We start from the raw sequence: 61,722 nt of genomic DNA on the forward strand, positions 1-61,722 counted from the left end.
CAAACTGCTTCCTTTAAAGTGCAATAAAAACAGAAATTATAATTTTAGATATGTTTATTAGCTTCTCAGTTTTACTATAAATATACACAAATGAAAGAATACATATTATAAAAAAAGTCATCGTTTTATTCATAACTTAAACAGCACATGTACAGCAACAACTGTTCACGCTTAATTTAAAATTAAAAATGGTAAAACAAAGAAAAAAGAAAATCAGAGATCTATCAAAATAAAGAACAGTTTAAATTAATCTTAACAAAATATAATATGCAAAATTTATTATAGAGTTAGATGTTAAGCAGATAAACATAAAATAGTTTCTATCATGAGATCAATTTGTCAATACCATTTGTAATGACTTTGATGTTTTAGTAATTGATCATTTAACAAATAAAAGGCTGACCTATTTTTCTCTACCAAAAACACCCACACTTTCTTGTATTGCATTATAATGCAATAACAACATAGAATTTAAATGATACTATACACCTTATATAGATATAGGAAGATGTCGAATAATTGCCAATGAGACAACTCTCCATCCAAGTCACTATTAATAAAAGTAAACCATTATAGGTCAAAATACAGTCTTCAACACGGAGCCTTGGCTCACACCGAACAGCAAGCTATTAAGGGTTATATAAAATTACAATTGTAAAACCATTCAAACGGCAAAACCCACGGTCAAATCTATATAAAAAACGAGAAACACTTATAGACCACTTAAAAAACTTCTGAACATCAGATTCCTGGCAGGTGCAAACAGTTGTTCTTTTTTTTTGTATCCGTGAGATAAGTAAAACTGTTCATTTTTCGTGTTTCTCAAGTTGTTTCATCTTTTTTCGGTGTCTATATGCAAAAATACAAATCATGTTCCAAATCTAATAAATGACACGGTATAAATATTGAATTGGGTGTTAATTTTTCATAAAGTTGTGTTGTGGGTATGCTTTGTTTACGTTTGACATGATGACTGATCATATCTCCTAAGCACTAAATTTAACTACTAGTATCTGAATGTCATTCATAAATGATATTAACCTCTTCTTATTTTTCTTTGGAGGCTTCTGATATTCGGGAGTCCATTGATATTTTGTAGTTTCCTATTTTTGCGTGTTTTGATATTATTAAGACAAGTGAATTGTACTGGAGACCCTACACACTTCTTGCCACAGCTGTTTGGTTTAGGCTTGTTACAAACTCTCATTTTAACACATCTGTTTCTCTTTACAAAACTTGACCATCCACCATCAACACAGTTCTTCCATTTCTGAAGATTCACGCCTGGCAGTGAAGAACAACTTATCTCGGGATTAATATTACTGTAAAAGAGAAATAAAAAATCGTTATTTTTAAATATTCGCAGAACATGGTAGAAAAAAACTATACTACTGAAACGAAAATGAAATAATATTAGTTTTTAACATTAACTATTTGTTTCGATCGTTTCGATCGAAGCAAATAATTCATCATCCAAAGAGGAAATATGAATGTCTGAGAGTATATGTTAAACTACCAATATGCTTCTTTGAAGGCCTTCATGAAGAGTTATAAACAAACATTTCTTGGTAATGTTTGTTTTGAGCCAAGGCTCCGTGTTGAAGGTTGAAGGTCGTACTTTGGCCTATTATGGTTTACTGTTACAAATTGTGACTTTGATGGCGAGTTGTATCATTGAAACTCATACCACATCTTCTAATATCTATTTAAAATCTAATTATACCGCTGGTAATATAATATTTTACCTGGAGGTAGTCTTTCTGAAAACGTCCTTAGGAATTCTGTTGATGTTAGTATTTTCGCAAATAATTTTAGCCATAGTTGCCTTCTTAATTTCTGTCAGCTGTGCTGGAGTAAACTTAACGTTAGTATTACTTTCATAAAAGAATCGATCACCAAATTTCAAGGCACGGAATTGTAATCCTATCATACAGGCAAATGTAGGTCCGACTTTCCCTCCTGGTATTGGGGTTTCTGATACACCACCGGTAAATAGGTCGATGTCCCATGGCGAACTAATGAAAAGAAACATATAAGGGTTATAATTCAAAAATGAAAATATGTTGTAAACACAAAATGATGTCATATGTCCTTTTACTTGTCTATTTCCCAAATTTATGCAATGTCTGCATTTTAAATTTAATGTTTGTATTTTATAGCTTTAAAATAAACAAGTGATAAAATATCCAAATTGGGATATTGATAAAATTCTTTATTAAAAAAAACAATCGAATTCATTACTGAAAAATGTTTGCCTCTGGATGTGCTTTTCTTATTGCCTCATTAGGATCGTGCAAGGTCAAATATTTCAAAAGTCAACTGAATTGTGAAGAGCAAAATTAATATGCTAAAAGAAAAGGACCAAAACATAATAGCTGTCACCTTCCTGACGGAAATAAGCTTTAGTCTCTTAATTATTTATAAATATATAAACAAATGTACGAAAATGACTAGTAAATATGAAATTACATACCTGTAAGTATTTGAAAGTGCCAGCGCTTCAGCTGTCGAATGATGCTCTAATCCTCCTGATACACCTGCTGTAAAATCATCGGCAGGCGTCAATTCACACACCATTCTCCAAATATTATAACTAGCTATTCCGTGATCTCTTCCTCGCTGTACGTTAACGGCTGCAAGGTCACCTCCAAAACCATGTGTTCTCTCAAAAAGCCTTTCTGTTAGTTCCTTCGTCATTTTTCTGTCTACCTTTTGAGAAAATTCTTCATAAAGACCCCTTGTTACAGAACTTATTCCACCATTTGTATCATATATCTTATTTGGTTTTAAGAATTCATCATGTAGAAGGGGGCTTTGATTAGAATGCAACGGGCCATTATATGCTAATCTCTGTCTGACCATGCTATGTCCAAATCTGAAAGCTGCGGCTGAGAAGCCATTCCTAATCTGTGGTTTGGTCGTGGTATCATAGTCAGTAAAATATCCGGATGGTTTTGGTTTCAAATCTAGATCTACCATTTGCTGATCACCAAGGATATGCGGTAAATATTCATTATAGGTGACGTGTTGTATCATGGCACCAATAATTTTTCTGGTTTCTTGGTAAGCCCTTTCATCAATCCATCCATTCATCTGTGTAAGTGTGTCAGCTATGCGATTGTGTTCTTTCATCCAAATTGTTTGTAATGCTATCAATGCTGGTTGTTGGTTTACTCTGGGATCGCCTACCGAATAATTGATTATGCAACTCATTTAATATGGGAAATATATTTTAAAATGTATATAAAAATGAGGAGATGTGGAATGATTGCCAATCAAACAAACTATTCGCCAGACATCAAATAACTTGTCCCTTGTTGTCTGGTGGATAGTTGGTCTTAATGGCAATGAGACCACACCATCACAATGATTAAAACATTACTTCAGTTTCTTATTCAGCCATTAAAACTATACGAATACGAATACTATATTCAACCTGTCGTCGGCCCATAAATCAGGGCAGTCTATTCGAAGATGTGTGTAATAAGGATGATTGCCGTTATAATTATTACTGATTTCTAATCACCTATCAGTGTCACCAAAACATTATATAATAGAATAACGACATATGCAGCTTTTGAAACTGCTGTCGTTATAGAGTTTTACTTTCATATCCACAAATTCCCAAATGTGACAATTTTTACATGTTTTAAACTCAACTTTACAAGAAAATGAACGGCTGTGTCTCATTATTTATTTTGCTAATACAAATATAGTGTTTACATATTTTAACCGGATCAATGACCATAACTGGACACTTCATTGATGAGTTTATCCCAAAACACCAGTCTATATATGGACTGGTCTATAATGAGCGAACGGGATAAACTCCGCCCAGTCAAGTGAAATAAATCAAGTAATACCTGGATTGAAATTTTGTATAAAGGCATGTTACATATACATATACTGATTATGATTAGACATAAGTCCAAAAAAATATGATAATGAAAATATGAAGTTAACTATGGAAGTGGTTTTCTTCTGGTCAAACATTTATAGGATCTGCTTACCCTTCCGGAGCACCTGAGTTCACCCCTAGTTTTTGGTGGGGTTCGTGTTGCTCAGTCTCAAGTTTTCTATGTTGTTTCTTGTGTAATATGATTGTCTGTTTGTCTTTTTCATTTTTTAGCCATTGCATTGTCAGTTTTTATTTATGAGTTTGACTGTTCCTCTGGTATCTTTTTATTTTGCCATTTGATTTGACTTTCCGTTTTAAATTTTCCTCGGAGTTCAGTATTTTTGTGATTTTATTTTTTATTTTTGTACCTTTGTTGGTCTGTGAAAGACATTAAATCCTTATCAAAATTTCGTAGAAGTGTACTACCTGAATTTAATAAAATTAAGAATTTTGTGTTGATGGCGGATAGATTTTGTTTAACGCAACATTAGCTACGAGGTATATGATTTTTTTTGTGTTCAATCATTAATGAAAGTGAAATAATAAATCATTTTAGCAGCCAGTTTGGTTAAATGCATTTTGTTGTTGTTGGTTTTTTTATGTCTCATTGGGACATTCTTCAAATCTTTTATTCATAAAAGTCAAATGTTTTGAAAACGTAAATATTTGTTTTACATAATTACCTGCGTGAAAACACTTAATATTTGGATTTGCTGCTGGTAAGATACATGATGCTTTGTTTAAAATGTCTTTAGGAAGTAGTTGATTATTGGTAGACGATTTCAATCGACCTGAATGGCAATATAGGTACAATCATACACAAGGTTATCTATTCTATTATAAGATAACAAAAATGGTGTTTATCAATGAATCAAAGGCTCAAATAATATTGGGTTTTAATACTTTCGGTTTTGTATTTGAAAGGAATGAAAACGGCAACGACGGCGGTACTAGAAAAGCTTGAGGGATCATCCATACAAATGCTAGCAACAAAAGTTTATATAAAAAGATGTACAAATACGTAAAATTAACCAAAAAAAACCAAATAATATCTAAAGCAGACATATTTTCAAAATCGAATTCGTAATCGGAAAATTTATTCTTCTAATTGAAAATGCAAACGCTTTTTTTAACAATCACTTTCTGTTATTTCACTCGTGCTGACACTTTTTACCAATTTGACACATAGAACTATTTCCTGAAAATTGTTGGGAAATATGAAAGGTTGTAAAACATTAAATTATTTATCATTGGTTAGAATAAAACATACCACCAGAAAATTGACGAAGACTGTCGGCAGTTTTTTTATTAGAACCATAAACAGCTGAACCATCCAAATAATGTGTATTCATATTCAATTGTTGTCGTGATCCTGGAAAATAATAGTTTGCAATTAATATATATCATAAATGCGTAATTCTTCGTCGTCTGATTTAAAAAAGGGTCACCACAGCCGTGCATTACATATAATGAATTGGAATGTCAACAATACACATGTGTACAAGAACAAATAAATTTGAAGCGCATTTCTGAAGAACAATAAATGTAAATTATATTATATATCATGTTGTATCCCGCTTAAGCACCAGTCCCACTAGACCACGATCGCACAACGCTCACCGCGATCTAAAATAAATTCAGATCGTGGTGAGGTCGCGCTTATTCTGCGACCTCTCTACGCTTATCAAGATCTTTCTACGCTCTTCACGTTCTCACTACGATCATACCACGAGTTATCCAATTGCAACACGATCTTATCACGCTTAAGGTGGCTCGGCCCTTTAACAGTGCGCATATTTTAACGCATGTTTCTTACGACGAGTGCCTTGGAAACGGTCGCTTTTAGGGGTCTTCTCAAAAATAGCTTTGACGACCTTGGAACGCGGGCGTGTATGAAAGCACCCTTTACGATGTAAACAAGCGATGAAAAACGTTCTACAAAACAGGAAATACGTACGGTCAGAAATATACAGTGCTTTCTTCATTTTTTCACATAAAATTTTAAAAGGACATAAATTAAGCATAACATTAGAAAAAAGAAAATATAAATACTGACATGTACGACGTCGACGGCATCTGGCACACACATTCTCATCATACACGTTCCCCCTTTTAAAAAGTCCGTTCATACCCTATTTTCATTAGACTACCGGCTAAATAAAATGATGTCTTGAAGATTTACATATGAAAATGTTTTGCCAATGACGCAATGTTTAACAGTAAAGATATGATAGTGATGTAAACAACTGCATGTTATCGTACGGCTTTCAAACACAAGTAAAACCCGTATAGTATGCTTTAAAGGCACCGGGGTTTATTTTCATGCTATCTTTTGGTGTTTTATAGCATTTTGTTACTGTCATAAATCTCTTGTTTTACTTGAAATATCTTAATTTCTAAGTTTTGTTAGGATTTAATCCCGAGAATGTGAAATATTTATCCACTGCAAAATTTTAATAATAGTTAAGTATTTTTTTTTTTTCCAAAAATATTTGAACAAGTCATATCAATTTTTTAATAAAGACTTACTTAACAGTAACATTTTCATTTAAAGATTTATTTACTATATCAAATAATCATGGCACGAAAAGTCTAACAAATTTTCTCGTATCATTATTCTATGAGTTACCCGAACAATAGTCCTATATATAAGACCTCGGCGTAAATGTTTTCTATTTAATATGATATTTTTCTATTACATATTTTGCTAATTGTTATTTTGTTAATTTGCTATTTTCTGTTGTGAGGAAATATCAGCGTAAAAACTAAAATAATTGAATCCTGAAGAAAGTGTTATTACCAACGGATCCAGCAACACTGACACTTTACTAATTTGATTATTTGTTTTACGCAGAAATACAATAACATTTTAATAATTTGCTGTTTTCACTTTTTTATGTATATGAAAATTGACCAATAGTAACCGGGAAGTAGTATTCCGACCTTATATCGGTATATGATATTATCACTCAATACCGCATGCTTTGCAGAGGACCGCAACATATGGTTTGACATGCATGTCGATATTTTGCGTATAAGGACACACACCCGCAGTTTACCGGGAAGTTCCAAACACTACTAAAGACTTTATAAATAAAATAAAACTATACTACTTACTAGGTTCAGGAAAAGTTTGGATTGTAAATTTAAAACTTCGCCCAGTACAGAGGGACACTATATTACTAATTAGTCGGTGATGTTGGCAAACTTTACAGCTAATTTCCTAATGCATGTAAAGCAAGACTTAAAGTTTGATTAAGCTTGCTTGCTTTGCTCGTATATTGTACTAATGTAATTGGGGAAAACGTCCAATCAAATTTAAATATATTATATACAGATTGAAAGATGCCTATATATATATATTGTTTGAAAATGTCAATGTTAATTACAAAGCTTGAATTAACGTTTATACAAACAGAGCCAGCAAGCTAGCCTACCAAAGTTTTACTCTACAAGCATTAGAAAATTAGCTGTAACTTCTGTCTTACTTTTTGACATTCGTTTGTAAAAGGGAAGCTAATAAGGAAAGTTTTTAATTAAAAAATTAGAGTGGAATGTGTCATTGCGGCCAAAAATATAAATGACAATTTTCTTTGTGAACACTGGTTTGATCCGCCTGATGCAAAGAAACGTAATTATCAATCTATGCATAATGATAATAAGAAGATGGTTTTTTTTTATGGTATTGACTTTTAAATTTGAACTTTTGTGGATAGTTGTCTCATTGACAATCTACTTATTTTCATATCGTATAGGGTTAACATAGAAATATGACAAATCTGACAGATAGTCCCTTGCTTAGACAGAGTGGCACTGACTGACAAAGAGAGGCCGACTCCAGTTATTCCCTGTATAATCAACCAATGAGCCACCCCTAAATTCGACTCTCTATAATCATCCCATCAACCAAATACTTTAAAACATATTATTTAGTATTTAAGAAACAGACAAAACCATGAAAATAAAGTTAATATAAAATAAAATCCTCCGATGAGCGCAGCCTGATACGACCACAGAGGACGAACCCTGAGCAGTTTGGGCAAATTTGGACAAAAACACTAAGCTTGATACTGTCTGAATTTGGATTGTGATCAAATTTTTGACATATTATAGGTTTCTGACACAAAATAAACGTGGTCAAAGATCTTACAAATCTATCTCAAATATTGTCAGTGTGCAATTGAAGCTTTCATCTTGAAACTTTTCAAAAAATTGAAATTTGAAAAAATAAATATGAATCCCTTAAAAAAGTTTTAAACAAAAAATCTCCCCCCCCCCAACTTATCGAAACCCCCCTTGGAACAATAACCCCAAAACTCAATCCCAGCCTTTCCTTTGTAGTATGTAGTACAATTTCAGAGAGATCCATAGTCCATACACTAAAACACAATTATTGTCTAAATTCTAGAAAAATGCTTCTTCTGGCCCTTTTTAGGCCCCTAATTCCTACATGTTTGAGGCAATTAACCCCAAACTCAATCCCAGTCTTCCCTTTGTTATATGGAACATTGTGTCACAATTTCAGAGAGATCCATACACACAAGTTATTGTCTGGAAACTAGAAAAAGCTGGGGTTTTTTTGTCCCTTAATTCCAAAACTATTGACCCCATAACCCCTTAAATTAATCCCAACCTTCTACTTGTGGTATTTAACTTACCACGATTGTACTACGTTCATACCGCGATCTTACTACGTTCTCAGTTCTAACGTCAACATCGTGTTCCATATCAATACAGTTCCATTCCTTCTTTTTCTGATTAATACCTAGATTTCTCGGAAACAATACAGTCATACCACCAAAATCTACTAGAACACGTGGGCGTGGTGGTAGCGGTTGTTGTAGAGGCAGAGGGAGCTCTGATAGTAACGAATCCTGATCAAGCAGAGATGTCAGACCGACCAATCAATACAACCTAAATTACAACCTATTGCTTTTCCATTAAGCTCAAATGACGATTTTTTTAGTGAACAGTAGCAGAGATGACACAGATGTATCAATAAATATAGGAAGATGCGGTATGAGTGCCAATGAGACAACTCTCCGTCCAAGTTCACAATTCACAAAAAAAAAACCTAAAGGCCTTCAACACGGAGCCTTGGCTCACACCGAACAGCAAGCCATAAAGGACCCAAAAATAACTAGTGTAAATCCATTTAAACGGGAAAACCAACGGTCTTATCTATATAAAAACGAGAACCATGTTTGAGCCGTTAGAGCTAATAAATAATTTCATACAGACTAACCAAATCTAGGGAGCTGTTTATATATATATATTTTATGTGAAAGTGACAATGAGAATGATGGTCGTAGTATGAACGTAGTCAGGTCGTAAGAAGAGCGTGATGAGGACGGCAAGGGCGTGCTAGAATCGTACTATGCATGGTCGTGAACAGCGTGGTATAGTCGTTGTGGAAGAGTAGTTGGGTCGCGGTGAGAACGTGCTGGTCGTAGTAAGGTCGTAATAACGTCGCTGTGAGATCGTAGCGCAGTCTCTCCAAATAGAATCACGCTTTCGCTGCGCTCTCGCCACGATGGTACAGCGATCTTTGTGATCTTACTACGATCTTAGTGCGCTCTCACTACGCTTCTACTACGACCTGATTTCGACACGACCGCACCACGATTGTTTTGAACATGTTCAAAGTTGGCCACGCTCACCACAATCTTAAAGACCTCACCACGACCGTGATACGACCTCACTGCGATCTACACGATCGTACTACGATCATCAAAATTTTAATTTTTTTTACAGTAGTGCGATCGTGGCCTAGTGGGACTGCGGTATTAGGTATTCAATTTTATCACTTAATGTATTTTAAATGTTCATCCTTTTCGAATGGAGCATACCTCACCAAGGTATTCATGACCAAAACAAACTTTTACAGTGCGATTTCCTCAAGTAACCAGCATTAACACAAAAAGCACTCATTATGTCATATTTGAACATTTCGCACTTACCTAGTTCGCACTCCAAATTGGTTGTTGCGAGTGCTCTTACAAAGTTCATACACGTTCTGTTAAAGGTACTGTAAAATGGATCATTCGTTGGCAATGGAATTGGAAAACAATTTCGCCTGATTAATGAAAGTAAAAGACAGATGTAAGATATTATGTTTTATTCTGGTCTGAGACAGGGTATATAATGTGACTATATCCCGGTTTAGAGTTTATATTCCCTGAGCCGTAGACCAAACTTTTGAAGTCGAAATAAATAAAACGTTATCACGCCTCAAAAGAAGACGAATCATTATCTAAACTCGGCTAAGTAAAAGTTAAACAGCTGTAAATGTTTAATCAAATATAAACAATATTTCATCATGGAAGTATGTCATTTCTACATATTTCTTATGTCTTTGATTTCAATCTTAATGAGACAAACCCGTTCCCCTAAAACAAAATAGTCCCCTTTCTATTATGGATGTATTGTGCACATTATTGAAGACCGTACAGTGACTTAGTTCTTTAGATCGTTCTGAAGAGCATTTTCATTGAATTCATAAACTAAAAGGATTGCTATCTGTGTTTTCAGATTTTGGGATGTTTTTTGAATATGTAAAACAAAACAATTTGAAAGAAGCGGAAATTTAACTGTACATATTTCATATGAAGTATTGTTATTTTAAATATCCATAACATATTTTACCTTTGTGGAGACGCACAGCAGTTAAGATTGGACAAATATCTTCCTGAAATGGATAAAACAAAACTATAGATAACATGTTTCTGTTTCAAATTGAGTTTGTAATTTCAATTTAAACAACATTTTGGTTACTTGATCTTGATTTTGTCTTTCTGCAAGATATGGCGTTCTTTAAAGTAATAAACTAATGTTTCGAATACGTTAAATTGCAACACAACCAATTAATAATGCTTTGAATAGATTCGACAATACCTAAAGGGTGGATGGATGATTCAGCATCCAAGTATCAAAATTCAACAGACAAACGTTAATACACAAAACTATTTTGTAATGTCGCAAGACTGAACTACTCATTTTGTTAAGTTTTCTTATATGCTAGTACATTGTATTGATTGAGCACTGTGATAGTTGTTTCATTTGTTTCGAGATCGATGAATGAATAATTTGCCTTATAACTTCGTTTGTACAATATAATGCATTAATCACATTAGCACTTTAAGGCTTTTTTATTTTGCTGAGAGTTGTAATTTTTGTGTCGATAAAAGGAAGTATATATCAAAGGCGTCAAAGCAAAGAGTCGAAGACAGAAGACACCATGTAATAATAACAGTGCATTAAATACTACACAGAAGGCTAAAATTTGAACAACACGAACCCCACCAAAATCGTGATAAATCTCCAGTACAGGAGAAGGACAGCAGTTCCTGTTCCACCAGAGGCACCCGTTGTGTAACTCAGACATTTGTTAATAGGAATATGGAGATGTGGTGTAACACAAGTTTCTATCAATTCAAAAGACATTTATACGTGTTATAAATTAACTTTCTAAAAGGTAAGATGTAAATATGAATTAGAAAAAAAACCCAGATAAAGTGATAACGCAACCAAGATGGTCAACTTAATAGAATGCTGGAGAAGGACAGCAGTTCCTGTTTCACTAGATGCACCCGGTGTGCTACTCAGACACATGTTAATTGGAATAAGGAGATGCGGTGTTACATAAGTTTCAATAAATTCAAAAGACATTTATAAGTGTTATACATTAAATTTCTAAAAGGTAAGATGTAAATGTGAATTAGAATAAAAAATACAGATGAAGTGATAACACAACCAAGATGGTCAACTTAATAGAATGCTGGAGAAGGACAGCAGTTCCTGTTTCACTAGATGCACCCGGTGTGCTACTCAGACACATGTTCATTGGAATAAGGAGATGCAGTGTTACATAAGTTTCAATAAATTCAAAAGACATTTATAAGTGTTATACATTAAATTTCTAAAAGGTAAGATGTAAAAGTGAATTAGAATAAAAAATACAGATGAAGTGATAACACAACCAAGATGGTCAACTTAATAGAATGCTGGAGAAGGACAGCAGTTCCTGTTTCACTAGATGCACCCGGTGTGCTACTCAGACACATGTTAATTGGAATAAGGAGATGCGGTGTTACATAAGTTTCAATAAATTCAAAAGACATTTATAAGTGTTATACATTAAATTTCTAAAAGGTAAGATGTAAATGTGAATTAGAATAAAAAATACAGATGAAGTGATAACACAACCAAGATGGTCAACTTAATAGAATGCTGGAGAAGGACAGCAGTTCCTGTTTCACTAGATGCACCCGGTGTGCTACTCAGACACATGTTAATTGGAATAAGAAGATGCAGTGTTACATAAGTTTCAATAAATTCAAAAGACATTTATAAGTGTTATACATTAAATTTCTAAAAGGTAAGATGTAAATGTGAATTAGAATAAAAAATACAGATGAAGTGATAACACAACCAAGATGGTCAACTTAATAGAATGCTGGAGAAGGACAGCAGTTCCTGTTTCACTAGATACACCCGGTGTGCTACTCATACACATGTTAATTGGAATAAGGAGATGCGGTGTTACATAAGTTTCAATAAATTCAAAAGACATTTATAAGTGTTATACATTAAATTTCTAAAAGGTAAGATGTAAATGTGAATTAGAATAAAAAATACAGATGAAGTGATAACACAACCAAGATGGTCAACTTAATAGAGTGGTGATGCAGGCTAAAGAGAATTGTCAGTCTCTCAACTATTTACCTTTAGACAAAGCATTCATCTGTATATCATGACTGACAAACTGGCCAAACTCCATACTGAAATGGCTCAAATCGTCCATCTGAGTGGTCGAATCACTGACGGTGTGAACTTTGACACTGATGTCTCTAGCTAGAGGGAGGGGGTCACCAAATACATCAGTGGCTCTTGGATCATCCAAACCTAGGAAATTGAAAACTTTGCTTTTTATTAATTATATACAAAATTTTAAGAAGTTTAAGGCTTTTTGAGGAATACATTATTTGAAAAGTATGTAGAGGGTTCAACCTTAAGAATGCATGTTTTTATGAACGCAGTAATAAAAGGAAATTCTTATTTCATAGTGTATCAACTAAACTGCGATTCAGCTAAATCCATAAATGTTTTAATAAGATATGACAAAAGTACTGTGAACAAAAACATTGATTATTTGTCTTGGGCTTTGTGGTAGTAAAAAGATTACCTATGTAAAATATGCACTGTTAGTAGTTATTAGGTTTTTTTTCATGTAATAAAAAAGTAAACAAAGTAATGTGTACTTTTATCATAATACAAAAGTAAACAACATTGAATTTTATCATATGCTTAGTATGAAAACGAACATTAAAATGATTCGGGGGACTTTTTTTATTCTTATTTTTCAAAAGGTAGATTTATTATGAATTATTCATGAATTTGATATGACTTTCTTAAGCTGGATTAAAATTCTTTTTATTGACAATCAAACTGAATTTCTAATAACAAAGCAATCTATACTAACCATCCTCATAAAAACTTGGTATAAACCTTTCAAAAGGTGTATGGGACTTCCCCCATAATGGGTTAGCCACGTTATTACATGAACCATCAGCTGTTCTATATTTATTCGTCGGGTCACATTGTACTGCCCCAAAAGGACAACGTGTTTGTTTCTTTATTTTGTTAAGAACACTGTCTGGTATTTGCTCCAAGACCTTTCTACGCTGGCTTTTATCAATTTTTAACCTAAAAGAAAAGGGCAATAGTGTAAGAGTCGTAAATGTAACGACTAACTTTGAATGGGCAGTATAGCGGTTGGAAGCAAACTAGCAGAATATAGCTTGTTTTTTTTTTAGTGATTAGCGGTTTGAATCCCTACATATATTGCCGTCGAGGTATATGTGTGCTATGCTCGTTGTTTGGTTGCTCTCCAATTCACGTATATCCAAGCATCTTTCATTCAGAATTATCCGCATATATATATTAAACCATACTACAGTTGCTAAAGATTATGTAAAAAAAAGGAGTCCTAGATGACGAATTCCATTTCTTGTTGTATTGTGACATTAATATATCATTGCGTTCTAATTTGTTGGCTTATCTAAAAGACTATGTACCATCATTTCAACATCTTGATGAATTTAATAAACTAAAACACATTCTAAACCCAATTCCTGAACTTGTTTGTCATATTGGAGTCTTCATTAAGCAGTCTTTAGAACTGATGGGGTCAGACCCATGTCAGACAAGCTCATGATTGTGTTTTATACATAAATTTATGATTGAACTTTTAAAATATGTTCTATTATATTGTATTGTATTTTATTGTATTGCATTGTATTTAAAAGGTATATTTGTTTGTTTGTATTGCTTGACCCTTATGGGTGTAATTTTGCAATAAAGATTATTATTATTATTAAAACTATAGGATCGATAGAATCATATTCAAAACAGTGTAGCTGTGGCCATTGATTGACGACCTTAAATTATCCTATTGACTGGGGCAGATTAGGTGAACGTGTGTCCGTAACGACAACTGCTCACTACTTACTTATTACGGTGGGGTCACCAAAGGTTTTTAACGCCTTTAATATTAAAATAATTCGAAAAATTAATCAGGAATAACTTTATGTTTTGATTTATATTATTGATTAGTTTTTCTAATTTCTTTATTTAGGTGTTGAGAACCTTTTGTGACCCCACAGTTTAAGTGCCTTTAACAAGTACATAGTGAGCAGCGGTTGTTACAGACAAACGTTCACATAATCTGTCCCAGTCAATGGGATAATTTGAGGTCGTCAATCAATGGCCACAGCTACACTGTTTTGAATATGATTCTATTTAGAAAACACAATTGAACTTTATATATTCTTGTATTACTGTTATATGCAGGAATCAGTTGTGTACTAAAGTGAAAATTAAAATAGCATTTTACATACAGGAAACAGTACAAGAGAGAAAATAAAATTGGCATGTGTAGCAACAAAAGTAAACGAATATTAAATCAGCAATAAAAAACCCTCTTCACCCCAAATATCAAAGGGTTGTCCCCAAATCATCAGAATGTTGTTTCATATGACTTTAACTAGACTAGTATTAGAAAGTAACGTTAACTTGTCACATTTACATACCCACGAATTGTCATTTCTTACGCCATGCAGATGATATTTTCTGCAATTTCTTTTTTATCCGTTAAGAAATTAGGCATAATTGCCTAAATATACTCTTGCGTGAAATAAAACTGTAAAGAAATCAGATTAAGGGACAAGAAAACGCAAAGTTAATTCGAAATCGTTGCAGAATTTGCCCTTAAACTTTTTTAACTGTATGTATTTTCGTCCAATTGGCTGTGATAGCATGTATTTAACCATTTTTCTTTCTTTTAATAGACAAGTTGCTTTTGAAAGTATGTTTGCTCCTTCACTTATCAAAATATTAAGAATCGCCAGTAGCGAGTCATATTACGCCCGTTTTGTTACCCAAGACTCGGCAGTGGTGTTTAAAACGAAGCAGGCGGAAGGCAAAATAAATTTCGAATCCCATCAAAATCAAAAGTTCCGGAAGTGCAAAACGATAACTAGTGAAAGGAAATATCAAGTTGACCATAGATAGTGAAAAGGAATATCAAGTTGACCATAAATAGTGAAATACTTCAGATCGCTATTATACATAAAAAAAAACTACATAATTTAATATATACACCTCTGCGTAGGAACTATTTTGTTTTCAATGTGTATTACTTGCCAGAATGTTCTTATTGACCTGGCCCGATTTGGTGGCGATATATCTTACTAAATCTATCCGATTTATTTTGCAAAGAATTCTGCTCAAACCGGTGCTAAGAACACGGTCTGACTTTAAACCTACAGTGAGGTCAGAGTTTTTTGCTCAGTGTTGAAGGCATCATTGTAACTTTGAAATGAAGAACAGCAATATAATCGCTGTTCCTTTGCATTGCGAGTGTTTTAGCTTTGCATTTACTGATTTTGTGTTCTGGATGGATCACAACTATTCTTAACCATTTCGTTTGTGGGTTTTTCCTACACCGAATACATGTAGTTTGCTACTTTTTTAAACAACTTTTAACGCTAATCATCATGCAAAACTTACTTTTCCACGGCATTCTTTGCAGTTTCTATCACGACCTGGGCATTTTCACTTATTTCTATGGCTTCGAGACTGGTAAGTAGATGCGGACCGAAACCTTCTGTCTGGATATCTGGTGTATCAAATTCTGAATAAAACAATGGGTTTCTGAATTATTTCTGTATTGTTTTTATATAATTTAAAAACAACGAGCATGTAGATGTTCCACCTAATTTTCCATTAAAAAAAGAGATTTCTAGTATTATTTTAATTAGTCTAATTAGTAACAGAGCAAGTGCGGTCTGTAAAAAATGATTTTTTACGTTGTTTTCTACTTAATATCAAGAGTGGGGCTTTAAACACTCAAGACAGTATTAAAATCCCTCTCATTATCACGTGCATGCCCTAAACCCCGGACAATACTTTGTAAGATTTTGGCTTTATTCAAATCCTATATGTTGTTTCTTACCTTCATACAATTTCTGTAACTTTCTTTAATTGGGGCTTCTAAGATTTATTAAAACATGCTGCTGTATATATTGATAAATATATATTAATATATACGAGTCCATAGAAAGCAAGCAACCAATCCATAATAAAGAAAATATTTTTTAGAATGGTCGAAAGTAAAGGGATGTAAATGTTTAACTGTATTACTTCTCAATGATTGTTCCGTCCTATCATCTTTCCTGACTTGAACGGTAGCTGTCTTTAATGCTGTTTCTATAACCTTTCTTGAAGGCGCTTTTGGGGTTACGTCTATTTTTGAAATTCCAGAGATGGCAATGTTCCCGATTGAGTTTATGTCAACTCGATTTCCTGGTCTTATTCCTGGTCGTACTTCTGGTCTTACTCCTGGTCTTACTCCTGGCCTTTGTCCCGGCCTTTGCTGTGGACCTGTTATACCTTGTATGCTTATTTGCTCCAGTGTGCCTTTCATCAGAGCGTTTAGATTGGCCTGAAGACATCCTGCTGGTCCTAGGATGGATAACAGTACTAATAATGCAAATAGTTGATTCTGATTCCTAAAGCATACAAAAATAAATGAGTCCAGTGAGAGTATTGAAATTAACGTTTTATGAAATAACGATATAAAAAATAAGCTATCCGATTTAAGGTCAAGTATACATAATGGGGATTTTATAAAACTGTGTATTTATTTACAAGTCATTGAACTGCATCAGCGAAATAGATATGTAGCATTCGTACTCACACAGATTTAATCATTCAAAAAGGTTTAAAACGATGGATGTATAAATGGCCACCTCTCTAGCTGTTGACGTAGTAAAACGGTTGTTCACAAATGAAATATTCCTAGATAGGCAGGAGGTATTTTTGCAGTCATTTATATGAAAGCCTATTGTGATCAGTATGAAAAGATCGGCAAGCGCCCTGATAAATAAATTCTCGATAAAAGTTTTTAGTTTTAGTATAATAGGCCTCTAAATTAAGATGTTATTTTTAAACAAATTTATGTGTACCGATAATGTATTATAGAATATATAATACCATAGATGTAATATCCATAGATGAAGCTCAACCCTGACTTCAAAGGTTCTATGTGCGTTGTAATGGCTTTCATATCTGATAATGACATGAACCAGTTGGTCATTGAGATGCAGATTGACAATCAGGACAATAGAAAACTGACAATTCAAACCTACTTAGCAATTAAACATGCTAAAAATCAGAAAGAAGCAAAACTCAAAATATATATTTTATATTGACTTGATTATAAAAAAATAATATTTGTTTAGATAAAACAATATAACAAAATATTCTCGAAAAGAAACTAATAAAGAAATGTGAATATTATTCTTTTTTAGGTAGAACTTCCGTTTTCATTATATTTATATTTTTAGATTTTATATAAAATCTTTATCTTTAAAATGTATGCTTACTTTTATAAGCAAGTTTATTGAACATATAATTGTTAGAAAACATTGAACAAGTTAAAAATATGTATGCTCCAAAAAGTATTTTCCATGCCTTGTATGTTTTGTTATTTCATGCATGCACTAAATTCTTAAAACTCTTTACTTATAAGGTCCGAGTACACAGTTATTTCGTAGTGCATTTCCTTTAGACAATAAATGGAAATAAAAAAAAATCCCACCTGCGCTTTCTCCATAATATTTTTACAGTGTGTTGTACTACTTTTGGGACAAACTATATCAAAATTATAGAAAACTTCATCAGCTCTAACTCAAAATATGGACAATTTTATGTGAAGGGGGGCTTGAAATCTTTTGACAGCTTCCGAAATGCTAATTTTTGACCTTTTTCATCTGGACCAAATCACTACTTTACATTATATTTCATGAATCAAATTTTTTTACAGTGTAATTTTATCCCCCTTCTTGCTACTTGAGGCATAAAACATAAATAAATAAATTTGGAAGGGGTATAAAAAAAATTGACAAGTAACACACTGTCCACAGTAGGGACTATATTCGTGGACAACGAAAAATCAAGGGACGATAACTGTGTACTCGGACCATAAATACATATTTCATAAACATCATGAATGAAATTATTATAATTTTTGTAATTATCCAAAAAATATATAAAATACATCTATGATTTAGCAACTAACTTATTCTGTAAAATATAAAAATGGTTTGAAAAAGACAATTTCTCTTCTAAAACTGTAGAAAAACTGATGAAAAAAAGAAAATAATGTACTTTCTGCTTATTTTTTCCCCCAAATTCGACGCAGTTCGACACTTTAATGAAGCATATCAAAGAAAAGGTGTATTTTAGAAGTTCAACAACGTGCTATTCCCATTTTCAGGAACTTAGGCAGCAACCATTTGATTTTCTGGGGGGCGAAAAAAAAGCTTGTCCGGAAAAAAAATCCATTTTTTGACCATTTTACAAATGTTTTATTTGTCTGTCCAGTGCGCTAAAAATAGACATAATTTAACAACAGAAGGGACATAGCTCGAGAAGACATTTAAGAAAATCTATTACGCTGTACTGGTCAATGAGATCAACAGATAAGAGATGTGACTAGAGTTACTTGATTGAATACAACACACATAAAACATCAGACAGTCAATATTTGGTCATGGTTCTTTTTATCTAACCATGGAAGTATTATATTGACATCTATGATAATACTATGCAACAAAATAATGTAAGTTACCGAATATATAAACATTCTTTGTAAATAGAATAAAGAAAATAATTCATGTACTCATAATTGCGGGAATTAATTAAGAAAAATAAGATTGTAATTTCAGAACGAATAAATGAACAATGCATGAAAAGCAACGATTTTTGTGATTTTTTTTTTAGCAAATAGCATTCACATAAAATTTAAACTTGTATATATATTTTTTTAAGTAAGTATAATTTTTGTGTAACAGTAAACAATGTCTTACCACATGTTGTATAATAATAAACCTTTTCACCTGTATTGATCACCTTGTTTATATATAGTATGGTCCACCAAGATGACGTAGTGACCTCAACCTCCGATCCCGAATTCTTGGAAGGCATTCAGGTTGACTGGGTCACAAAGTACATTTCCTCAATGAAAAAAATACTTTCTGAAATATTAACTTCGACCTATATATCATCGAAGTTTGATTGGACATATTTTGTGAAAGAAATTTTCAACTGACGAAGTAGCAAGACATAGATAACAGGATGTTGAATCGTATTTCAAATAGTATGTCAAATATAATATGTAAATCAATGTGTAACAATTTGATGTGTGCTAAGCGAGACTGTACAACTTTAACTTGATGTAGAAAGAAAAAATAGAAGTGATGTAAACTTCAATTAGACAAGCATACAAATATAATACAGAATATAGTCTTAGGGATGTACTAATTGTGAAATTAAAAAAAATCAAGAATTTAAAATTGATACTATAAGTCAGAAGAGCATTAGTTAAGAAACAAAATAAGCTAAAAATATTAAAGTCATGATCTGCATTTCGAGATATATGATTTTTAAATATAGCGGGAAAAAGAAGACTAGGACCTTTACCTTATATTTGCATTGGTATTATTTGGGTCTAAAATCAAAATACAAAAAAAAATAGAAAATCTGCCTAAATTTTGGCTAATACCCTTTGTAAGCTTTTAAGTCTTATATAAAAAGATAAATGGGTGTTATGGGGCAAAATATTTTACATCAATTGCATTGTTTGGAAAAATACCAAGGAGTCTTATCATTTGACACAAATTCCAAAACATCACTTAAGTACAACCTTAAGAACATCCAGGGGTCAACATCCTGCTTCAACAATAGACAGTAATCGGTGATGCTGAAATGTGATATTTTTTATGCGGATACGGATGTCGTGAATACGACTTGAAGGCCGCTGTACTGGCATAATTTATCTTATATAAACAGAGGTAACTTCAAACATAAGATCTTGCATGGCTCTAAAAATTGTTGATTGGAATCATGACAATTTGCACGAGTGAATAAATAACCGCAAACGGATTGAATACACGTTCAAATTGAGTACGTGAACAAGTGGTTTACCTGAAATAAACACTGACGTAAATACAATAGTGAATAATAAATAAGATGTTTATATATTATTATTATTTCATTAAAGATTGATAGGTACAAATATATAATCACATATGATATTGTTGCACAGGCTGCTTGACTATGGGGGTAAACTTTATCAGCAACGCTGGTAATGCTAGTCAAAAATATGAAACGAAGGTCAAAATCAAAATAACAGACAGAACATTTTCCAAATACAGTAAGCTATGCCACCGGAAGATACAAGTCAACCTAGAATATACAACTGATACACATTTTTATAAAACTCGAGATTTATTCTGGCCTCTTATAAAATATTCCAGGTTTTCATGTTTTTGAGGTTTGTGGGTTTCTGATGAAAGTAATATCAGATAAGCAATTCAGAAAATGTCGCAGGCTCAATAATTATGAGAGGTGGTCGATGAGACACTATAGAGTTCAAACGAAGTAGCTGTAATCAATTATAGGCAAAAATATGGCTTTCAACAATGAGAAAACTACATATCTTATAATCTTCTATTAAAGACCCAGACATGCAAAATTGGAAAACTTACGGCCTAATTTACGACTAAACATTTAAAAAAATCCAACAGATATGAAATATCTTAACTTGACGAACGACAACAACTTGACTACAGGTTCCTTACTTTGGACAGGCACAAAAAATGTAGTGGGGTAACTGTTAGTCAATTGTCCTGTTAAAAATCTAGCTAAGCGAGAAGATTTTCTTCAAAGTGAGGTTTATTCATACTTATCGGACCACAGATGAATTATCACGTTGTGATTGGTTAAATGCCGTCACGTGGTGACCCCCTATGAGACCGAATGGGGTTAGTAAGTTTCATATGGGGTTCATGACGCGTTAATGGCGACGTCATATGTTAATGTTGTTGTGTTTCATTGTTTATTTTTCAACAAAACGCCGCAGAAAAAGTCCAGCGTCCGATAAATTCGTTATACGGTTAACTACTGACCCCCTACGGATCCATAGAGGGTGAATAAAATTTATAGGGGACTCGGTCTCCGGCCTCACCCCCTATGGATTTTACTAACCCTCTATGGATCCGTATGGGGTCAGTAGCGAACCATATAACTTATAGTATCGCACCGCGGGTAAATTATCACGTTGTGATTGGTTTAACGCCGTCACGTGGTGACCCCCTATGACACCGTAGGGGTTAGTAAATTTCATAGGGGGTCAATGACGCGTTAATAGTGACGTCATATATTAATGGTGTTGTGTTTCATTGTTTGTTTTTCAACAAAACGCAGCAGAAAAAGTCCACCGTGCGATAAATTCGTTATACGGTTAACTTCTGACCCCCTACAGATACATAGAGAGTAAATAAAATCCATAGGGGGATTCGGCCTCCAGCCTCACCCCTATGAATTTTACTAACCCTTTATGAATCCGTAGGGGGTCAGTAGCGAACCATATAACTTATAATATTCATATCCCAATGATATGTTTTCGTCCTATTTTGTTGTTAGAAGCAAAATTAAAGCAGGTTTATCAGATTCGACGCAGAAATATGAAAGTCCATATTGCATGTGGGAAGCGGAAGCCCCGGTATTGTGGTTTTGATCCAGGGGATATGCTGTCTGTAGTCATCGAATCCAAGACAGTTCGCAAAGTTTAGAGTTCGCAAAGTTTAGGGTTCGCAAACTTAACTTTGAAAATTGCTGATTAATTCAAAGTCACTGGACTATGTCCGAGGGGACAGACCACAAAACAGTCGGCAAACTGATTTATACTGATAGTAATGCAACTTATTAAAATATATAATTGATCTATCACAAGTAGTTCTTATTATACTGACTTATGCAGAATAATTAACATTGAAAATTACTAATAAATTCAAAGTCGCTGGACCATGACTTAGGAGACAGGGCCTAAAAAGAGTCGTCAAACTGATATGAACTGATAGTAATGCAACTTTATAGAAATAGCATGGATCTATCCCGAGACGTTCCTATTAAATTGACAGATTCGTTCGTAACAATTTGATACGATCAAAACAACTGAGACCCTTGAAAAAAAAATATTGACTATAGTTATCATCCTACAACTATGGATTGACAAAATTATGCATTTTTTTCTCCAGGTTTTTTTTAATCGTCATCTACTGTAGCTGTGTCCTAAAATGTATTTGGCTATAGCAATTGTTTTTTTTAAATACATTTGTATGTAAAAATTGTTGATTAAAAACAAACTTATACATCTACTTTGTGTTATTGTTAGATGTATTTCAATTTGTATCCATCTGACAAGTTTAGCCTTTTTCAACTGACTGTTATAGTTTGTTCTTTTTTGTATTGTTACAACACTGTCCCAGGTTAGGGTGAGGGCTTGTTGCCATCTAACTATAGTGCAACCCCTTCACATACTGTATGTGCCTGTCCCAAGTCAGAATCCTGTAATTAGGGGTTGTCGTTTGTTGCTGTGTTACAGTTTTGTTTTTCGTTCATTATTTTGTACATAAACTAGGTCGTTATTTTTCTCGTTTGAAGTGTTAAATATAAAATAAGATAAGATAAGATCAGAATTTTATTAATCTAATCAAGAACCCATAAAGGGCATCATTTTACAACACAATATGATTGGAAAAAGCAAAACAGAAAACTAATACCATACTATAACGTTATGGACAGGATCAGAGCCTAACACAACATGTGTTTTATATAACTAAATATACATTTGTCATTTCGGGACCTTTGTGCTGACTATGCGGTATGGGCTTTGCTCATTTATTGAAGACATATAGTTGTTAATTTCTGTATCATTTGGTCTTTTGTAGACAGTTGTATAATTGGCAATCATAGCATATCTTGTTTATATTATATCAGTTTCGTGTCATCCATGAGAATTGTTTTGTGCTTTGCGAATGGTAGAGATCCGCACCATTACATGAAAAATCGTTACCAACAGAAAAAACGCTTTATTAAAAACATTTTGGATTTGTATCCAAGAAAATGAATAAAGATCATCATAAACATTGAGTATTGTTGGCTTTTTTTCTCTCGATATTCATAAATTATAAGAAGCAATCAGTCAATACGAAAGATCTCACCCACAGATCAAAATGAGCCTTACGACCCAGGGACCGGTTTCACAAAGCTTTCCTAAGACCTGTCATAAGACATATCTTGGGACATGTCTTATGCTCCTCTAATGACTATCAAAGGACATATCTCAGACCTCGACTCGAAGCAGTCTTGGGATGATCCTAGCAAAGATATACTAAACCTGTCTTAAGTTCTTTAAATTTTCAAATTTAAACATGGATTTATAGAAAAATTCATTCCCATAAATTACTTAAAGTATAATCATTGATTACTAAAATCCATGCATTGTAAACGACTCAGAATACAACCCATTCCTCCTGCATAAAGCACAAAGACGAACACAAACTGTTTATTCACCATCTCACTATTGTAATTACAAAAACAAATCATAAACGAAAAATAATTATATAAAAAGTATAGGTATTATTTAGAAATAAGCAGGACAGCAACGAGTACATTCAGTTACATGTATAACAGAGTAAGGCCGTGTTCATACCAAACGCCATGTACAACAAACATGTTTACAATTAGTTTAATGTAATTTACACTGGTTTCACATTAAATTTGTTCACTTCTATACACCTTGTTTAATTACCTGTAAATAAGATATGTTCACACTTTTAAACTATATGTCATTTAAATGTTCATTACGTAGAACTGAATGCAAATATTTCGGACAACTTGTCTAGCAGTTAGAGAACCACAATTTGACTTTTAAAAAAGGGGGGAATGAATTTTTCCTTGAAAAATATTCTGACCTCCATTTTGAAGAAAAAAAAGAAATCTGGTCAAACAGACGGAAAAAAAAATTCTGAATCCAGAGTTTCCCCATTTATTATAGTGTTTTAAATGTTGTATGTTGAAATTTAAAAGATCCGTAACCATGCATTTCCAGTTAATTTTGGTCATTACAGACAATTGCTTTTAAATATAATTAAAACAAAATTTTTTTGATTGCTAGCATCGAAAAAACTGAATAAAAACATTCGCGCGAATATAATTCTGACTCAGAAAAAAAAATATGCCCCCCCCTTTTTTTTTAACTTAAGTGGTTGCTCCTTTATGAAAGCAATTTTGATGATTTGCAGTAGTTTAAAGATAATAAATATGTCTCGATTACGGATTAGAAAACGTAGTCTGCTTACAGCATGCTTACAGACGAAGAAAAAGGATTGAGATGTTAAGGATCACTACATTTCTATCTTTTCTGTTTGGTTCGAATGGTATTTCTTCTCTAAGAAGTATTTATCAAAGGGAGGGGGTAATGTTTTTTTTATTTCTAAGTGTACTTCAATGGATCTGAGATACTAGACAAACAATACAATTTACCTCACACTTTTTTAGTAATGCATTTACGATTTAATCGTTGTTTGAGTAAAGACCAGCGGCAAATATTTCCGTGTACGTCCAGTCGATTCGGAAAGACCCTTTCAAATGAATTATGTGTTCGGCAATGATGGTGCTTTGAGTCTTTATAAGGAGTTAATAAAGCTACATAAAGTTTTTTTATAACAAATAAATATATCAAGTATAGACAAATATTTCTGTAAAGAACTTTATTAATAATTGTTATAAATATCAATTTTATTCAAAAATCGTTTCTTCCTTAAATATACATGGTAAAAATTATGTTCTAAATGTCTAGTTTTATTTCTCAAACTTAAGTAAGGTTTTTAATAATGTATTCTTCCTGAATTCCCCATATAGAGCCCTTCAAAGCTATGCCTCATGGGAAAATTCCCATGATGCATCCTTCTTCCTCTCGGCTTTCATTAATGAAAGACGACTTTTTGAATTCAATTTTTTTAATCTATCAACATCAACGGTTACGAACATTTTCTAACGCAAATAATTAATTCTTATTGGCACAAAGTGCAAAGAGAAGATCATCTATGGATGATTTGCATGATTTAGGGACAGAAGTCCACAAAGATGCATCGTCTGCTACGGCAGACCATGCTACCGGCCAAGATGGCAAAAAATCTCTAAGAGAATATAAGATTCCCAAAAAGACTCGCACAAGCAAATACGATTATAGAGAATCCTCAGATGACGATTCCGAGACCGACCCATATGAGGAGCATAGCTCCGAAGAAGACTGTATTTCGGGCTCAGAAGCTGAAGACGGGGAAATTATGAAATCGAAAAGTCGCAGAAGCGATTGTGCCAAATTTAGGAGTATCTGATGACGAATCGGACTGTGAGAGATTCGATCCGTTGGACAAGGAGTCCGAACTATTTATGACTGGCAGTATGGCAAGGTATGTGCAGAAGTATTTTAGTACTTACGTGAGTCAAAGTTGCTTGAAAGAAAAGGTTCTTGGTGTTTCACCCGTCCCTTCAAACACCATACTTTCGCCTCCTTCAATCGATGAGTTCATTGAAGACTTGATAGGAAATCGCCAGGCTTGGCGATTCATGAAACTGCATGATAACAGTTTGAAATTCCTTCAAAAGAAAGTAGCTCTAATAATGGGCCCTCTTGCCAAAATGTGGCAAGAAATCGATGGAGCGAATCACGGGAAAGAAACATCAGAGATGTCCATTACAGATGTATTGAATCTAATTGAACGAACAGTGCTCTTGGTGGGACAAGTAAATGTGGCATGCCTTTACGAAAGGAGAATAAATTTCATGGCCAAAATTCTGAAAGGCATGAAGCAAGCTAAACAAACTTTGTCGCATAATCAAAGCATGTTAACTGAGTCCGGAGAGGCCCTTTTCGGGGACAACTTTTATAATGTCCTTGACAAGAAAAGCAAGAACAGGAAAAGAGCCAGGGAAATGGCAAAAGAAATGGGTCTTGAGACGAAGAGTAGGCGAGTAGACAAGACGACCTTTCAGACCGGTCCTTCCGGTTACCAACAAAGTCAGACGGGTGGATCTGGTAGGGGCCGGGCCGTACATTCTATGCTAGAATCCCTCCAAGTCTCTATTCACGATCTAGCAAGTCTGATAGGGACTCTGAACGCGACTGCAGAAGCAGTAATCCCGGCGTCCCTTTATGTCAGGGAACTAAAAATGTTCAAAACAAAGAGTTTATTGAAAACGACACCATACCGGTCGCTTATAACACTAACGCCCGGATGAAATGGTGGTACACTTAAAAAAGTGGAAGGGAAATGCATAATATCCCCAAACCCAGATTTAATTATAGAAAGCGATGCTTCATCAAAACAGGGTTGGGGAGCAGTAGATGTGGCTCAAAACATCAGAATGGGAGGTCCTTGGGATGAAACAGAAAAGGCTTTGCATATAAATGCTCTAGAATTAAAAGCCGTAGAATTCGGTTTAAAGTCCTTAACAAAAGACAAACCGACATTCATGTTCATTTAAAAATGGACAATGTGTTCGCTGTAGCGCATATAAACAGAATGGGAGGGACACGATCCCCAATTTTACTAAAAATAAGTCGCGAGATATGGGAATATTGCCTACAAAGGGGAATAACTCTAACAGCCGAATACATTCCGGGGGTTCTAAACGAAATTGCGGACTGGGAAAGTCGTCACACAGGAAGTTCAAACAATTGGACTCTGAACAGGGCAATATTTCAACAGATCAACAAAATAATGGGTCCGTTGAAATTAGATCTGTTCGCAGATCGCCTGAACGCACAATTGGACAATTATGTCAGCGGGAGACCAGATCCATTTGCGATCCAAACAGATGCGTTTCAAGTGAACAGGTCGAACAAGAACCCATATGCTTTTCCCCCGTTCTGCTTGATAGCTCGTAACGTTGTCTAGCGAAAGTGAACAAAGAACGCTCGAATCTAGTTATCATAACTCCAGCTTGGCAGTCATAAGCGTTTTACCCAATGCTATTGAAAATGTCAATATCAGCACCAATACTGCTCCCTCCAATGAGAGATTTATTGACAAACCCACAGAGCGGGACCCACCCACTAATAGAAAACAAAACCTTAAAACTAGTGGCGTGGAAAGTTTCCGGACTGAGCGAAAAGCAATGGGACTTTCGGAAGACGCTTCCAAACTTTTTGTTAGCGGACGGAGGAAAGGCACCCAATCCTCTTACAACAGCTGCTGGCGACACTGGGATCGCTGGTGTTGTGAACGGGACCTGGATCCCTTTCAGGCCCCTGTGGAATCTATAGCAAACTTTATTGCATATTTGTTTAATTCTGGCTACGAGTATAGCACGTTAAATCTTTACAGGTCAGCTATTTCGGCATTTCACAAAAATGTGTCTCCCGAAAAAATAGGCAAACATCAGTTGATTAAGCAGGTCATGGCGGGGTTTTTCAACGAACGCGCCCCTCTTCCAAGATACACAAAAACTTGGGACGTAGATATAGTCTTAAAATTTATAAGTTCTATGGGGTCGAATAAAGATTTGAGTTTGAAAGAATTGACATTGAAATTGACCATGCTTTTAGCTCTTACTTCAGCGAGTAGGTCGCCGGACATTCAGAAACTGGATATGAATTATATGAATGTTCGTACAAATGAAATTATTTTTACAATGGTAAAACTTACAAAGACTAGAAAGACTGGTTCACAACCATACTAAATAACATTTAGCTCCTTCCCGGAGAATGACGATCTTAATGTCGTTCAATGTATCTGACTACATTGATAAAACCGTGAGTCTTCGTCCTAATGAGTGTAATCAATTGATCATTAGTTTTATTAAACCTCACAAACCTGTCAAATCATGCACAATTGCGCATTTGTAAAAACGTATGCTAGGATCTGCAGGCATAGATACTGACATTTTCAAACCACATTCAACTCGGGGTGCGAGTACATCAAAAGCAAACAAGTTCGGAGTTTCAATAAAACAAATTATGAATATAGCAAACTGGCGATCTAGGGGAACGTTTGAAAAATTCTACCACAAACCACTAGAAACAGAGATTGAAGCAGGTAGCTTCCAATCAACGGTCCTTAAACTGTGATTATACAGAAACCCAAAAAAGGAAAACTTAAAGCAGTGTAAAAATGTTTATAACAAAACAAAACAAACAAAACAAACAAAACAATTTGATAAATCTATTTGTATATAGTGTAATATAGTGTATATATATACATAAATAATTAAACAACTTTGAACATACATTATTAAACCAGAATTATTAAACCAGAAATAAAATTTTCAAAGTGCACGAAGTGCACGCAATGAAATTAAGATTTTATGATCAAACTTAAGTAAGGTATGGGTCCCCACCCACCCGACCGCTTTATTTGGGCTTGTGTATTTACGTATATTCATTAAGATTTATAATCTTATTTCCGTTGTTTTGCAGTACATCTTTCAAAAAGGATTAACGGATGAAGACAAGAGAGATTGTTGTCAGTTAATATAAAAAAGAAGACGAAAAAGACGGTTTATAGAACTTTTATTTCGTGGGGACAGTTAGCATGCAGAGACAATTTTTGATTTCGTTATTATAATTTTGTGGAAAAGACCACATTTGTTATATACAACTGGAAGTAATAAAATGATTGATTAAGAAGTTCTTTTTGAAATGGCATTTTAATTGATGGAAAAGGGTACTTTTGTCAATGAGATAACTCCATCGTTACTTTTGCATACTGAGGAAATTAGGCAATGTTTTAAAGCAACTCAAACACACAAAAAAAAAAAAAAATAAAAAAAATGATGAATTCAAATCTTTCCATATTCAGCCTCGTTAAGAAGGATGCATCATGGAAATTTTCCCATGAGGCATAGCTTTGAAGGGCTCTATATGGGGATTCAGGAAGAATACATTATTAAACCTTACTTAAGTTTGATCATAAAATCTTAATTTCATTGCGTGCACATAAAATTTTCAATTTTGTGTACACTTAACCTACACAAGGCCTACATTGACTATCGACTGCATGTAGACAAAACATGATTTATACTACATGTAAACATTGAGTTTTATCAATGGGAACGTAATTGTGTTTTGTTTACGCGTGAGGTACACTAACAAAACACCGAGTTTAGGTCAATGTGAACACGGCCTAAAATAATAAAATTCATGATTAAACACAATGAAAAAAGGCAAACAAGCTTTTTTTGGTAACTTTTATTGGAGAGTAAATAAGTCAGTAACATATATTTGAGCTGTGGTCTTTTTCTCACCCTACCATTTTTGATCACAAGTCATACTGATGGAATTATAAAATACATATCTAATGAATCTTTTTCATCTTTATCACTGTTTTTCGTGTATGTTTATATCAATTTACCTAAAACTAAATTTTTGAATCCTCAATTTTTTTTAAGGAATATTGTTAGTTGCTTATGTACATGTTGTGGTGTTGTAAGAACTGTTTTTGAATATTAATGCTTCGCAAAGTTTTTGAAATCTGTTTTTGTTCGTAACTTTTACCTGATTTGTGATGATTGGGTATGAATTGTTATTAATCAAGCATTATCAATATAATTTTACGGGAGATCTCCTCTACCCCGAGCACTTAAATTTCTTGATTTCTTTTTAAAATACTTCCACATGTGAACTTTATTGGCGACCCCAGACATCGTTTCCCACAGCCGTTTGGTGCAGGTCTGTTACATCTTCTCCTTTTTGTGCATCTGTTTATTGTTACATAACTAGACCATCCACCATTAACACAATTCTGCCATTTCTGAAGATTCACTTCCGGTAGAGATGAACAACTTTTCTCGGAGTTACTACAAGAATAATATGAGATTTGTCATTGATGCTACTGAGCCATTACTGACTCATTACTGAGTTATGATTAAATATCAATTCTGTTAAAAACAAAGATTACATTGTTACTTATAAAGGGTTTGAAATAACCTTGTGTGTGAGTGTTAAACTTATATTCTTCACTGATTTGCACGTTCTTTTTATGACCATTTCGGTTATAAGTTCGCAAGAAAAGTATAATTATTGTAATAAAACTAATGACAAAAGAGACGACATATACCAAATCAATATTCAAAGTCGTATAAGGCAGCAACCATTTGATTTTCTGGGGGGGGGGGCTATGGTTTTTTTTTTCTGTGCAAACTTTTTTTCCGCCTTCGGCGAAGAACAATCTATTTTTTTAGCGACAAACCGAAGACAATTTTTTTCTTTCAATTTTAGCATTACATATAGTGGCAGCTGAGGGTGAAACAAACATTTTTTTTTACTCGGGGTCCAAAACAAATTATTTTTTTCACCAAAACCTGGAAACAAACTTTTTTTTCCAAAAAAAAAAACATAGCCCCCCCCCCCCCCCCCCCCAGAAAATCAAATGGTTGCTGCCTGAGTCGAAAACGAACTGACATTGTCATGGTTAAAAAAATCGAATAACCATAAAAAGACAAACATCAGTAGCAAAACAAGAGAGAAAACCAAGACTGAGCGACACTAGCAACACGAAAAACCGAGTGGCTTCAGGTGCTCCTAAAGGGTTATCATATCCTGCTTCACAGGTGACACCCTGCTACTACTATATAAAACAATACGTTGATAAGTTATGTCAAGTAATTATTGCATTAGCGGATTGCGTGGTAAGTGTCTCTTATTTGACCCAAATACATCACCCAATTTGTAAAACATCGGTCAATTTTGAAAAAAATGTAATTTGATCGAATTTGAGGCCAAAATCGGTCCTTACCTACTCCTTTGCCAAAATATCCCATAACCTATTTTTACCTTCAATGATAATTATTGTAATTATTGTGGTACCGACGTTAGCAGCCCATTGATTTTGTCACCTAAATCGATAAGTTCTTTTGCTATTATCTTACCTGGCAGAAGTCTTCCTGAAAACGTCAGAAGGAATGCTGTTGATGTTAGTATTTTCGCAAATGATTCTAGCCATAGTTGCCTTCTTAATTTCTGTCAGCTGTGCTGGAGTAAACTTTACGTCAGTATTACTTTCGTAAAAAAATCGATCACCAAACTTCAAGGCACGGAATTGTAATCCTATCATACAGGCAAACGTTGGTCCGACTTTCCCTCCAGGTATTGGGGTTTCTGATACACCACCGGTAAATAGGTCGATGTCCCATGGGGAACTAATGAAAACAATAAACATATACATTGTGGTAAGTAACACATTGAAAATAAAACTATGTCTCTTGCACAATAGATATGTCTGATTCTTAATTTCTCCCATGTCTGTCTTTGAAATTGCGCATTTTGGCAGTTTTAGTTTCAGGACAACCAAATAATGAAACATTTAAATGAAAATGATGATAACAGTATTTATTTTTGAAAGTTTACAAATAAGCACTGATACATTTATATAAATATGATTGGAAATATGAAATTACGACATACCTGTAAATGTTTTTAAGTGCCAGCGCTTCGACTGTAGAATGATGCTCTAAACCTCCTGACACACCAGCTGTAAAATCATCAGCGGGTGTTAAATCACAGACCATTCTCCAAACGTTATAACTAGCCAGTCCGTGATCTCTTCCTCGTTGTACATTAATGGCTGCAAGGTCACCTCCAAAACCATGTGTTCTCTCAAAAAGCCTTTCTGTAAGTTCCTTGGTAATTTTTCTGTCGACTTTTTGAGAAAATTCTTCATAAAGGCCTCTTGTTATAGAACTTACACCCCCATTTGCATCATACAGCTTATTTGGTCGAAGAAATTCATTACGAAGTAGCGGGCTTTGATTAGAATGTGATGGGCCGTTATAGGCTAATCTCTGCCTGACCATGCTATGTCCAAATCTGAAGGCTGCGGCGGAGAAACCATTCCTAATCTGGGGTTTAGTCGCTTGATCATATCCAGTAAAATACCCGGAGGCTCTTGGTTTCAACTCGAAATCTATCATTTGTTGGTTACCAAGGATATGAGGTAAGTATTCATTATAGGTCACGTGTTGTATCATGGCACCAATAATCTTTCTGGCCTCTTGGTACGCCCTTTCATCATTCCACCCATGATTCAATTGTGTTAGTCTGTCGGCTATGCGATTGTGTTCTTTCATCCAAATTGTTTGTAATGCCATTAAAGCTGGTTGTTGATTGAATCTTGGATCTCCTATCAAGCAAACAAATAGAGTTATTGCAGTGCAGGTATAGATTTAGATATAAATGAAGGTAAGTCGATACTATACATACGATTCCTTTAAACTGCAGGTACTCAACAGATTTTGTATTTGTAAATTCAGAATATTTTTTTTTTATTTGTTTATTTGTTTAATCGAAATTCAATTGTTATGTTTTCCTACACGTCATTTTAACCTTCAATTGTGTTAACCCTCTTACTGCGGGAAGGACATATGTGTCCTCCCCTGGCTTACTGCGGGAAGGACATATATGTCCTTTGTGTAAAAAAAAATGATTATTTTGTCCCTTTCGTAATATTTCTGAGAAAAAAACCCACCTTTCCTTCAATTATTGAATACATTTTATATATTTTATTCATCATGTGGTTATTTTTTTTGTTGTTGTTTTCTTTTTACCTATCTTTTTCATAAAACGTCACCATTACTACATATATTATTTGACGTCATTCGACGTCGTAATTGATTTGACGGCATGAAAGCGCTATCAAATTTTAGAATGAACAATGTTTATGCCTTTATTGATAAGATAAAAAAGAATCCTAGTATGCTACAGAAGGAAAAAACCCAACATCAACACATGATCATTAAGCAATCAAACAAAAATATTTGCTAATTGGTTTTAGTTCTTGTACCCAACAATAAATAAATCTTTATACAAATGTCCCTAACTCTTTTAGATTTGGAGGGACACATATATACTAAGTCTTGAACTTGATGCTTTCCCTGGTTTTCTTACTTCTTTAAAAACAAATTAATAAAACAGCGAAAAAGTCTACGTTGTTATTTAATAGATAAATAAGTCTACAATTAATTTACTGACACGAATTGTAAAATTGGCATAAAATATCATTCTGCATTTTAATGTTTTTTATGCATTATTAGCTATTATAAACTTTAGTTTATGTGCAAAAATGGATAGATACTATGGAGTTATTGAACACCCGTTGGGAGCAGGAATCAGCCAAATAATGAGAAAAGCCTTTAGCCAGTCAGCTAAAGAAGGCCTCGACATGAAAAAATGTAAAACTAACATGAAAACTAACGGCATAATTTATAAAATTCAGTTTATGAAAAACATATGTGACATACATGAAGCAACGACAACCACTGAATTAAAGGCTCCTGACTTGGGACGTAAACAAAAGAGTGTGCTATCTTTATTTTTCCGGTCATTTTTTGTTTGACGAGTGTTGTAACCTTTTGAAATATTTGCTGCTGAAAACTTATGTCTAACTTAATCTATTTTGAGTTATAGTTTTTTATATCCTGCCTTTTAACCTTTCAGAACAAGTGATCTTATTATACATATAATTTTTATAACGCGTGGATTGTGATGACTCGAAGTTACACCACTATACCAATAGAAGATCAGAGTTTCACATTTTAACGGCAAATTTTGAAATTCCTTTACATTTATTCAATGAAGTAACACCTTACGATGTTTAAATTTGAGACCAGAAAACATGTTTAAAACTCATATAATGATATATCATGCTGATACTGAATACGGTGCTTTAAACAAAAATCTATGTTTTCCTTAGTGTACTTTACGTGCTATATAAGTTGGAAAAGGGGGGGGGGGGGGGGGGGCAAAAATCGAAAGATGTAATAAAATATCTTTTCTAAATATGTGTAAATATTAGATTGACGTACGCATATAAATTCGGAAGGGCCCTCTAATTATTTATTCTATAAATATATACATATTGATGTTTACAAATAGTACAAATATATCATTTAACAATAGTAATCAAAGAAACTAATTGGTATGAGTGCCAATGAGACAACTCTCAATATCGTAAGTTTTAATCCTACACTTAGGACCACTCTTACGATTAAATCTTAAGTCTTATCTTAAGACCACTCTTAAGATATAAATACCTTAGCAACGTACTTTCGTTTCATCGAAGAATGCACAGCGGTATCTCCCTATGTAAACAAAACGGGACGATGTTGATAACCTCCCCTTCATGAGACAACATTCAATGACAATCTGTTATGAAATATTGTCTTAATACTCACAAAATATAACCAAAATATAATCTCTCTTTAACAGGACAAAATTAATTAGGTCTTTCCACTTTTCGTGGAAAGACCTTTTGTTTTTCTTCTGATTATTTTTTTTTCTTCTGCCGTCTGAGATGCTTTTTTGTCTTACAACATATCGAATGGATTTTTTGGCCAATGATGTTGTACAGTAATAGGGGTTTCAAAACTCACCCTGTGTGACCGAACACTTATTCTTATAGGAGTTATCTCCTCACGTTCCCTTTTTCTTGTTATCACTATATCTCTAAAACCGTAAAAGATTTTTGCAAACTGTTTTCACCAAATTGTTCGTCTACTCTTGAGAATGATTTAGTTTTATTTGACTTCAGTGATCGGAAGACATCTTATGGGAGTTATTTCTTTTTGAAAATTTAAGATAGGCGATTTGTTGGATCAATTCATACGTTATAAGTCGTAGAGGCCTACAGTCTTTTGATATGAAGTCCTTGGTCCATTTGAAGGAAATTGAGGTCAAGGTCAAAGGTCAAGGTCATGTTCTAAATTTTAAATTTTGCTTGTTATCGTTATACCACAGAAACTGTGACAGTAAATGATATGATGTGTTTGCCAAATAACTGGTTACAATAAGGCGCAACTTCAACCTATTTCAGTCAAAGTGTTCTGGTTAACCCTTATAGGAATTTTCTCCCCTTATGTATTTCAAATCAGTATTTCTCCACAACCATACAAGTGACTGACTTCCGGTCTTCCGTTTTGTGTTCACTGAACTATGACCTTGAAATTGAGATCAAGGTTGAATTTTGCTTGTTATTGTTATTCAAAAGAAACTGTTACAGTAAATGATATGATTTGTTTGCCAAATTGCTGTTTATAGAAAGGCGCAACTTCAATCTATTTCAGTCAAAGTGTTTTGGTTAACCCTTATAGGAGTTTTCTCCCCTTATGTATTTCAAATCAGTTATGTATTTCTCCACAACCATACAAATGATTGACCTGGGGTCTTTTGATTTGAGATCACTGACCTATGACCTTGAAATTGAGGTCAAGGTCAAATGTCAGTTTGACATTCTAGATTTTGACCTTTGATAAAAATTATTTCAAGTCTTCTGTATATACCTATTAGTCTTATTTTTTATATCAATTTGAAGAACCAAATAACATCAACAAGGAGTGACATTTTCTAACATCGTTTTTTAAATTTCATTCTTATTAACGAGGTGGAAAGACCTTCGATTGTTCTCTGAAGAATTGTTTTTTAATATATTCATAGTATTCTTCTGTGAAATATTGTCTCAATTCACACAAAATATAACCTCCCTTTAACATGTTTAACAGGACAAAATTTCATAGTATGCATCTGTGAAATATTGTCTCAATTCACACAAATATAACCCCCCTTTAACAAGAAACTATTCCATAGCATTCATCTATGAAATATTGTCTGTATACAGACAAAATTTCACTTTGAAAATCTGTCCTTCTCTGGACATTTTTCTATAGACGAGGACAATATTTCATGATACATATTTATGAAATATTGTCTTGTGGTACAAAATTTCATAGGACAATATTTTGTTTACAGAGGCAGTGATGCTGTTGTTGGACAATTATAATGTATTTAATTCATAATTTAACTTTTTTATAAAGTTTTTGACTGTTTTAGTTATTAATTTGCATTTGTATATTTGCCTTACATAAAACTATTGTCGGAAGTATATGATAAAGCGATTAATACATGGCCTTTTCCATATCAGCCTGGGTATCATCCCTCGACCCATATCAGAACCTCGACTCCGTCTCGGGCTGATATGGGGGTCTCTGGATGATACTCAGGCTGATATGGAAAAGGCCATGTATTAATCTCTATTTTTATCATACACTTCATGCCTCATACAATGCTTTTTGCATATGTGTAACGACCGGAAGAAAACAAGCCGTATTTACACATTCGGTCTGATAACCCCGTATTAGCCCAATGACGTCACTATATGGGCTGATATGGCCGTATCGGCTCGAGCAGAAAATCCATATCAGCTTCCGGTGTTAATCTTCTTAATTAAAAAAGTATATGATACAGAGATAAATACATGGCCTTTTCCATATATTTTAAAGCTTTTAAAACAAGACAAGAGTAGAACTGAAAGTAACCAAGGTGCTAATGATCAAAAAGCAGTTCATATATACTCTCCTGTTGAAATATATGATAAATCGTATAATACATGGCAAAATCCGTATCATATGCAATATCATCCCGAGATACCAATATCAGCACGAGGGCCTTTATGCGTTGTTTATAGCGATGATATTGGTCGAGGGTGATACGGATTTTGCCATGTGTTATACGCTGTATCATATATTTCAACAGGAGAGTATATATGAACTGCTTTTTTATCATTATCACCTTGGTTACCTTCAGTTCTACTTTTGTCTTGTTTTAAAAGCTTTAAAAGAACTGAATGCTCAATAACTCATCCGAAGCACATTGGTTACCTTACAATTTGCGTGCTGTTGTTTAAAAATATTTTGTTTCTTTTATTTTTTTTGTGTGTTTCGTATGGCATTTCAATGAATTTTTTTTTTTTATAGTTGCATTTCGTGTGCCAGAAAATATGAAACTCGACGTTTTCGACGTCATTCAATAAATTGCGTCACGCCAGCCGAATGACCGTATCGTTTATTTAGGACCCATTTTGAGGGAAAATATTTCGTGTTAAAAGCTTGCATAAATTAAAACGGACGTAATGTAAAAATGAAGAAAATAAATAAGTAGGGGTGTGATAAAGGGTGTGATAAATGGTAGGGGTGTGGTAAAGGGTATGATACAGGGTGTTATAAAGGGTGCGCATCAATGTTGCGCAATATAAATTAAACAGCAGGCTATTTATCAGATATTCAAAACTACTGTATTTACGACAAAATATATGATAAAATTGCATATCACGGCTTTGTGACGTCAAATACGTTGATACGGCTGAAATTTAACCCGTACATATTAGCGACGTCATAATGTATGAGCCGACTTTGATAGGTTTGACCCGAACTTATCAAGTCATCTTTCGGTTGCTGGCGAAACAAAGAAAAAATTGTTTATGTCATGCAATCGTGATACGCAAAAGATTATCAGGTTGTCTGTATATTGATATTGTAAAATATGAGCTGCTCGAAACAATATTAATATGATAGCGTTTTGAACTCATTCTGTGCGCTCACTCGACAAAAAGCTTCTTATTGTGACTCGCAGCTCATATTTTACAACAGATACAGTTAAGTCGGCCTGATATCTTAACTTACATCTAGAAATTGATAATGAGGGTCGGTTGAAAACAAAACTTTACGACAAAAGAGATGATTTCAGCTTTCCAATTGTGAACTTTCCATTTCTAAGTAGCAACATTCTGCACCTGCATACGGTGTATATATCGCCTAATTGATACGATATTCCAGTGCTTGCATTTCCTATCATGATTTCCTTGATAGAGGGTTGCTGCTCACAAGGAAACTATTACACCAAGAGTTCCAGTTCCAAATGGTGAAGTTGAAATCATCCCTTCGTAAATTTTACGGACGCCATCACGAGTTGGTTGACAAATGATATCGGATATGTTCCTTACGTCATAACTACAAACCCCTTCCCTTTCATGAACTTGACCTACCGAATTAGACTATTTACCGGATTTGTAATCACATAAGCCACACGACGAGTGTCACATGTGGAGCAGGATCTGCTTACCCTTCCGGAGCACCTGAGATCACCCCTAGTTTTTGGTGGGGTTTGTGTTGTTTTATTCTGTAGTTTTCTATGTTTTGTCATGTGTACTTTTGTTTTTTCTGTTTGGCTTTTTCATTTTTAGCCATGGCGTTGTCAGTTTATTTTCGATTTATGAGTTTGACTGTCCCTCCGGTATCTTTCGTCCCTCTTTTACAATGTCAATATACAGACATCATGATAAACGGTACATACTATTATCATACCTCCTTTACATTTCCAGAAATATGATTGGTTAAAAGCGACCTCGTGGAGACCGTGTATATTCAATATTAGGTTAGTAGGGAGGCGGGACTTATTTCAATACACGGTTAGTAGTGGATTTACGACTTAGGCACTGTTTGATTATTTAAAAGTATTGAAAGTTCTGTTTAATATTGATATATGAAGGATGTTGATAATAGATATTTATCGTTTACATTAGTTTTTTTTAGTGCAGATCAATTGAAGAAGGTTCTTAAAATTGAACACTTGAACACTTTAATACAGAAATAAGAAGATGTGTTATGATAGCAAATAAGACAACTTTAGTCTAAATTCAACAAATAAAGATAGTCGGTAAGATAAATTAGTTACATAGTGTGCTAGTAACCTAATATGATATATACAGGGTCAGTAAATACCATATGGGGTGAGAGCGAACCCATATGGAATTTACTGACCCTGTATATATCATATTAGGTCACTAACACACTATGTAACTAATGGTATCTAACGATTCTGAATTTGGAGAAATGTTAATATATGTTACATACCTGCTTTGAAACACTTAATATTTGGATTTCCTGGTGGTAATCTACATGATGAAGCATTTGGTATGTCCTTAGGTAGTAACTGGTTATTGGTAGATTCCAATCGACCTGAATGGTAAAAATATATGTACCGGTAATCAAAAGAATTTTATTTAAAAAAAAGTATATTCCAGATATGATTATTTTTTGATAATAATACTTCTTCTAATCATGGTAGGTGAAAGAAATAGTCTATTCAAGATTTTTTTTTATTTAAAAAAACATATAATTACCCTGCAGAATTTCAATCATTACAATCGACGTTGGGCCCACATTTTGTTTTCCAACCAATTAAATTACTATCTGCAATGAATTCATCTTTATTTTATGATATACACTTTCAATTAACTTTTATATTTCATAGGTTTTGAGAAAACTCTGAAAGGTAATCACGAAACATAACTTCTTATGCATTACAGGGGTAGTTAATTATTACTTACCACCAGACAATTGACGGAGACTGTTGGCAGTAACTTTATTAGAACCATAAACAGCAGAACCATCCAGAAAGTGGGTATTCATGTTTAACTGCTGTCTTTCTCCTGAAATAAAAGGACGACATTTTACCCATACATCATCGTACCTTTCCTTGAAGAACACTAATTCTTGATGGAGCTTGTGTTACGTAGTCTAGTTTTCGATACAGTGGTTTGTTTACGATTTGTCTTTTACTCGTGTTATGCCATGTCCGTTTCCCTTCAACTTATTAGTATTGAATCTTTCTTGTTATCTTCCGTCAATATTTTATAATGAATAACATAATTTTAGACCTTTATGGTTAGCCGATTCGGATATTATTGAGTACACTTTAAATTCATATGTTTTTTTATTTGCATTAGTTTGTCCTTGTGTTGCTGTCTCCCTAATGTAACAGCATGTCACCTTTATCTATTTCATAGTGATAAGCGTTATAAAAAAAGGTAAAATGACAAAAAATACCGAACTCCGAGGAAAATTTAAGACGGAAAGTCCCTAATTAAATGACACTATCAAAAGCTCGACATAATCAACGAATTGATAACAAATGTCATATTAGTCATTTTATTATGCAAAAATGGTGGACTAGTCCAAGGACACAGTTATCGTCCTTTGGTTTTCGTTGTCTACGAATATAGTCCCTAGTGTAAACAGTGTACAACTTACATGTTTTATTTGATACACTTTCCCAATTTATTTCTTGATATTAAATGCATGAAATATTAAGTAGGGGGATGTAATTACATGTTAAAAAAATTTGGGTGCTGAATCTTTATGTTAAGTAGTGATTTGGTCCAGTTCAAAAAGGTCTAATTTTACCAAGTCTGAAGCTGTCAAACTGAATTTTACACCCCCTTAACACAGAATTGTCAATATTTTGAGTTAGAGCTGGTAGAAGTTTCTATAATTTTGATATTATTTGTCTCACTGGTAGTACACTACACTGTAAAAATCTTTTTGAGAAAGAGCAGGTGTGATTTTTTTAATTTGAATTTATTGTCTAAAAGAAATGCACTACGAAATAACTGTGTTCTCGGGCCACCTGGTTCTATTCTTTAACTTAAAGTGATTTCAAAACGTGTCGGCTTACTATGCAAAATTGTTATGATACGAATGATCACAGATTGTATCAAACATTTCAAAAGAAAAGTTACATGGTGCACTAATATGAACGTTTATGTACAAGTACGATTGTATTTCATTATATAGATAGTATGTGAACTAACTTAAATTGGATTAAAAAAAAAGTCTTGAATTAAAGGTCAAAGGTTTGTATGAGTATTTTAGGGTTTCATAATTGCAAGTTGAAGTTTTACACATCAACAGCCAACAGTTCAACAACACGTATCGGTAAATGTTGTGATTTTTTTAAACGAAAAGATATGGATTGACCACAATAGAAATCTATGGAGTAATGTTTGACAATTCAGCCTAAGCGGCGAAGGCCTTTTGGAAGGAGTTTGGTGGGTATCCGAAGCTTTCAGCGAGAGAAACAATGGCCTGTTATTTCATTTAAAGAATTTTAATTTAAAGATGTAGTGCAAATTATCATTCTTCATGTTCATCAACAAGCAAATCCCCCACCTCCCCCCCAAAAAAAATCAGCAAACCACATTGCATTGAAAGTCTGATACTGAAATGAAAATTATGAACAATCTCAGGTCTGTTTTATGTTCCGTGACACTTCAACTAATAATCAAAACTGGATTTTCCCTCACTGTACGAATAGTACATAAGTTTCTTTGTCATCAAAGTTACATAACGGGGTCTGTTATATGCTTGATTGATTTATTGTTGGTGATTTACGCCAATTTCTGCACTATTTAGCTTTATTAAAAGAATCAAATTTTAAAACGAGACAATTAATTTCTAAATTAAGGGTTAGTGACCTTAACCTAGAAGTTGAAATGGGAAGATATAAAAATGTACCCAGAGATCAAAGGTTATGTAAACTTTGTAATAAAATTGATGATGAATACCATTTTTTTCTATATTGCAAACTAAACTAAGCTTTAAGAGATTGCTTATTTTTAAAGATTAATAACATAAATCCTGATTTTACAAATTATCAACCACTTTTAAAGCTAAAACAACTTTTAAATCCTAAATCTGAACTTTTGACAGAAATTGGTGACTTTATAAAGCAATCTTTAGAATTGCGAAAATGAGGTCCATGTCCATCAAAGGTTACATTAATTACCATTTATAACTATGTTTTTTTATGTTTATATTTGTAATTCTTCACTGTCTGCATTAAATGTTGTATTTGTGTTTGCTTGACCCATATGGGTGGATTTTGCAAATAAAATTATTATTATTATTATTATTATTATTATTATTATTATTATATCGTGGTGGTCCTTTTTTTTTATTGCTGAAGGAAGCCATCCATTCAATCGTTTAACGAACGACATCAATGATTTGGTTGACATCTTATGACATATCTGTTTCAGAGATGACCACGCATATGATAAACTTATCGTAAATACAATCACTTCCTCTATTGAACGATTGTGATTTATTTTTGTTCTTTTTAGTTTCTATGCTCTTCAGTGATTGTATTATATTTTGATTTTCAAGTTTTTCGATTGCAAGAATCATTATATGATGAAAAATTAGTTGTCAAAATGATCATCTGGTGCAGATAAATTTGAATCGTTAATATTATGCAGAATATGAATGTGATGCATCAACGTTTATTTAGCGAAAAAACAAAACGAGTGTCAATTATGGAACAGAAACGATACATACCCTTCTCAAGCACCTGAATTTATTCCCAGTGTTTGTAGGTTTTGTATTGCTGTTTTTTTTAGTTTTCCATGTTGGAATATGTCACTGTTTTTTGGTTGTTTTTTTTTCTCTTTTTCATCAGGTATTGCCTGACTTTAATGTGCATTATTTTGTATTGCCATTCGGCATATTCTTTCTGGTTTTACTTCTAATACACCATTTTCTACATAGGAAAATGTCTGTTTCTAGTCAGGAATATGACAGTTGTTATCAAATCGTTTGATGTGTATAACCCTATGTTTTTGCCATTTGATAAGTGACTTTCCTTTTTGAATTTTCCTCGTAGTTCAGTATTTTTGTTATTTTACTTTTTCGCATATGTTTTTTTTTGTAAGCGCTACCTTCCACGATTCGCTATACACACGAGACTGCTATCAAAATGTCCTAACAATACAGATTATCTGCTTCATACTTACCAAGTGAGCAGTCCAACTTCGTTGTTTCGAGTGCTCTTACAAAGTTCATACAAGTTCTGTTAAAGCTGCCGTAAAATGGATCATTTGATGGCAGTGGAATTGGGAAACAGTTACGTCTGATAGAAACAAAGGTACAGATCAGATGGAGTAAGATATATACAAAATCTGTCTATGCTTTCAACTATTAAAAAGAAAGGGTGAGATTTATTTAAGCCAAATAAAACACTTATAATCATAGGTTATTAAAACTTAAAAAGACATCCCTTTCTTAAAAACAGAAGATTTGAATTTATCTTACCTCCTATACATTTCTAGGAATATGATTGGTTAAGAGCGTCCGCGTGGAGACCGTGTATATTCCATATTAGGTAAGTAGGGATAAATAAAGGCAACAGTAGTATACCGCTGTTTGAATTTCATAAATCGATAGAGAAAAAACAAATCCGGGTAACAAACTAAAACTGAGGGAAACGTATCAAATATAAGAGAACTACGACACAACAGAATCACAGCATTTAAATTAAGGAGGCGGGGCTTATGTCAATTCACGGTTAGTAGTGGAGTTACGACTTTGGCACTATTTGATTATTTAACTGTATTGAAAGGTTTTTTTGTGAAGATCAATGGAAGTAGTTTTTAAAATTGAACACTTGAACACTTTAATATGAAAATTAGAAGATGTGAATAACTCTAGTCTAATTAACAAATAGAGATAGTTGGTAAGATAAATTCGTTACATAGTGTGCTAGTGACTTAATACGATATATACAGGGTCAGTAAATATCGTATTAGGTCACTAACACAATATGTAACTAAAAGAGGGGCGAAAGATACCAGAGGGACAGTCAAACTCATAAATCAACAATAAACTGACAACGTCATGGCTAAAAATGAAAAGGACAAACAGACAAACAATAGTACACATGACACAACATAGAAAACTAAAGAATAAACAACACGAACCCCACCAAAAACTAGGGGTGATCTCAGGTGCTCCGATCGATAGTTAATTTTGACGATGTCAATGAGTACTCGAACACTCAAGAGTTTTACTCGACTAATCGTTTTCCTTGTAGAACAATGTCTCTTTTTTCAGACGATTGATTTAATTTTGAACGCTTATCTAAAAAGTAATTGCTTGTTATTATTTTTTTTCCATTTAGGGGAATGTCCTAATACAAGCTTTCATAAAGTTTGAAATAATGTTATTCATGCTAAAGTCAGGACAGTAGATACAAAGCAAATGGTTACCCATGATTATTTACAACACTGATCCAATTTCGTTACGACACAAATAAAAATACTAACTATGTTTCTAGAAAAAACTTCAACACGACAACACCACTTTTTTAAGATTTAAAGAACAGTTTAATAAATGATTCCAATGCCAAAGTATCTCCTATAAATCATTGTAAGACCATGATATGACATTAAAATTAATAAATGGAAACGAACATCATCTTTTTCTTCAAATTTTGTGATGTTCATTGACTATATTAAGAAAATTGAAACAAAATAGCACTATGCGTCAACATTATCTATCATGAATTGATGTTTATAAATACTCATTCATATACATGTACGTACGTGTTGGGGGATCGACAACAGTTCAGATTAGACATATACTGTCCTGAAATGGAGAAGAAAGAATGATAAATTGCATATGTTTGTATATACAGTGAATTTTAAACATTTCTGGCGTTTTGTGAACTGATGAAATATTTGAAGATTTTGTTTACACATATGTCTCCCCAAAAAGAGTTGTGGTTTGTGAATCAGTTGTATTTTTTACAAAGTGCAACCTATAGCGGCGTGTCCATTTTTGAAAGAAACAATATCTATTGGAGTTTTATCGACTGCATATTTTCTTAAAAAAAAGAAACATCCTCTACGAAGGCTTTATCGACAACGTGTCCTTAGTGAAAGACACATTTTCTATAACAGCTTCGTCGACTAAGGGTCTTTTGAGAAAGAAGCGTTTCCTATCACGGATTTCTCAGCGAAATATCTTTGAGAAAGAACGAGTACTAGTCGCAATTTCGCCATCTATATGTTTTTATAAAAAGATTCTATTGACTACGTGACCTTTGAGAAATAAAGATTATCTAACGCGTCTTTGTCATCAGCATTTCATTTTCAAAAGACGTATAGGAGGATTAGTACAAGGAAATACGGTTAAATAATACCACACTTAACACGAATATTGGCCACGTGATCAAGACAGAAGACTAAATAGAGTCTTGCAGTTACCGGTAAATACAGTTAGCTCTTCGTTACATTACCTTTGGACAAAGCATTCATCTGTATATCGTGACTGACAAATTGTCCAAACTCCATACTGAAATGGCTCAAATCGTTCATCTGAGTTGTTGAGTCGCTGACGGTGTGAACGTTAACACTGATGTCTCTGGCTAGAGGGAGGGGGTCACCAAAAACGTCGGTTGCTCTTGGATCATCCAACCCTAAAACAATTGACATTACATGGTATAGAATAACCTGTACTTGATCAAATTAAAAATATAAACGCCGTAAAAATGCACGAATGGCTTTCATTAAAACGAGTAGGTATTGTAAGTGGGTTGATCATTATTTGTGTTTTACGACCAGGGACATTTAGACTGCAAGCTTTAACTAGAGGCTCTAAAGAGCCTGTGTCGCTCACCTTGGTCTATGTGCATATTAAACAAAGGACACAAATGGATTCATGACAAAATTGTATTTTGGTGATGGTGATGTGTTTGAAGTTCTTACTTTACTGAACTTTCTTGCTTCTTACAATTAAATCTATAATGAACTTTGCCCATTAGTAACAGAGAAAAATATTTGGTAAAAATTTACATAAATTTACCAAATTAATGAAAATTGTTAAAAATTGACTATAAAGGGCAATAACTCCTTAAGGGGTCAATTGACCATTTAGGTCATGTTGACTTATTTGTAGATCTTACTTTGATGAACATTATCGCTGTTTACAGTTTATCGCTATCTATAATAGTATTCAAGATAATAACCAAAAACAGCAAAATTTCTTTAAAAATTACCAATTGGAGGGCAGCAACCCAACAACCGGTTGTCCAATTCATTTGAATATTTCAGGGCAGATATATATTGACTTGATTAACAATTTAACTCCTTGTCAGATTTCCTCTAAATGATTTGGTTTCCGAGTTATAAGCAAAAAACTACACTTTACCCCTGTTCTATTTTTAGCCGTGGTGGCCATCTTGGTTGGATGGCCAGGTCATCGGACACATTTTTCAAACAAGGTACCTCAAAGATGATTGTGGCCAAGTTTGAATTAATTTGGCCCAGTAGTTTCAGAGGAGAAGATTTTTGTAAAAGATAACTAAGATTTACGAAAAATGGTTAAAAATTTACTATAAAGGGCAATAACTCCTAAAGGGTCAACTGACCATTTCGGTCATGTTGACTTATTTGTAAATCTTACTTTGATGAACATTATTGCTCTTTACAGTTTATCTCTATCTATAATAATATTCAAGATAATAACCAAAAACAGCAAAATTTCCTCAAAATTACCAATTCAGGGACAGCAACCCAATAACGGATTGACCGATTCATCTGAAAATTTCAGGGCAGATAGATCTTGACCTGATAAACATTTTTACCCCATGTCAGATTTCCTCTAAATGCTTTAGTTTTTGAGTTATAAGCCAAAAACTGCATTTTACCCCTATGTTCTATTTTTAGCCGTGGTGGCCATCTTGGTTAGTTGGCCGGGTCACCGGACACATTTTTTAAACTAGATACCCCAATGATGATTGTGGCCAAGTTTGGTTTAATTTGGCCCAGTAGTTTCAGAGGAGAAGATTTTTCTAAAAGATAACTAAGATTTACGAAAAATGGTTAAAAATTGACTATAAAGGGCAATAACTCCTAAAGGGGTCAACTGACCATTTGGGTCAGGTTGACTTATTTGTAAATCTTACTTTGCTGAACATTATTGCTGTTTACAGTTTATCTCTATCTATAATAATATTCAAGATAATAACCAAAAACAGTAAAATTTCCTTAAAATTACCAATTCAGGGGCAGCAACCCAACAACGGGTCGTCCGATTCATCTGAAAATTTCAGGGCAGATAGATCTTGACCTGATGAACAATTTTACCCCATGTCAGATTTGCTCTAAATGCTTTGGTTTTTGAGTTATAAGCCAAAAACTGCATTTTACCCCTATGTTCTATTTTTAGCCATGGCGGCCATCTTGGTTGGTTGACCGGGTCACCAGACACATTTTTTAAACTAGATACCCCAATGATGATTGTGGTCAAGTTTGGTTAAATTTGGCCAAGTAGTTTCAGAGGAGAAGATTTTTGTAAAAGTTAACGACGCCAGACGACGGACGACAGACGACGGACGACGGACGCCGGACGCCAAGTGCTGAGAAAAGCTCACTTGGCCCTTTGGGCCAGGTGAGCTAAAAAGGGGATATTATTGGATAGGGTCTTAACAACATGACCTATATAAGAGTTATTGCAATATTAATTAACACAGAAATAGCGTAAATCATTCTTAACTAAGTATTTTATTGATTTTTCTTCTTGAAATATAGAATTGAGTAAAATTGTTCATCATCACCATCATCACCATCATAATGTTGAAATCAAAACGAAGATTAAAATGTTCGAGAAAGTTTGTTGGTTATAAGTTTTTTTTTAAATTGATATGATTTATTCGTGCATTTGATATGACTTTCGTAAGATGGATTTGCATGATATTATTTTTTTCTACAACACATTATATACTAACCATCCTCATAAAAAGCAGGTATAAACCTTTCAAAAGGTGTATGGGACTTCCCCCATAATGGGTTAGCTACGTTATTACATGAACCATCAGGTGTTCTATATTGGGAAGCTTGGTTACACAGTCCTGCTGTAAACTCACATCCTGCCTGTGTCTGTATGGTGTTCAGAAAGCTATTCGAGACTCTCTCCAGGACACTTACACGCTGGCTTTTCTCAATGTTCAACCTTAATTAAATTTAATTAAAAATATAAATGTAACGTCCAACTATTTATGGTTTCCATGGGTAGTGGTTGTTAGAAACTTATTGCATGTTAAAATGTTTGTTAAAGTAACCTCCTCATGAATTAAAATATTTCAATCATAAAAATTAATTTTAAGACATCTATTAAAAATTCGATCTCTTGTATAGTGTTGTCTTGCAAATCCTCATCAACCGCTAGAATTGTATTAAAAAGATTAATTAAACATTATATAAAAAAAGAAGAAGATGTGGTATGATTGCCAGTGCGACAACTCTCCAAATGAGACCAAAATGACAGAAATTAACAACTATAGGTCACCGTACGGCATTCAACAATGAGCCAAGCCCATACTGCATAGTCAGCTATAAAAGGCCCCGAAATGACAATGTAAAACAATGCAAACGTGGAAACTAACGGCCTAATTTATGAACAAAAAATGAAAAACAAATATATAACACATAAACAACTATAGGCATTACAGACTCCTGACTTGAGACAGGTACATACATAGAGCATGTGGTGGGGTTAAACATGTTAGGGGAACTCCAACCCTCGCCTAACCTCAGACAGTGGTGTAACAGTACAACATAAGAACGAACTAAAAATAAGTTTATTTTGCAGTACTTAACATTGGTACAGAGAAATTATCAATACGAGTTTCAGTGCAGTTTTCAATGTTCATACTGTCGCATTTTACCATTAATACAACCAATTACTTTTACATGTTACTTTATCAATTTTCCAACTTTCGAAATTATTTTCATATAAAGTAAATAATTTAAACTTGTCTATTCGGGTACTTTATGTTATTCAGGTCTCAGATATGGTATGTAATGTGATACTAGTATTTCCGTCTTAGAGTTTACATTCCCTGAGCCGACAACGAAGATAATATAGACTCTAAGACGGGAATGTCGCATTGTATACCCTGTCTGCACATTCAAGCTTAGTCCATCTACGCATGTTAGTAGTAAAATCCTTAGTGTTTTGAATGAATTTAGCATCTACGTCTACGCGTTTCATCAAGACTGATAAGAAAACAGTTGGATGGCTACATTACATGTGTTCGATTATTTACTTGTGCATAGAAATGAGGGCTGTTTTTGGAGAAGAAAGATTCGAAACAAAAGCAAGTTTATAACATCACATTTTATAAAAAACCTAGAGTTAAAAGCAGCAAGTTCGATTACTTTTAATATTTACCGATTTTTAACTTAAAAAATTGGGTTCTTTACATTTTGAATATGAAAGTAAAAGGTTTACATAAAAATATCGGCAGACATGTTGTTGTTACATGAAAGCAGCAATATTAGTTCATGGGAAATTAAATGCATTTACGTCATATAGATGAATGTGTCGATTTTAAAGCAAATAGATTTTGTTTGCATCGTCATCATTCTTTTTTTAGGATATAATCAATAAACAAAACTTACTTCTTCATTGCATTCTTTGCAGTTTCTATCATGACCCGGGCAGATTCACTGATCTTGATGGCTTCAGGACTAGTCAATAAATGAGGACCAAATCCTTCTGTTTGACTGTTTGGTGTATCAAAATCTAATTGAAAAAAAAGTTTTAACATATATTCATTATCTTTATAACGTCATCCAATACATCAGTAATTATAAATCGCCCCATCTAAGAAAAGTTTCAATTCACTCAGACCTGAGCAATCATCTTCTAAGATCATAATTAAGAAACCCCACGATGGTTATTATTTTAACCAATGAGCTAAGAAAGGATTGAATTGCCAAAAATAAGAGAAAACATATATAAGTTCATTACTTGGCATTTTTTGTTCAGTCAGTTCATCGTTCTTGACTTTAGCTGTGGCTGTTTTCAGTGCCGTTTCCATGTCTTTCGTTGTGGGTGCTTTTGGGGATATTTTAGCTGGTATTCCGCCGCCAGGTTTCGGGGCAACATTCTGTATGTCAATCTCTGGCTTTGTTTTTCCTGGTGTTTTCGATGGTTTGTTTATTTGCATCAATGTGCCTTTCATTAGAGTGTTTAAATTGGATATCTGAATACATTCTGTTGGTCCAAGGATGGATAAAATTACTAATGATGCAAACACTTCCTTCCTAAAACATTCAAAAATTAATCTGTATTTATAATTATTGAACCTGAAGGAAATACTGGTAAGTTAAACATAAGGATAGATAGCTTTAGATAGACTAATTATGTAAAGACGGAATAAAATTTTGATATTATTAAATTAATTACTGTTAATATAAAAGGTATTTATTTCCGTGGGTTCCAATTTTCGTGGATAGAGAAAAAAAAGTATTTACGTGAATATTTGATTTCGTTGATGTCCCAAAGTGTGCACGTATAACCCAAAATAAATTTGAATATCGTTGGACAAATAAGATCTTGGTTAACCTTTATCCACAAAAATAGGTACCCCCTAATTATGTGTTATTTAAACAAAAATCATATGCAACTGATACGTACCATGCTTTAAACTGGTTAAAAAAAAATAATTAAGAAAATTGCAGAGTATTAGAAATTTTTGAGGATTTAAAAAAAAACACAATGAAAATGATTTAAAGTTAAGCATTAATAAATCTATTTTAACATATAGCATATAAAACCAGTATTTTGTTTTAGAAGAATACATTTTTTTTTTTGAAAAAAAATTGTCTTACCACATTTTGTAAAAGATGAAGAACCTTTCGATTTGTATCAATCATACTGTGTTTTATATAGTGTTCACCAGGATGACATTATGACCGTACCAAATTGTACGATCTCTGATCTCAGGAGATATACATGTTGTGTCAGTCATATAGTCCACTTCCTCATGGGGAAACACTTTCCAATCTTTACATCTTTCGATGTTGATTGGATACATATCTGAAAGAAAACTCAAGGGAGTAACAAAGTGTGGATGGATCCTGGTTCAATTTCAAATTGTATTCAGCAGTTTCCATTCAATTAAATTCAAAGTTTTATTATTCAGTAACACCCACATAAACACAAGCTCCAGCGACACAATCGAACAAGCAATGAGTCAGCAGTCAAATTATTTTTAAAAATTACGTTAAGGATCTTCGACAGGTCTAATAGACAATATTTCAATGTATCCCTGCTATTTGTTTGTTTGTTTTTTTTTTTTTGTTTTTTTTTTTTTTTTGTTGTTGTTTTTTTTGTGAAACGTAAAAAGTAAACAATACAGTTTATTATTTTCTATAATTAATTATGTTTACGACTGGGATATTTCAGGTACACCACCTAAAGTAACAGATAATGTTTACATACAAATATTTATTATTTAAACACTGACATAAGATACATAAAATGCTACAGGCATTTTGAAAAATGACTGAATTTTATGGAAATTTATATATGTCTACACTTGACAGGCATTACAAAAAAATGACTTAAAATACAGTTTTGTAAAAATGTTTGGGACCGTATGCATACAGCTTTGGTTAAGACTTTCCTTAGTTAAGGAAATTCCTGCATTTTTATCTAAGTGGCAAGCATAAAACATCTGGTTCCATGTCATCGAAGGTGTCTTAGGACTAAGATATGTCCTAAGATCATCGTAGGATACTTGTTTTGCTCTTAGTCTTGTTATCGAAAGATCTTATCTTAGGATATGTCCTAGATTTGGTCAAAACTTTAGGACTACTAATAAGCTGTCTTATGATAGTCTTAAGACCATTTTAACTTTTATGATAATTTTATGATACCCTAGCATATATCATGGCATGCACTAGTAAAACAAAAAAGTAAATTTCGGAGGGGGAGGGGGTGGAAATGATAAAACAAATTTCAAATTATAAAGAAATGTATTCGAGTATTCGACAAGTCATAATAATATGTTGATCAATTGGTTTGTGAAATCATACCCCCACCCGACACGTGATTCGTATGTTTTAACTTTTCAGCTCCACGAAGCTGTTCTATTTAAACTGTTTCAAACAAATTATTTACTAGTATGTCCTGAGTTTTTATATTTAGATTACACGAGATTCCTCTTTGAACTACAAAAATCTAAACAGTTTGGCACTTTAAGTTCGTCTCATCTAATTATTTATTACTAAACATATACGTTACCGTATATGAATGTGTACACAATTTAACGGTATAAATTGTATCTATTTTAAATGACATTTACTTCTTTATTTTCTTCCTTTTATTCGATTAAAATATTTTGAAACTTTCATTTATATTATTATATAAGATTTAAGTTTTAAGCATAAAATGTGTGCAAACCTAATGTAGCATACAGAAAGCTTACTAATTTTGTATATCCTTGTTAAATTAATTGCATCATTATATGTCAACGAGAAAATTGTACTTGGGACTACGATAGGACATGTTTGTTAAGATTATCTTAGGATAGCTTCGATGTATAGTCTGAGACCTATCATAAGACAGTCCTAAGACTATCCTATAGTTTGTCCTAAGACATATCTTAGGACAAATCTTAGGACACTTTCGATGATACGGCCCCTGAAACTTAGTGCTCTTTAGAACAATTTTCGTTGGTTTAAGTTACGCCCACAAAATGTAAGTGAAATGCATCAAGGAAGAATGTTAAGGTAACGCCTCCTATCATCCTTAATTATAAAGTACCTTGAATTAAAAGTAAAATCCGTAAAAATATGCGATTTGGCAGAAAAAAAGGAAGTGATTAGTAAATAATAATTTCAGTGATATTTTGTTTCTTTATAACTAGATATAAACGACCATTTCAATTTTAGTATTGAACAATATCAGAGATACCAGTGATCGTTGTAGACATGTACATCCTACCATTTTGTCTCATTATCACAGTGCTGTGTATTTTAAATTAAATGATAACATTAGACGCAAGATTGTTTAGATTTGTAATTTTTTTTACATTGCCTGGTATCGAATGTCGGTGTGAGGGACACTATAAAATATCTGTAGGCAGACACAACCTTTATTTTATAGAAAGGGGGAGCATGGGATTTTACATTAAGTAGTTCAATAAAGAAGACAAATAAAATTGAATCTAAAAGGTCATTTATATAATTACTGTCAATAGAATTTTTTTATGAAGAGTCCTTCTCGATACATATTTTTAATGTTGTTTTTTTTTTAAATTCCGAGATCTATCTAAAATACAGTTTTAAGTCATTTTTAGTCATTCATGACTTGGTAAAGTAGTCAAAATTACGCGAAGAAGCCCCCTTTTAATTGTTTTAGAAAGGAATTGATTAAAAGCATTTTTTCAAATGGAAGTAATAAAACAAAATAAAACACAAAAAAAATAAATAATAAAAAAAAACACCTTGATTTTGTAGTGCTAGAGTTGAAAAGTATGCTCCAAATATATATATAAAAAGATGTGGTATGATTGCCAATGAGATAACTCTCCACAAGAGACCAAATGACACAGAAATTAACAACTATAGGTCACCGTACGGCCTTCAACAATGAGCAATGCCCATATCACATAGTCAGTTATAAAAGGGCCGAAACAGTGGCAGTGTAATTTAACAATTCAAACGAGATAAACTAATGGCCTAATTTATATATTTTTAATAAATTGAATTTTCAGAAATACTAGATGTATGCACTTTCGTGTTGTATTTTTCGTTTCTCAATAAATGAAGTGAATAAGATTCGTACATTTAAGCTTTCAAAGGGGAGTTGACGATATTTAGATTTGCACTTCAAAGCTTTTAAGTGAGCAATTAATTCTGAAATAATATTCAAAATAAATGCAATGGAACGGTTTACAATAGACTATGAGTGGGTGGTGTTTTTATCACAAGAGATCTACCTACTCATACTTGTATAATAAAAGTCCCTTTACTTTCCCTAAGTTTCCAACCACTTTAAAGAATACAGTAAATGAATATGTTCTTAGACGCTTACATACGGTTATCGGATGTCGATCTTTTTCTGAGCATCACTTCTGACAGAGTGAATATTTGTGGACGACGCCGACGACGGAATGTAGGATCGCTCAGTCTCGCTTTTGCGACAAAATTCGGAGGCTCGCTAAAAAATCATGTGCCTTTAAGTGTATTTAATTAAGATTTAATGCTTTTAATTTATAAATATAGGATTTCCCTATTTTTTCCTATAAATGAACTTTATTATATACTGTCGATTTTGTTGTTGTTTTTGTATCATATCATAAAGTAACAACTAATAGTATAATACTAGTAAATGAAATTTGAAATGAAACATTTTTTTTTTAAATTTGCGGAAAATTTTGTACCATCGAGCCTCCTTAAAATCAAGAGCAACTATTTATACTTGAATTTGATAGGACAAATTGTGTTTTTGTTTTGTTTTGTTTTTTCAAGAAAAGAAGACATGTGACCCTATATTCTTAATTGATATATCTCATTGAATTTTAACCAATTCTATCGTTAAAAGTTTCTTCAATATTAAGGAAAAAATAAGTTTAACCCTATATAACCCGTGTATAAAATAAGCTAACTTCAATGTTTTTAATGGAAAAACAAGGTCCGTGATCCCAGTTTTATTAAAATTTGAAAGTACAAATTGGACATGAAGTCTTTCACAGAAAATTAAGAAAAAATTATCGTCGAAAATTTCATGTGCAATGGTAAGAAATCCACACATTGACTTTGTACATGAAGGTGTGTGATGTATGATATACATTCAAATAGAGTTCAACTTTAAGTGTTTTTTGTCCATGCACGATGCATTTAAAGCAACCAAGAAAATGTTGTTTTTTTTAATTTGTGTAAGAGAATTGCGTACAGGGACAGTAAGTAAGTAGGTAAGTAATAAAAGAAATATATGAAATTCAACTTTTCATTAAACTGCGTTCTAACTAGTATGTATAATTTTTTATTAATGTATTTAGTTGTATGCTGTTAGCTGAATCTTCATATATAATGTTTTATTTCTTTTAATGATAATCTTTAAATTACAAACAAAATGATAAGAAAGGCTAGACGGTTTTTTGTTTACTGGCTGGTAATTAAACTACACCATTCGTCTCAACTCGGCCGATTCCGTACCCTCATAAGGAGAGTGACGGATTCTACCGAGGATTGCCGAATGTAAACTACATATTGAAATTTCTAAGTTAAGCTCCCTACATTTTCCTTATGAGCATGCATTCCGCATGTATTATTTCCTTCAAACATATCAAGTCATATGAAAAACGGTTGTCAAAAAGCATGCATATATACTAAACGAAGTCTTTGATGCATGCTTTTTTTTTATTTATTATACATCTATACCTCATGTCGACAAATTATATGCGCAAGCAAATTAACTTAGAGTTTGTTGCCGAAGTTTACCGAATCGTGACAGCGTTAGATAACATAATTGAAAGAACCATGACATTTGTTTTTTTTATATTTCCCATGTGTTAGTTCAAACAATATCTATTCAGAAAAATCAACATTAAAGGGGCACTAGCTGCCAAATTCATGTTCACCGATTTGACTCAAATTCTCATATTTTATTTACAACAATATAAAACATTTTTCCAAACTATCAAAAGTATAAAATAAACAATTTACAGGACATGGTCTCAATAAAAATTAGCTTCGTTTCGTTTGAATTTTAGCCAAGTCGCCATCTAATTAACTATCGAGTTGACCTGCTATGACCATATAAGCGATGTATAAACATAAACATAGATATAGATAGATTAAGCAACTCGTGCAATTGGATTTTAATAGGTCTGATAAATTTTGTACTGCAGATTAAAACTTTATGTTTATGGTCGTTTTTACCTTTATAAGAATGATTTTTTGTGGATCGAATTTCAATTCAATTCAATATTTTATTTAAGTCTCATCTCTCAATAATATATAATACAACATTACATTAAATGTAAAAATATATAAATATAAAAGGAGAGCCATTCTGTACAGAATTACAAGAGACTATAACATTAAAAATTATATAAAGAATGCATCTATTATAAAACATATATAAAGAATGCATCTATTATAAAACATATTGACATTAACATTATTTACAGTACGTCTATTTAAGATTACAGGCTTTGGCACAGCTACGAATCATATTATTATCTGTAAATAAAAACACTCAATTCTGTTTATCATCAAAAGACATAAAATCACTATTAAAATGTGTTGCTTCATCAAATAATTTTTTTTTCTAAAATCATCATACAAAGGACACGATAAAATAACATGGGCTTCATCTTCTAAAATATTCATACAATTATCACAGACTCGATCTTTTAAAATTGATTTTTCAAATCTCCTCGTTTCTATTCTTAGTGGTGCTACACCACATCGAAATTTGGCAAAAGAACTCCTTTGCGAAAATGGCATTGGAATTTTACAATAAGTTTCCGTTTCAAAACTGTTCTTAAATAGATTATATGTACGAAGTTTGTTACCACCTTTACCAGATAAAGCTTTCTTTGATTGTAAATTGCCTTGCCACTGTTCGACATATTTACTAAACATTTTAGACGTAACAGTATTGACAACTGAGGTACTATCAACATAATCTGTAATGATACACAAATGTTCTGCATTATACTCAGAAAACGTTTTCCTTACATAAAAATTCAAATTTGTTATACACTTATGTTTTTTACTCATAATGTCTGCCCATATGAACATTTTTCTGTTTAAACGATCAGAACTCATATTGTTCAAACGGCACCATAGTCGAATTAAGCATTGCCATTGTTTTTGAAAGATAGGTATCCACCCCATATCCCCTGCAACTGCAGCATTTGGAGTATATTTACCCACTCCAAGAAAAAATCTGCAAGCTCTATTATGGATGGCATTTATAAAAGAAAAAATTTTGCAACCCCAAATACCAGCACCATATTCAACAATTGGAAGCACCAAACTCTCATATAATTTTGAAAAGACATTATGAGTAACACCATCTAAGATTTTGCACTTGGCTATAACAAGGCCAAGTACTTTATTTGCAGAAGCTGCAACAGCTTTAGCAGTTACTAGTACATTATAATCTAAAAATTCACTTAAAACTAAACCTAAATATGTAAAAGTAGTAGAATATTCAATGATATCATTCCCACATTTAAATTCAACATGTGACTTATTAACAGAAGGTGTTCTAAAATGCACAATATTACACTTTTTGGAGTTAATGGTCATACAATTATCTCCACACCATATATCTAATGCATTTAACAGAATTTGTAATTCTTTTTCATCGTTTGCAAGTAAAACCACATCATCAGCATAAAGCAAAATACAAACTTTTTCATCATCAATATCAATACCACACTAATATGATTTCAAGAATGAAACTAGGTCATTAATATATAAATTAAATAACAAAGGAGATAATGGACATCCTTGTTTAAGACCACTGTTAACATTAAACCATTCTGATAAATGGCCGTTTAATCGTACTGAACATAATATATTTGAATAAATAGACTGTATAGCAGCACAAAAAATTTCAGCCACCCCCATTACATTTAACTTGGACCATAGTATATTTCTATTGATGGTATCATATGCCTTTTTAAAATCAATAAACGCACAAAAAGTAGGTCTACGAAGCTTCCTTTCTGACTTCAATTATGTTTGTAAGAGAAGACAATTGGTCTATAGTGCTTCGATTTTGACGGAAACCATTGTGTTCGTCGACTAATATGTTATTGTCATCTATCCATTGCACAAGCCTTTCGTTTAAAATATTACAATAAACCTTATAGGAAACACAAGCTAATGCAATTCCTCTGTAAGACAAGGGGTCGCGCGGATCTGTCATGTTTGCTTTAGGTATAGGATTGATAATAATTTTGTTCCATAATTCTGGCGTTTTTTTGAAACCTAAAGCAAAAATCAAATAAATGGTACAAAAACAAAGTTAAGCAATATCGAATCAGTCAATTAAATTATTTACTTTTGTTTCACTTTCAATGTTGACATTCTTTTCCTTTAAATAACCGTACACGGACAATGCATGCGCTATTCTATCTCTTTCTACGGGGTTAAATTGAAGTTCACATGAATACGGATTTAATGAGGTCGAATTATTCACTTGCAAGTGAATAATTTATAAGCAATGTTTATTAGCTTAATTTAACAAAATTGGACCATTTTAGCTGTGAAAAGCAAATTATTATTTCACTATTTCACTTTCGTTAATGATTGAACAAAGAAAAATATCATACTTTAGATTTTTTATATATCTCGTAGCTAGTGCCCCTTTAAAGTTATACAAATGAAACATATATATATATATTGAGGATTCACAAACAAGCAATTTGCTTTTTACAAATCTGTCTCCTTTTACACAAACAATACACTTATTGAACAATACATAAATATTAATACTGGCATGCTTTGTAATATTAAATATATGAAAATGAAAAAGGTGAAAAATTATATATAATTATATATCAATATATATAAATATATGTTAAATAAAAAATAATTTGGAAAATACGTTGAAGATTCGTCCCGGATGAGGTAACTACGAGGCAACGCTAAAATTTGCTCTGTTAGAAAAGAACATTTTTGCGTGAAAAACACTTCTTTAAAATCAGAAAACCAGGTCAGTTATTTAACTATTTATAGTATATCGTTGTGTTTTCGCTACAAGTTCCAGATTGTGCTAAAACGAACGTAATATTGAAAATACATGAACAACGATTTTCTACTCTTCTATGGAGCCATTGTTTAATTGTTGTACCGTGGTAACGTCTTATAGCGACGTAGGAATAACTTTTGAAAATTTAGATTTCCTCTCTATTGAATATTCAATATTTTAAACTTGAGTGAAAATAAGAATAACTACTAAAATGTCAGAAGCGCCTGATCTAACCATTGAACTGTTTGAGCTGTTAACAAAAATAGATAACCGAATTTATTAGGGAAGAACTCAGTATAAGAAAAGAAATTCAACTTGGAATCGTTCATAGATTTGAACAAAAAGATAACAATGGCAGGCACAGACCTATTGTGGCGAGCTTTATTTTTTACGAAGATCTACAAACCGTATTATATTCCGGACCAAAACTAAAAAATAAACCAAACTTTGGCATAAATACTCAGTTCCCAAGAGAGATCGAAGAGAGAAGAAAAAAATTGTACCCCGTGATGAAAGAGGCAAAGAAAAAAGGAAAAAGAGCCTACATGATAAAAGATAAGCTGTTTATCGAAGGAAATATTTTTAAACCGGAAATTAAGAAACAATCACCTGGTGAACAAAAAACCCAACAGTCGACTTTCCTCTCAGGAACACCACCAACAGATAACAGGAAATCACAAAAACGAGCAAGACATGGGTCAGAAGCAGAATCATAGGGGCACGAAGAAGGAGTAGCTGATGAAAATGAAAAAAGATGTAATTGTATGTCTATAAACAATAGTTTTTGTAAATTAAATATTCTTAGTTTAAATGTCTGTGGCATAAAGAAACGACTACAATATCCTGAATTTATAGAATTAATCAATCGTTATGATATAATATGTCTCCAAGAAAGTAAAACTGACAATTGTGATGAAATTTCCGTACCTGGCGATATCAGTAAAATGAAAAACAGACACGATATGACATTTAGAAAATCTGGTGGACTTATGTTTCTTTATAAAGAAAAATTATGCGATCATATAAAATTCCTATCGAGTGATAGTAATTTTGTTATATGGTTTGAAATCTCATCTTCATATACTAAACTTGATGCCGAAATAGTCATTGGGTCTGTTTATATTCCACCGGAAAACACAAAATATAGTTCACCCGACGCCTTTCGCGAAATCGAAACTGATATTCTAAAATTTTCAACTAAATGCAAATATATGTGCTTAAATGGCGATTTCAACAGTAGAACATCGACTGATGCTGATTTTATCCCAACTGATGGAAATGATATTTCTGATATTCTGAATTTACCGGAAATCGCAGAAAACGACACCTATAAATTCGAAATCTACAACATACCGATAGCAAGAAATAATAAAGATAAAACAAAAAATAATTATGGGAAACTATTACTTGATTTATGCAAATTTACAAATATGTATATTATAAACGGCCGCATAGGAGAAAATATGGCGGGGGAACGGACGAGCAAAAATGCTGCAGTTGTTGATTATTTCATAGGCCGGTCGCTAGATTTTCTTAACATTATCTCAAATTCGAAAGTTTTAGATTTTAGTTGTTTATATTCCGATATCCACAGCCCTATAAATATAGATGTCGACATAAAGAAATGTACATGTGAATATGGATCTGTGCCGATTAATTCGATGAGCGGAGAGAAAATAAAGAAATGGGATATAAACAAGAAGATTTTATTATAAATTTAGACAGAGAAAAGATTTCTGAATTAGAAAACTATCTTGAAGAAACCAAATTTTTTCCTGCTGATTCGAACATTATTAACAAAGCTGTAGAAAATATTACGAACATATTTGTTACTTCTGCAAAGAAAACATTCGGAACATTAAAAAACAAGTCAAAGAACGAAAATACCTCTCAGAGTACAAGATCACAAGATGAAAAACCATGGTTTAACATAGATGTAGAATTGCTAGGAAAAATGCGAGAAAATACAGAAGAAAATATAAATTAAACAAATCCATTGTACAGGAATATAAAAAACGCAGTGAAAGACAATACAAAAATACCATGAACAGAAATATAAAAAAGTATAGGAAAAATGTGCGGAATGATATGAAAAATATGAAAACCACGAACTCAAAAGAGTACTGGAAAATTCTAAATGGAGGCTCTAGGAAGAAACAACCAAATATTTCAATTGAAAAACTTTATGATTTCTTCAAAAAATTAAATCAAGGAAATATAGAAGAAGAACAAGAGCTAAACCACGAAGAGATTGAAAGAAATATCGAAAATAATTTATTAAATGAAATGATTACGCCCGATGAAATAATAAAAAATATAAAAAAACTTGAAAAATAACAAGGCAAGCGGTGATGACCTGATTATAAACGAATTCTTCAAAGCTACGTGTGCTTCAACAGAAATCATTAATATCTTTGTACAGTATTAAAACATTTGACTTTTCTACTCTTTATACAAGTATTCCACATTCCAAACTAAAAGACAAATTGAAAGAGTTGGTATTACCTTGCTTCATAAAAAAAGAATGGCCAACGTAGTTACAAGTATCTTGTCTTAGGGAGGGATAAATCATACTTTGTAAAGAATCACTCTGATTCAAACAAAAAATTCTCTGAAACCGATATAATCAAGATGCTTGATTTCTTGATTGACAACATATTTGTAACGTTCGGAGGACGTGTTTTTCAACAGACTGTCGGCATCCCAATGGGAACAAACTGTGCCCCTCTACTTGCCGACTTGTTTCTTTATTATTATGAAGCTGACTTCATGCAGGAACTTCTTAGGAAGAAAGATAAGAAGTTAGCAATATCCTTTAACTCTAATTTCCGCTATATAGATGACGTTCTTTCACTAAACAATTCAAAATTTGGTGACTATGTGGAACGCATCTATCCCATCGAATTGGAGATAAAGGATACTACAGATACAGTTAAATCGGCTTCATATCTTGACTTACATCTAGAAATTGACAATGAGGGTCGGTTGAAAACAAAACTTTACGACAAAAGAGATGATTTCAGCTTTCCAATTGTGAACTTTCCATTTCTAAGTAGCAACATTCCAGCAGCACCTGCATATGGGGTATATATCTCCCAATTGATACGATATTCCCGTGCTTGCATTTCCTATCATGATTTTCTTGATAGAGGGTTACTGCTCACAAGGAAGCTTCCAAATGGTGAAGTTGAAATCATGCCTTCGTAAATTTTACGGACGCCATCACGAGTTGGTTGACCGTTGTGGAATAACCGTTTAACAAATGATATCGGATATGTTCCTTACGTCGTAACTACAATCCCCTTCCCTTTCATGAATGTGACCTACCGAATTAGACTATTTACCGGATTTGTAATCACATAAGCAACACGACGGGTGCCACATGTGGAGCAGGATCTGCT

The 61,722-nt window shown here is 33.1% G+C and overlaps 2 protein-coding genes across 2 annotated transcripts; both read right to left on the reverse strand.

Moving 5' to 3' along the window:
- Positions 1-401: 401 nt before the first annotated feature.
- LOC143058917 (salivary peroxidase/catechol oxidase-like) lies at positions 402-16,956 on the reverse strand. The gene is made up of 11 exons (XM_076232393.1): positions 16,601-16,956; positions 15,968-16,091; positions 13,380-13,603; positions 12,623-12,802; positions 10,544-10,586; positions 9,859-9,974; positions 5,169-5,270; positions 4,582-4,689; positions 2,474-3,185; positions 1,746-2,015; positions 402-1,322 (listed from the first exon to the last, which is right to left on the reverse strand). The coding sequence occupies exons 1-11, from the start codon at positions 16,881-16,883 to the stop codon at positions 1,037-1,039; spliced, it is 2,448 nt and encodes an 815-aa protein (XP_076088508.1). The 5' UTR covers positions 16,884-16,956; the 3' UTR covers positions 402-1,036.
- A 12,587-nt stretch (positions 16,957-29,543) lies between these two features.
- Positions 29,544-50,554, reverse strand: LOC143058359 (salivary peroxidase/catechol oxidase-like). The gene is made up of 12 exons (XM_076231862.1): positions 50,431-50,554; positions 49,568-49,863; positions 49,216-49,339; positions 47,541-47,764; positions 45,051-45,230; positions 44,356-44,398; positions 42,769-42,884; positions 39,526-39,627; positions 39,050-39,154; positions 31,776-32,490; positions 31,241-31,510; positions 29,544-30,169 (listed from the first exon to the last, which is right to left on the reverse strand). Exons 1-12 carry the CDS (start codon positions 50,433-50,435, stop codon positions 29,953-29,955), a joined length of 2,397 nt encoding a protein of 798 aa, XP_076087977.1. The 5' UTR covers positions 50,436-50,554; the 3' UTR covers positions 29,544-29,952.
- Positions 50,555-61,722: the final 11,168 nt, after the last annotated feature.

The sequence above is a fragment of the Mytilus galloprovincialis genome, chromosome 14, assembly GCF_965363235.1.
Source record: "Mytilus galloprovincialis chromosome 14, xbMytGall1.hap1.1, whole genome shotgun sequence".
Classification (NCBI taxonomy): Eukaryota; Metazoa; Mollusca; class Bivalvia; order Mytilida; family Mytilidae; genus Mytilus; species Mytilus galloprovincialis.

Coding starts and splice junctions, on each gene's coding strand:
- LOC143058917 (XM_076232393.1), bottom strand. CDS start 16,883: ATGAAAGGCACACTGGAGCAAATAAGCATACAAGGTATAACAGGTCCA. Junction 16,092..16,600: donor GACGGAACAATCATTGAGAA/GTAATACAGTTA, acceptor TGTTTTATTCAG/AATTTGATACACCAGATATC. Junction 1,323..1,745: donor TTCAGAAAGACTACCTCCAG/GTAAAATATTAT, acceptor TCTCTTTTACAG/TAATATTAATCCCGAGATAA.
- LOC143058359 (XM_076231862.1), bottom strand. Junction 49,340..49,567: donor GACTGAACAAAAAATGCCAA/GTAATGAACTTA, acceptor TTTTTCAATTAG/ATTTTGATACACCAAACAGT. Junction 45,231..47,540: donor ACCTGCTTTTTATGAGGATG/GTTAGTATATAA, acceptor CAATTGTTTTAG/GGTTGGATGATCCAAGAGCA.